Source organism: Panthera pardus, unplaced genomic scaffold, assembly GCF_024362965.1.
Source record: "Panthera pardus isolate Hobbes unplaced genomic scaffold, ASM2436296v1 HiC_scaffold_25, whole genome shotgun sequence".
Lineage (NCBI taxonomy): Eukaryota > Metazoa > Chordata > Mammalia > Carnivora > Felidae > Panthera > Panthera pardus.
The window spans coordinates 43271521-43334896 of record NW_026526821.1 but is presented as its reverse complement, the minus strand read 5'-3'; the positions used below and the strand labels follow the sequence as shown (position 1 = coordinate 43334896).

General features: G+C 44.0%; 2 protein-coding genes across 2 annotated transcripts; both read right to left on the bottom strand.

Moving 5' to 3' along the window:
* Positions 1-22704: 22704 nt before the first annotated feature.
* Positions 22705-58738, bottom strand: KAT14 (lysine acetyltransferase 14). The gene is made up of 10 exons (XM_019462441.2): positions 58477-58738; positions 56479-56597; positions 52267-52388; positions 45107-45288; positions 42896-43312; positions 42196-42764; positions 29541-29677; positions 28513-28688; positions 26809-26999; positions 22705-23425 (listed from the first exon to the last, which is right to left on the bottom strand). Exons 1-10 carry the CDS (start codon positions 58733-58735, stop codon positions 23252-23254), a joined length of 2346 nt encoding a protein of 781 aa, XP_019317986.1. The 5' UTR covers positions 58736-58738; the 3' UTR covers positions 22705-23251.
* A 304-nt stretch (positions 58739-59042) lies between these two features.
* On the bottom strand, positions 59043-62637 carry LOC109274680 (protein PET117 homolog, mitochondrial). Its single transcript, XM_019462442.2, has 2 exons — positions 62443-62637; positions 59043-59194 (listed from the first exon to the last, which is right to left on the bottom strand). Exons 1-2 carry the CDS (start codon positions 62536-62538, stop codon positions 59045-59047), a joined length of 246 nt encoding a protein of 81 aa, XP_019317987.1. The 5' UTR covers positions 62539-62637; the 3' UTR covers positions 59043-59044.
* Positions 62638-63376: the final 739 nt, after the last annotated feature.

The window sequence follows — 63376 nt, the reverse complement described above, 5'->3', positions numbered from 1 at the left end:
TTTGTGACTTGCTCTGGACAACAGAATGTGGCAAAAGTGATGTTGTGCCGATTCCGAGCTAGACCTCACAGGCCTTCGCTCCCCCTTTGTCCTTCTCCCTCTTCTTCTCCTCCACCCGTCTCCCCTCTCAATCCTGCCCCCACCGTGGAAACAAGCCCACGCTAGCCTGGTGGAGGGTGAGGAGCCATGTGGACCCAAACCCCCCATGGCTGCAGGCAACAGCCATCCAACCCCCAGAAGCTGAGCCTCCTAGCTGACCCATAGCTGACACACGATGGAGCCCAGGACAAGCCAGGAGGACTGCCCAACTGAAATTATTCACTCACGAAATCATAAGCACATGACTAGTGGTTGTTTTAAACGGCTACGTTTTGAGGTGGTTTCCTGCAAAACCATTGCAGCACAGGAAAGCACTGTAACAGGATTATGTGCCTCACGCACCTCACAGGCTCTGGAGGGAATGAAAGGAGGGGGTCTATGTAAAAGTGTAATTCTGTGGCTGGCGCGAGGCCACATTCCACGAATACTAACTGTTACTCTCAACAAGAAGATCAAACCCACAATCTCGGCCGAATTAATTACACTGGAAGTTGACTCCACCTGAGCACTGAAAAGGCCACTCGTGGACCCGTATGTGGCCCCGCCCACAGAAGCCTGGGCTCTGCCTAAAATTTCTAGCCAAACCTTTTTACAGTTCTATCATTAACAGACACCGATGAACTAGCCGAGAAGGGACGTGTGAAATCTGGTGGACATGTGATGCTGGACTCACCTGCCGTGCAAATTTTGGGCACCTGCTGCGAGCCAGCAGACAGGTTTCAACAGTCCATGCCCAGCTTCCTGGAGGACATTCGGGCCCTCCTCTGGGAAAAGCTGGGATTGCATACGACTGGATCGGAGCAGATGGCCCCTGGCGGCGTGCCTTCCTCCCACTGCTGAACAGCTTTGGGCTTTAGTGGATCACCGAGAACTTGTGGTGCTTGAATTCTCATTTCAGAAGTGAGTCCCAGCTTCAGCACCAATACAATGGTTTAGATGTACAAAGATGGTTTTTTGCTTCCTTGTTTGTAGCAGCAAAAAACCTGGACACTGCAGGAATATCCATCGTTAGGGAGGCGGTTGAAAAGATTGTGATAGTTTTACACCTATGGAATATTATGCAGCTGTGTTTAAACCCATGTCTTTTGACCTGGAGGGAATCTCTATGCTGTATTGTTAAAGGAGAAGATCAAGTTACACAATAATTAATGCATAGAGAAGGATCGCATTTTTATAAAACAACAAAATCCCATCTAAGTGAATAAATATTAGTATGAGCTTGTGTGTGGTATAGAGAAGGTACAGAAGGATACGCACCTGGAGGGGGGGCAGCTTGTTAGCTTATACCCTCTTTTTTCACTTTATTTTTTATTTACTAAATGATTCATATATGTTCTCATCTGCATCCCTCACTTTCTCCCTCTCTCTCTCTTGCTTGGGATCTTTACACACACACACACACACACACACACACCCCGAATTTTTTTCCTAATCCATTAGAGAGTCAGTTACACATATCATGGAAATTTACCCCTAAATTCTTTGATGTGTTTTTGTGGTCCTAAGAATAGGACCACAGGGTGGCCATGATCTTCAGAAATTTAGCATTGATGCTAATTATGTTCTCTGATCACAAGAGGATTAAACTAGAAATCACTAACAGAAAGATATATGGAAATTTTCCACAAGATACGGAAATTAAATGATTCACTTCTAAGCAACTCATGGGTCAAAGAGGCAGTCATGGAGACATGAGAATATATTTTCAATCTAACAATGTTAAAGAAGAATACTCCCATCTGAGCTACAGATTCACGTTTACATTTTTTTGGTAATGTTTATTTATTTTTGAGAGAGAGAATGGGGGAGGGGCAGAGTGAGTGGGGGTACAAAGGATCTGAAGTTGACAGCATGGAGCCAGATACAGGGCTCAAACCCATGAACTGTGAGATCATGACCTGAGCCGAAATCAGACACTTAACTGACTGAACCATCCACCCAGGTGCCCCTATGTTTCCTTTACAGATTGTTTATAATTCCTGTCCTTTGCCATGTGACTTTATATACCCACTCACTGGAATGGGTGGTTACTTCCCCTCCCTGCTGATATTGGGCTGGGACATGTGACTTGGTTTGGCCACATGAAAGGGGCCAGAGTGAGAATGTGCTGGTTCCTGACCAAGGCCTTCTGTGTTTCCAGTATCTTGGACCTCTGCCATTGTCTTGAGAAGAGCTTGCCTCTGGCACCTGATTCAGTGTTGCTCTGGGACCTAGAAGGAACAGGTGTGGGGCAGACCTGAGCCTAACCCAGCTGCACACACAAATAGATCTGGAGTGTCTCAGCCAACCCCTACCAACCTGTAGACACAGGAGACATAAATACTTGTTGCAGAAGACCACTGAGAGTTTTGCATTTGTCTGTTATACAGCAATGACTGGCCAATACAGTAGCTAATATTTAAACAACAATTTAGGGATCTTTGTAAGATCTTTACTTATGTTAAGTCATTATACCAACAACAATCCTTTTTCACAGATAAGGAAACTAGTTTACGTAACTTGCTCAAGGTCACCTAGTTAGTAAGATAGTAGGTTATGTGACCATGGGACATATTGCTTCTGGACTTCCACTTGAGTGACAATAATTGGTGGTGGTGGTGGTTGTTTGAGCCACTTTTGAGTTGAGGCTTATCTTACTTGCAGCCTAACACGTCTTGCCTCAGCCACCTGCACAACCCTTCTCCCTGCCTCACCTCCTGGCCTCATCTTCTCCAGCCCTAGGGAATCCCTGATGACCTTGGGGAGGAGGCATTGCTTTCCCCGAACATTAACTTACACTTGGTATCCTCCAAGGTGCTCCAAGGGTTTAGACCTTTGGAGCACAGAAGCCAGCGAGTCTAGCTTCCCGTCTACAGATGGGCAGGGAGGGCAAGAACAAACACCACTTTGAGGCTAAAGACAAGGGGTTGTGAGCACAAGATGAAATTGAACACAGTCAGCTTCTACCTAAAGAAGAGAAGCGGGTCCTTCTCTGGCTTCTTTCAGAGCAGGTTAGTTACGAACACTCAGATCATCAGGCCTGGAGAAGGAACGCATTTCAAAAAGAGAGATGAGGAATCTCGTGCCTGGGAACCCTTTGAGGGACAGGCTCAGAGCAAGGGCACGGAACTGTGAGTGTGCAGAGGGTGTGAGATCAGGTGCACAGATTTCCATCCTTGGTTAGTTCCCCCAGCCTGTGGCTCTCAACCTTGGCCATACATTAGAATCACTACCAGAGCTGGGAAGCTTTTCTTTTTTTTTTTAAGTTTATTTATTTATTGGGGTGTCTGGGTGGCTCAATGGTTGAGCGACCAACTTCGGCTCAGGTCATGATCTCACGGTTCGTGAGTTCGAGCCCTGCGTTGGGCTCTGTGCTGACAGCTCAGAGCCTGGAGCCTGCTTCTGATTCTGTGTCTCCCTCTCTCTCTGCCCCTCCCTGACTCATGCTTTGTCTCTCTCTGTCTCAGAAATAAATAAACATTAAAAAAAATTTTTTTTTAACTTTATTTATTTATTTTGAGAGAGAGAGAGTGTGCCCAAGCATGCCGCGTACACACAAGGCGAGGAGGGGAAGAGAGAGAGGGAGAGAGAGAATCCCAAGCAGGCTCTGCGCTCATGAACTGTGAGATCATGACCTGGGCCGAAATCAAGAGTCAGACATTGAGCCACCCAGCTGCCCCATGCTGAGAAGCTTTTAACAATCCCTGTGCCCTGGCCATGCCCCAAACCCATTACATCAAGTTCTCTGGGGATAGGCCCCAGGCCCTGGGGTTTTTGTGGGCAAGGTTGGGGTATACGCACAATCCCGTTTTAACTAGGGATTTCTCCACTCCCCTGAGGGTAATAACCATTATTATGTGCCCACCAGCTACCAGGCTGCATGCCAGATGCCGCACATGGTACCCACAGGTGATCCCCACCACAAATAACATGTTTTTAACAAATAGGGAAACCGAGGCAGAGCTAGCAAGCAGCAGGTGCTGGAGTCAAGCCCAAACAGTCCAGAGGCGAAGCTTTTTACAGTCGCACACATACCTCTGTGATTCAAACGACCTGAGAATTAGGACATAAGACAGAAATTTCCATGAGGTTCAAAACAGGGCCCGGCCTGGGTGGGCAGAATGAACAGTCCACTGTGGCTGGCTGGACGGAGCCTGGAGAAGGAAGCCAGGTTCCTGGGGGTGGCCAGGCCCTCAAAGCCCAATGGGAGCAGATGGAGAAGGGAATCAGGCTAAGCAGCCCAGTTTTTCCTCACAGCCTTTGCTCCCAGGACTCCGAAATGGAGTGTGCTTGGTTGAGGACCAGCTGAGGGCCTGGAAAAAATGCCCCAACACCTGCCTTAGGGTTGTTTTGTTTTTGCTTTGGTCTCTCCCTGCTCTTGCCCTCCCTCCCTCCCCCACCCCCTACTGCTTCCCTCTTTCCCTCGAAAAAAACTTTCAAGAGACCCTCTCTGCAAATTCCCAAGATGGGGCCAGCCAGGTTAGACTCAGAAAAATCACTACTTTGATTGTAGAAAGAATGGTTATAAATAAATAAGGAGAAGCACCAAGACTCCCCTATTCCCTTGAGATTAACAGAAAGTTTACAAAAGAAGTGCTAGGAAACAATGGACGATGTTCAAACACACTAATAATTTAAGTGACAAATTACTGCTTATGTAAAAATTAGCCAAATGTCTTTAAGTGATAGAACCCAATCTTGGTAGTTTTGGGGCGAGACTGCTACCTTGGTACATTAACGACCATATTGATGAGGAGAAAGTGGCCATGAAAATGGTCACATCCTTTGACTTGAGAAAACCACTGCTGTATCCAGAAGTTAAACAAATCCAATCCGTGGCAAAAAGCCTTAAGCACAAATATGTCCCTGGAGTGTTATTTACAAAATCGGACCTCTTAATGAGGAAAAATAAAGAGTAACTAGGAAAATAGAGCCACTGGAAATTGGGCGTGAAAACAATTCAGCAAGTGGGAAAAATCATGAGGATATAAAACAGTAAGTGATATGCTCAGGACACGGAATTCATGTGTACCAGCATTATACTGTGCTTAAAAAATAAATGGACCCCCTGAATGAAGGCAATTTTAGAGCGCAAAATTGTTTTTACTTTCTTTAAAAAAATGTTCTCTATTATGCTTATAATAATTTATATACAAAGCATCCAATTTTTAAATTAAATTAAATTTTTATTATTTTTTAAAATTATTTATTTTTGAGAGAGAGAGAGAGCGACAGAGAGACAAAGTGCAAGTGGGGTAGGGGCAGAGAGAGAGGGAGGCACAGAATCCGAAGCAGGCTCCAGGCTCTGAGCTGTCAGCACAGAGCCCGATGCGGGGCTCGAACCCACAAACTGCGAGATCATGACCTGAGCTGAAGTCCGGCACTTAACCGGCACTTAACCAGGCACGCCCCAACTTTTTTAAAAAGAAGCATCACCACCTGATAGCAGGATGAAAGGTGGACGGGGAGTATGAAGCATCGAGAAGGCTCACACAGCACCTCGGGAAGGGATGCCAAGAGAAGGTGACAGAAAGCGGAGAGAAGAGGGTGGGCCAGAGTAGAGAGATATTTAGAAAGCTGACTGGCAGAATTTGGTCCTGACTGGCCAAAAAGGAAGCGGGGTGGGGTAAACTGAGGCTCAAGGTTTTAGTTTGGGCAATGCACTGAGCAGTGGTGCTGCTCTTGGATGGAAAACACAGCAAGGGGAGCAGATTGTCAGCAAAGGAACCTGGGGTCTCTTCCTTCTGCTCCTCCTTTTCTCTCTCTTCTCCTTAAAACAAAAACAAGAACAAAAACCCAGCATTATTGTGGTGTGATTTACATAGCTTACCATTGACCCATTTTTGTATAGGAGTCAATGATTTTGTAGCCTATTTACAAAGTTGTGCAACCACACCAGGATCCCATTCTAAAACGTTTCCAAAAAGAAACGTTGTGCCCATTTACAGCTACTTCCCATTCCTATGGCCCTTCTGAGTAACCCCTAATGTTTCTGTCTCCATAGATTTGCCTTCTCTGGATATTTCCTATAAAAGGAATCATGCAGTATGTATTCTTTTGTGTGTGGCTTCTTTCAGTGAACATAATGTTTTGAAACGTTTTCATGCAGGCGGTTTCATCCATGTTGGAACATTTATCAGTGCTTCGCTCCTTTTTATTGCTGGGTCGTATTCCATCGTATGCATATACTGTATTTGTTCGTCCATCTATCAGTTGATGGACACTGGGTTGTTTCCATTTGGGGGCTATTCTGAATAATGCTGGAATTAACATTCGTGTACAAGTCTTTGTGTGGGCATATGTTTGCATTTCTCTGGAAAAGATTGTTGAGTCATATGGCAATTCCATGTTTAACGTTTTGAAAAACTGCCAGTTTTCCAACGTGACTGCACCATTTTACGTTCTCACCAGCATTGTACGAGGGCTCAAATTTCTGCACAGCCTTGCCAACACTGATTATGTCTCTTTGATTAAAGCCATGCTGGTGAGTATCATTTGAATTTCCCTAATGGCTAATGATGCTGAGCATTTTTCATGAGCTTATTGGCCATTTGTATATCTTCTTCAGAGAACTGTCTCTTCAAATCCTTTGCCCATTTTTAAATTGGGTTGTTTGTCTTTTTAAGAATAATTCAAGGGGCACATGGGTGGCTCAGTCAGTTCGGTGTCCAACTCCTGATCTTGGCTCAGGTCATGATCTTACGGTTCACGAGATCAAGCCCGGCTTTGGGCTCTATGCTGACAGCATGGAGCCTACTTGGGATTATCTCTTTCTCCCTCTCTCTCTGTCCCTCCCCCACTTGCACACATGCTCTCTCTCAAAAATTAAACAAATAAACATTTTTTAAAAATAAAAATAGGTTTGGGGTGCCCGGATGGCTCAGTCGGTTAAGCAGCCAGCTTTGACTTGGGTCATGATCTCGCGGTTCGTGGGTTCGAGCCCTGCGACCGGCTCTGTGCTGACAGCTCAGAGCCTGGAGCCTGCTTCAGATTCTGTGTCTCCCTCTCTCTCTGCCCCTCCCTCATTCTCTCTCTCTCTCTCTCTCTCTCTCTCTCTCTCTCTCTCTCTCTTTCAAATAAACATTTAAAAAATAACAAAAATAGGTTTGATTTTTTAGAGCAGTTCTAGGCTCATGCAGAATTAAGCAGGATACAGAGTTTCCCATAGACCCCTGCCCCCATATCACAGCCCTCTCTCCATGATCAACATCCCACATCAGAGTGGTACATCTGTTACAGAAAACTTATATTGACACATTATCCTCCAAAGTCCATAGTTTACATGAGGGCTCACTCTTGAAGTGCATTCTATGGATTTGGACAAATGTATAATGACTTATGTCCATCATTGTACCATCATACAGAGTCTTTTCACTACCCTAAAGATCCTCTATGCTCTGCTTAATAATTCCTCCCTCTCTCACTAACCCCCAGAAAGCACCGATCCTTGTGCTGTTTCCATAGTTTTGCTATTTTCCAGAATGTCACATAGCTGGAATCACACAGTATCTAGCTTTTTCCAATTGGCTTATTTCACTTACTAAGTATGTATTTATGTTTCCTCCATGTCTTTTCATGCTTGATAATCATGTCTCTTTAGTGCTGAAAAATATTTCATTATCTGGATGTACCACAGTTTTTTTTTTTTTCCCATTTACCTACTGAAGGACAGACACCTTGGTTGCTTTCAAGTTTTGGCAAATATGGATAAAGTTTTATGTGGATATAAATTGTCACCTCAATTTGGGTAATATGAAGGAGTATGATTGCTGGATTATATGGTAAGACTATGTCTGGCTTGGTAAGAAACTGCCAAACTGTCTTCCAAAGTGGCTGTACAATTTTGCATTCCCACCAGCAGTGAGAGAGAGTTCCTGTGGTTCCACATCCACGCCAGCACTGGGTGTTGTCAGTGTTCTGGATTTGAGCCTTTTTAATAGATGTGTATTGGTACTTCATTGTTGTTTCATTTGCATTTCCTTGACGTCATGATGTGGAACATCTTTTCATATGTTTATTTGCTCTTTGTGTATCTTCCTTAGTGAGGGGTCCATATCTCCCACCATTTTTTAATCCGATTGTTCATTTTCTTATCGTAGAATTTTAACTGTTCTCCGTATATCTTGGCTAACAGTCCTTTTATCAGATGCATATTTTGCTAAGATTTCCTCTCATTCTGCCATTTGTCTTTTCAATTTCTTGGCAGTATCTTTCATAGAGCAGAAGTTTTTAGTTTTAACAAAGTCCAGCTTATCAAATCTTTCGTTCATGGATGGTGACGTTGGTGTGGTATTTAAAAAGTTATCATGGGGCCTCTGGGTGGCTCTGTCAGTTAAACGTCCGACTTCGGCTCAGGTCATGATTTCACGGTTCGTGGGTTCGAGCCCCGTGTTGTCTTCTGTGCTGACAGATTGGAGCCTGGAGCCTGTGTTGGATTTTGTGTCTCCCTCTCTCTCTGCCCCTCCCCTGCTCGCACTCCGTCTCTCTCTCTCTCAAAAATAAATAAATGTTAAAAATAATATGGAATACTACGTGGCAATGCAAAGAATGAAATATGGCCTTTTGTAGCAACATGGATGGAACTGGAGAGTGTTATATTAAGCGAAATAAGTCACACAGAGAAAGACAGATACCATATGTTTTCACTCTTATGTGGATCCTGAGAAACTTAACAAAAGACCATGGGGGAGGGGAAGGAAAAAAAAGTTAAGAGAAAGAGAGTGAGCCAAACCATAAGAGACTCTTAAAAACTGAGAATAAACTGAGGGTAGGTGGGGGGTGGGAGATGGGCATTGAGGAGGGCACCTGTTGGGATGAACACTGGGTGTTGTATGGAAACCAATTTGACAGTAAATTTCATATTAAAAACAAAGAAATTAAAATTGAATTTTAAATGTTACATAAATACTCCCATTTGAATAATAAATAAATAAATAAATAAGTTATATACCCAATGTCATCTAGATTTTCTCCTAGGGCTTTTATAGTTCCTTTTATAGTTCCGTGTTTTACATTTAGGTCTATGATCCATTTTGAGTTAATTTTTGTGAAAGGCCTAAGTTCTACATTCTTTTTTTTTTTTTTTTTTGGCATGTGGACATCTATCTAGCTGTTTCATCACTGTTGTAAAGGCTATGTTTTCTCCACTGTATTGCCTTTGCTTCTTTGTGAAAGATCAGTGGTCTATTTCTGAGCTCGCTATTCTGTTCCATTTATCTCTTTGTCTGTCTTTCACCAATACCACGTTGTCCTGATTACTGTAGCTTTATAGTAGGTCTTGAAGTTGACTAGTGTCAGTCCTTCAACTTTGTTCTTTTCTTTCAATATCGTATTGGCTATTCTAAGTCTTTTGGCTATAAACGTTAGAATCAGTTTGTCAATATCCACAGAATAATTGCTGGGATTTTGGTTGAAATTGCCTTGAATCTATACATCAATTTTGAAAGAAATGACCTCTTGACAATATTAAGTTTTTGTATTCACAAACATGAAATATCTCTCCATTTACTGGCTCTTTGATTTCCTTCACCAGAGTTTTGTAGCTTTCCTCGTATAGATCTTGTACATATTTTGTTAGGTTTATACCTATGTATTTCAAGTTTTTTGGATGCTAATGTAAATGGCATTGTGTTTTTAATTTCAAATTCCACTAGTTCATTGTTGGCATATAGGAAAGTGACTGACTTTTGTGACTGACTTTGTATCCTGTAATCTTGCTATTTGCTTATTAGTTCTAATTTTTTGGGTCAATTCTTTCAGATTTTCTGTAGAGATAATCATGTCATCTGCAGAGTTTTACATCTTCCTTCCCAATCTGTGTATCTGTTATTTCATTTTCTTGTCTCATTGCATTAGCTAGGATTCCAGTACAATGTTCAAAGGAGTGGTAGGAGAGGATATCCTTGCCTTATTCCTGATCTTAGCTAGCCAGCTTCTAGTTTCTCACCATTAAGTATGGTGCTTAGGTGTAGGCTTTTTGTAGAAGTAATTTATCAAGTTGAGGAAGTTCCTTTCTTTTACTACTTTTCTGAGAGTTGGTTTTTGTTTTTGTTTTCTGAGGGCTTTTGTTATGACTGCATGTTGGCTTTTGTCAAGTGTTTTTTCTGTATCTTGTGACATGGTCATGTGATTTTTATTCTTTAGCCTGCTGATCTGATGGATTATATTAGTTGATGATCTAATGTTGAACAAATCTAGCACACCTGGAATAAATCCCGTTTGGTCACGGTGTATAATTCTGTTTACAAATTGTTGAATTTAATTTGTAAGTATTTTGTTGAGGGTTTTTGCATCAATGTTCATGAGAGATCAAACTGGTCAGTAGTTTTCTTGCAAATGTCTTTGGTGTTAGTTTTAGGGTAATGCTGGCTTCATGGAAGCATTAAGAAGTATTCCTTCTGCTTCTATCTTCTGGAAGAGACTGTAGAAAATTGGTATCATTTCTTCCCTAAACACTTTGTGGGATTTACAAGTGAACCTATGTAGGCAGTTGTTTGTTCTTTTATTGTTGAGTATTAAGAGATCTGTATACATTCTATATAGAAGTATCTTATCAGATACATGATTCCCAAGTATTTTCCCCTAGTCTGTGGGTTGTATTTTTACTTTCTAGATGGTGTCTTTTGAAGTGTAAATGTTTTTCATTTTTATTAAGTCAAATTTTATCCATTTTTTTCTTCTATCAATTGTACTTTTGGTTTTGTATCTCAGAAAAACCATTGCCAAACTCAAGATTGTGAAGATTTACTTCTATATTTCTTTCTAGGAACTTACTAGTTTTAGTTCTCACATTTAGGTCTCTGATATATTTTGAGTTAATTCTTGTATGGTGTGAGGTAGGGTTTTCTGCATGTGAATATCCAGTTGTCCCAGCACCATTTACTAAAAAGATCATTCCTTTCCCATTGGTCAGTTGATCATAAATATAAGGTTTATTTCTGGGCTCTCATTTCTATTCGATTGTTCAATATTGTTTGCCCTTTTGCTATCACCCCACTGCCTTGATCACTGTGACTTTGTAGCAAGCTTTGAAAATGAGAGTTACAAGTTTTCCAACTTTGCTCTGGAATTTCTTCTTGAATCTTACAAGTTGTCTATTCAACAGTAACAAGAGAAAGGATTGTAGTTATAATACAGTGGATTGAATTATAAATTAAAAAAAAATTATTTGTGTGGTTAAAAGTAAAGGTTCTGAAGTCAGACTGCCAGGCTCTGCCAGGCTGTGAGATTTGGGGCAAGTTAATAACTTCTCTGTGCCTCAGTATTTTTTTCCCTTGAGAAAAACGAGAATCATGATAGTGTGTACCTCAGCGAACTATGGTGATTTAAATAAGTTTCCAAGTTGTTCAAGGCTCTTAGAATGGTGCTTGCACATCAGAAACACTCAGTAAATGATAGGCATGATTATGATTTCTACTGATTGTATTTCAAGACACTGTGTCTCCTTTTATCCAGCAATTCCACTTCTAGGAATGTATTCTTTTTTTTTTTTTTTTTTTTTTTTTTAATGTGCATTTGTTTTTGAGACAATGCAAGAGACAGAGTGCAAGCGGCCGAGGGGCAGACAGAGGGAGACAGAATCTGAAGCAGGCTCCAGGCTGTGAGCTGTCAGCACAGAGCCTGACGCGGGGCTCGAACTCACAAACCATGAGATCATGACCTGAGCCGAAGTTGGACGCTTAACCGACTGAGCCACTCAGGTGCCCCTCTAGGAATGTATTCTAAGGAAACATCCATGCATGTGCCTCCAGATCTAGCTTCAGGAGTGTTTAATGCAGTATCGTTTACAATAGAGAAATTTGAAACAAGGAGCATTTGTTAACTTATGTTACGCTCCTATAATGAAATACAATTCTATCATACATGATGTGTTTTTGTTTGGTTGTTGGTTTGGTTTCTTTGAGAGTGAGCCAACATGGACAGGGGAGGGGCAGAGGGAGAGACAGAATCCCAAGCAGGCTCCACGCTCAGAGCCCTACGTGGGCTCGATTCCACGATCCTGAGATCATGACCTGAGCTGAAATGAAGAGTCTGACACTCATCCAACTGAGCCACCCAGGCGTCCCCATACATGACAGTTTTAAAACAATGTTTGATAACTTGGAATGCTATTTCTGATCACCTACAGAAAAAAAATAGAAAAAATTTAAATGCCTTATAGAACAAGGTATACAATATGACCACAGTTTGTTTTAAAAAGTAGTATATGAAAAAACCAAATGGTATTACAAGGGCATGTCTATGTAAGCGAAAGAAAAGGCTTTGGAAGATTTATACTAAAATTTCTAAGGTGATTGGCACTACTGGGTCAGAAAAGCCAACTCTTAGGAAATGCAAAAAAGGGCCCTTTGACAAGTAATGTCTAGAAAAGGTAAGTCTCTAGAGACAAAACCAATTAGTGGTTGCCTGGCACTGGGGGTAGGAGTGGAGGTTGGCCACAGAGGAGCTCCAGAGAGCAATTTGGGCCTATGTTCTAAAACTGGGCTGGTGATGGTTGCACAACTCTATAATTTTACTAAAAATCACTAAACTGTGTCCTGAAAATTGGCAAATTTTACAGTATGTACATTATACCTTAATAAAACTTAAGGGGGGGGGTCGGGGGTAATTTAAATGGGGGTTGGGATGGGCCTCACACAGCCAGGCCTCAGGGAGAAGCCCCTTACCTCAAGTCTGTCTGGGACTGTCTTACCCTTATTTTTTATTTATTTATTTATTTTTTTACAGACGTGGCCACCCAGGGCTCCTGCACTCTGGCCACTAGTCGTGCTGCCCTATCATTCCTAGTGTGCACGAGGTGCCCACCAGCTCTGGCCCACCCAGTTGCCCCAAAGCGGAACTACTCCAAGTGGGGCGGCCACATCAAGGTGTTAGAACTTCTATAAAAGCCTGTTGTGTTGACTATATTTTGGTGGCCCCCCTCACGGACCACATATCCTGGTATTTGTCCCTTGTGAAGCCTTCCCATGTGGTGTTGGCGCTTGGCCATGTTGCTGGCTCTGGGCAATGGGGCAGCAGGAAGCATGTTGCAGGTAGAGGCTTGGGAAGCATTTCCAGCTGGGGTTTGTCCCCCGGGAGTGCTGGAAGAATGTTGCTTCTTGGAACGCAGCCACCGTGGCATGACGCAGTCCAAGCAAGTATGTGCAGAGGCCCACGTGGACTGGAGAACTGAGACCACTGGCCAGCGGCCCCGGCTGAGCTCCCAGATGCCAGTAGCTGCCCCGGTGCCCTGGTCAGCACCATGGGAAGAGCACCACCCAGAAAACTCACTGCTATGGTTTCAAGCCACTAGATTCTGTGGTGGCTTCTTATACAGCAGTAAGACATCCTTTATCTTCTCTGTCATCAGAAAAGTTCTGGTAAATGTTGAGACGCACGACCCCAGGCTGAGGCGTCTCCACCTTCCCACGACACTCTGCTGTTCCTGCAGTGGTGGCAGGCATTTTACCGAAGGGGGGTCAGGGGTCCAAGAGCTACTTCCTGCACTCAGGCTCTCATTTAGGCTGGGTGCTCACTGTGCTGCGATGTGAAAGTGCGGGCAGTGCTGAGTTCTCAATGCTGCTTCCTCAAGGGGATGCACATCTAGAAGGCCAAAAGGACATCGTTTGCATGCTAAGACGGGTGGTGCAGAACTTGAGGAGAGGCAGGATATTTGCATCTTCTCAGTCAATCTCCCCTCGAAGCCTTATTTGCAAACAGAGTGAAGGACAGAGTTCACTTTGCCAGAAATGGGACTTAAGGGGCAGCAGGGACTTGCTAAGTGGTGCACATGCAGGGTGTTCCTGCCAAAGGGCCCCACAGGACTCTGAACAGGAGGACACAGCAGACAGCCCGGCCTCAGGGACATTCTGCAAATCAACTGGCCGCTACCCTTCAAAAGGGTCCACTTAACAAAGACTCGGGGGCGGTTCCTGTGAGACCAAAGAAACTTGACAACTGAATGCACTCTTGGTCTGGATTTTCTTCTGCTTTTAAGGGCAGTTTCACAATTAGTGAAACCTGAGTTAGGTCTGTAGATCAGGTAACAGCATGGTGTCAGTGTTAACTTCCCTGATTTTGGTCATCGTACTGTGGTTAGGTAAGAACATTCCTTGCTTTTAGAAATGCACATTGTAATGTTAAAAGGAGCATGGTATCTGCAACTTACTTTTATTTTTTTAAGACTTTATTTTTGGGGGGGGGGGGCACTTGGGTGGTTTAGTCGGTTAAGTGTCTGACTTCAGCTCAGGTCATGATCTCACGGTTTGTGGGTTCAAACCCTGCGTCGGGCTCTGTGCTGACAGCTCGGAGCCTGGAGCCTGCTTCAGATTCTGTGTCTCATTCTCTCTCTGCCCCTCCCCCACTTGTGCTCTCTGTCTCTCAAAAATAAATAAATGTAAAAAAAATTTTTTTAAAGCCTTTTTTTTTTTTTTAAACATTTATTTATTTTTGAGAGACACAGAGAGAGAGCATGCATGAGTGAGGAGGGGCAAAGAGAGGAGAGAGAGAATCCCAAGCAGGCTCTGTGCTCAGCACTGAGCCCAACACGGGCCTTGATCTCACAAACCTGAGCCAAAATCAAGAGTCAGTCACTCAGCTGACTGAGCCACCACCCAGGTGCCCTTAAGATCTTATTTTTAGTTAATCTCTACACTCTATGTGAGCCTCAAACTCACAACCCCAGGACCAAGAGTTGCATGCTCTACCGACTGAGCCAGCCAGACGTCCCTACAACTTACTTTTTTAATTATTTCTTTTCTCCAAAATTTTATTTAAATTCTAGTTAGTTAACACACAGTGCAATATTGGGTTTCAGGAGCAGACTTCAGTGATTCATCAGTTACATACCATATTCCCAGTGCTCATCATAACAAGTGCCCTGGTTAATACCCTGTAACTTAATTTTTTTTTTTTAATTTTTTTTTAACGTTTATTTATTTTTGAGACAGAGAGAGACAAAGCATGAACGGGGGAGGGTCAGAGAGAGGGAGACACAGAATCTGAAACAGGCTCCAGGCTCTGAGCTGTCAGCACAGAGCCTGACGCGGGGCTCGAACTCACGGACCACGAGATCATGACCTGAGCTGAAGTCAGCCGCTTAACCGACTGAGCCACCCAGGCACCCCACCCTGTAACTTAATTTTAAATGGTTCAGAAAAAAGTGTGCACACAGGTACGTGTATGTGTATGTGTCGGGGGCAGCAAGTGTGTAAAATATTAACATTTGTTCTCTTTCGCAACTGTACGTCAAGCCTGGAATTATGTCAAAAGTAAAAATAAAACACGTTGAAGGAATTGTTTGGTGTGTCATTTCTTTTGAAATTTTGTCCCAACCTCCCAGCCGGCTCTAGAAAGTTCCTTCCTCTAGTCTGAAGAGGGCTTGTTACTTCTTTTTGGCTCACACATCCCTGTGAACATCTGATGAAGCCTCAGGCCCCTCTCCAGAAAAACACTCATACTCGGCACACTCACATACACCTGCCTTTGCACACCACCACGTCCGGTTCTACTCCGTGGCCTGGGAGACCAGCAAAGAAATATCCACACGCACAAAAGTCTAAGGAGACACAAGCAGCAGAGTAAGTGTGGGAGGTGAATGGTGAGGCTCTCAACCACAGGACGCCGTTTAAGGTCCAAGAGTGGCCTGAGCGAGGGCCCCTCCTCCATTTCTCACCCCTCTGCAGACACAGAGGGGCAGGCGCAGTGGCAGTTCCAACAGGGACCCGGGTTGCTGTCCTCTGCTTTCTATGGGCATGCCCTCGGCACTGAGTTACTCAAGCCCTCAAGACTCAGTTTTCTCTTCCACAGAACAGAGGCAATTCCAGCACGGCCATTACGGAGCCGTTGGAATGCGTGCGTAATCAATGCCTTGCGGACCTTGCCATTTCTACCTCGTGTCGCCCTGGAAACGGTGAGCGCTGCTTCACTGCTCAGCGACAAACCACTCAGACACGAGCCCACCGCCCAAGCCCCAAGCCCCAGAGGCCCGAGTTGCCCACAATTCTTGTTTTCCCAAGGGCCTCTGAGCTCAGACCCTTGCTGTTCATCCCACTCGGAGCCTAATGCCTTCTGTTGGACATACTTTTTCATTTAGTTTAGCCTTCAGCCATATTCAGCTTAACTAGAGAGCTAGACACTTTGGCCAAAGGTAAGCATACCAGCAGCATGTTTGCTTTTCAACAGCTGCCCATCTTCGCCTCGAAACTCTCTCTCAAAATGACGTGAATTATACGGTGTCATTCAAAGGGCAGACAGGTCTGTCTTGAGCCCCTGGAGCGTTCACTGTGGAGGAAAAGAACAGGATTGCAGAGCTGTGCTGCACAGAGGCACACACCCTCAAACTGCCCATCTGCCTAGACCGCCGACTCACCCTGAAGCTTTGGGTGAAAAAAACCCATCATTTTAACATTAAAACAGACACACTTAAAGAGTAGAACATAAAATCCCTGTAATTTGAGGGCCACCTGGGTCAGCTAAGCGTCTGACTTCGGCTCAGGTCATGATCTCACGGTTCGGAAGTTCGAGCCCCGCGTCAGGCTCTGTGCTGACACCTCGGAGCCTGGAGCCTGCTTCGGATTCTGTCTCCCTCTCTCTCTGCCCCTCCCCCGCTCATGCTCTGTCTCTCTCTCAAAAATAAATCAAGATTAAAAACAAAATTTAAAATTCCTGTAATTTGAGGGGCACCTGGGTGGCTCAGTCAGTTGAGCATCTGACTTCAGCTCAGGTCATGATCTTGCGGTTCATGAGTTCTAGCCCTGCATTGGGCTCTCTGCTGTCAGCACGGAGCCCGCTTCAGATCCTGTCTCCCTCTCTCTCTGCCCCTCCCCCACCTGCTGTCTCTCAAAACTAAATAAAACATTAACAATAAAGGAGCTGTAACTTTAGACACATAAATCTTAAAGGACATGAGTGCATGTCAGGTTATGGCTTGGCTTCCCCCCCACCCTGCCCCCCACCGCTCTGTTGGGGTCCATGCAGGGCTAGGCTAGGAAGTACTGGTGTAGTTCCCTGGGAAGGGGAGGAAGGTGATTAAGAGCCAGAGGACTCGTGTTCTGGAGGTAAGCTTCGGGGAACCTGGCAGCTGAGCAACTGTATGAGTCCAGCCCTGCACCAGGTACTGGGGAGGACAAACATGTTACATGGCCTCTGCTCCCAGGGAGTGCAAACCTGGTTGATAGAGACCACAGCGCCCACATGGGCACTGACGTGAGCTAACATTTTACCAAGCAAAGGCCTGTTCGTTTCCCAAGTGAAATATAACGTGGTGAGACACCCGCAAACGGCCTCTCCCATAGTTCCTTATGTTCACTTTTCCCCCAACATTCAATTTCAATGGTTTCAAAATTCTGTAATTTAATTTGATCAAGTTGTTTCCATTTTCATTTAATTTTTTTATGTTTATTTTATTTTGAGAGAGAGGAGGAGAGAAAGGGGGGGGGGGGAGGGGCAGAGAGAGAGAGGGAGGGAGAGAATCCCAAGCAGGTTCCGTGCTGTCAGTAGAGCTGGACATGGCGCTCGAACACACAAACTCTGAGATCACGACCCATGCTGAGATCAAGAGTTGGACGCTTAACTGACTGAGCCACCCAGGCGCCCCTGTTTCTATTTTTATTTTTTGATTTTATTTTTTAATTTTTTTTTAACGTTTATTTATTTTTGAGACAGAGAGAGACAGAGCATGAACAGGGGAGGGGCAGAGAGAGAGGGAGACACAGAATCTGAAACAGGCTCCAGGCTCTGAGCGGTCAGCACAGAGCCCGACGAGGGGCTCAAACTCACGGACCGTGAGATCATGACCTGAGCCGAAGTCGGATGCTTAACCGACCAAGCCACCCAGGCGCCCCTGCTGTTTCTATTTTTAAAGAGAGATATGCTAAAAACAAATAGCTCGTAATGGCCATAAATTGCACAGAACACAGACTGTTCCCTCTGTGGCTGTTGCCAAGCCCTGGTTACTCTAACCACTAGCCCTGTGTGGCTGGCTGGCTGACACCACAGGTTCTGAGAATGTTCTGTTGTGTGGGGAAGACGGGGGGCCCCGCACAACTCGCCTCATGTCATGTCACACAACCCAAAGAACACACGTACAGCATGCTGGGTGCAATGCAGGGATGGGCCACCTCTACCCAGGGCTTAGTGAAGGAGATAATGTTTATATCAATAGGAGAAAGGTAAAGTAATTATGACACTAAATACTGAATTTGTATGCCGTTTACCCCCAAAATCTCTTCAGATGTTTTCGTGAGAAACTTCGTCTGGCTTCCAGGAACATTTTTTTAAAATATTAGATATTAGGTTTTAAATTATTACACACAGGGCATCTGGGTGACTCGGTTGAGCATCCAACTTTGGCTCAGGTCACAATCTTGTAGTTCATGGGTTTGAGCCCCGCGTAGGGCTCTGTGCTGATAGCATGGAGCCTGGAGCCTGCTTTGGATTCTGTGACTCCTACTCTCTCTGCCCCTCTCCCGCTCGTGTTCTCTCAAAAATAAACATTAAAAAAAATAACAAGTGAAATTATTACACACAATTCTCGATCATGAATGTTCACTAATTCTCTTCTAGCTTTTGACTGTCACCCATGAGAAAAGTAGTTAACAGGAGGTGATATTCAACCTTTTTTAATTGAAAAATTTCGAAGAGCTGAAATGATAGTCTAGCAGCCCATTTTGTTTCTCTCGTGGACACAAGTAATGTTGATAATTGTGAAAGTGAATGGAATTTGAACCCAAAGGCCTTATCTTCACGTGATCTTTTCAAGTGTTGGGGAAGCTCCCTCAAGGTCTCCCTGTGGCCAGCTCAGAGGCCACAACAGCCGCCGGTGGACATAGGGCTGGGACCCAGGCCTCCCCGGCCCAGCCGCACAGGTTCACCTTCACCTGGGCTCATGTTGCCGTGTGCCCGCTGCATGCGGGAGCTGATGGTGACATTTCCGGGAATTTTGTGAGCCATTATTAAATGCTGAATTATATGAACTTATAATTACATGAATCATGTTAAAAATAAAGGTAATAAATTCTCAAAACTCACCACAGGCTGATAAATAGACCACACGACCGTTACCTATGCTCTCGAGGTGATACCCATCCATCGTATGTATATGATGGCAGTGCTGTGTCACGGTGTGCTACTGTGCGTGTCTTTCCAACTCTGGGTTCAGTGACAGCACATTGGTGGCTTGGGATCTGCCGTGGCGCGAATATTTATGCCATGGAAATCAGCAAATGCTGCACCTGGGGCCTTGACTTACTGCTCCTCTCTCCCTGAACCTCACCCCCCACCAGTGGTCAAATATTGATCAGCACACCCCTGGCTGCGTGCCCCTGGGAACAAACACCTAGGGGCTCCAGCTGCCCTGAGGGCTGAGGGTTTAGAGCAGTGGCCTTCTTGACACTGACACATGCTATAATGTCACCCACAGTAGGAAACCATCTAGTGAAGCTGGAGGGGGAGGCTGAGCTGCCCTCTGCACACGTGGACTTGCCTGATGCCATACCACCCACGGCAGTACAGCCATGGGCCCCCTCCAGCTCTTACCTGAGTAACCTTCAGTCTTCTCCATTAGCTCATCGAATCCAAATGATTAGTCTCTGTTTACTTGGGTAGGATTCTCCCGGCCTAATGGAACCTGTGTAGAGTGTTGTAAGGTTCTAAAAGGTAAGAGCCGCCTTTTCCCATCCAGAGAGAAGGGGCCACTACTCATGCAGACTCCAAGAAGTGAGAAAACTTTGTGATAAACAGAAAGATGCTGTGCATATGAGATTTGGAAAGTGGGAAGGCGGGGAAGCCACTTACTGAGGTCTGTCCCCCCATCGAGCCCAGATGCACACAGTAAGATGCTTCATTTTCCCCTCACTCACCCAAGGCTTAGAGGGTACTGGTTCTGCACCAGGCAGTTCTAGGCACTGGGAATAGTCGGGAGCCAAGCACGCACTGATCCCTCCCAGAACTCCTACCTACGCGCCCCTGGCCACTCCCGATCCTGGGCAGGGCCTGGGTGGGGAAGGTTGTGGGCTGACACCAGACTACCTGCCTTTGAGTTCAGGGTCCTCCATTAGTGATTTTTCTTAGCCTTGTTGTGCCTATTGCTGCAAACCCGCCACGTAGGTGTCATCAACCCCATCGTACAAGGGAGCAAGCTGAGGTAGGACATTGTCTAAGTTTGTTAACTTAGATGTTTCTCAGAGTCAAGCCCATGCTTGACCACGCAAGTATGTGAGTTAAGTGTGTACCGATGAATAGTCTTAAAACCACTCCATGGCCATACCCCAGTACTAAGATACAGTTTTTTATCCAACCTCCTGCTAGTAGATATCAGAAGCACATCCTTAACCAAAGTGTGCCACGCACCCCAGCCCTTGTGGAGTGGACTTGGGAGGCCTCCCCCCAGGGCTTAGTGGGAACACTGAGCCCACTTGCAGAAGACCGTTCCAGGGAAGGCTTTCAGGTGATGAGCATTTTGCATTAAGCATGTTAACTAAATCTGGAAAATTCAAAAGTATGGTTTTGGTTCTCAAACATCCTGCTGCAAAGAGCTCAATCTCCCTAGAAAGACTCTGGGTAAATAAAGACACAGTTAATTCTGGTCTCACTCCAACCTGGACCCTGAAGGCCCACTTGGCTACCACGAGCCACCTCCCCAGGGCCAGGAAAGCCTGGATACAGGTCAAGGACAATCTAGACTCCCAGGAACACACAGCTGGAGATGGGGTTCCTCAGCTTTTTAAAGCTCACACCCACTTCTGTGGAAGAAAGAAACAAGCCCTCCTCTTACTTGGAATTTTGAAATCTCAAAATAAATTATACCTGAAAGTCCACCAGAACGTGGTAATTTGAGAACACTCTTGGCACCTTGGGCCCCATCTGTATGCATTGTTAAGTATCACTTTGGAGGGTGGACAGAGGTTTCTTACAGTGTCAGCTGTAAGGCCAAAGGCAGATCAAAACCAGCAGCTGTCTGCTGTACTGGGGCCACCAGACCCATCTTGGGAGGTCGCCCAGCCCGACACTGGAGCAAGACTGTGGTGTGGCAGGGCACGTCTCCATGGACAGACTATGGAGACAGGACCGTCAGCCACCCGTGTGAACCCCACTCAGATGCTGATCCAGACAAACCAAGTGTAAAGGCACTTCTGAGACCATCCACAGGATGTGATACACTGACTACTAGCTAATTCCAGAAATGGGCTCACCTTGTTGTAAGTGGTATTAGGTATTGAGGTTATGTGAGAAAATATCCCTATTTTTTTTTTTCAACGTTTTTTATTTATTTTTGGGACAGAGAGAGACAGAGCATGAACGGGGGAGGGGCAGAGAGAGAGGGAGACACAGAATCGGAAACAGGCTCCAGGCTCCGAGCCATCAGCCCATAGCCTGACGCGGGGCTCGAACTCACGGACCGTGAGATCGTGACCTGGCTGAAGTCGGACGCTTAACCGACTGCGCCACCCAGGCGCCCCAAAATATCCCTATTTTTTAAGAAATACCTACTGAAGTAGGTGTGAAAGTATAGGATATCTGGGATTTGCCTTAAAATATTCAGCAAAAGACAGATGAAGCAAATGGGGCAAAAATCTTGATAATTACTGAATATGGGGAGGGGGTTGTTGTATCGTAATTTAAAAATGTGGGGCACCTGACTGGCTCAGTTGGTGGAGCGTGCAACTCTTGATCTCATGGTTGTAAGTTGGAGCCCCATGTTGGGTGTGGCAATTACTTGAAAATAAAATCAATCAATCGATCGAAATGTAAAACAAAGAACTGATTAATGTAATCACAGAATTCTCCAGTTCCTTGAAGCGATGGGAGACACTTGCTTCGGCCACCTTTTGCAGCAAACGCTTGACATTCACGTACAACAATCACAAGCTGGACTGCAGGTTCGGAAAATGTCACTTCTTCAATTTTACTTCTTGGGGTCCTAGCCCTCAAATCCTTAAAAGGTAGAAAACTCTCAGAAAGAAGGGAAGGAAGGAGGGAGGGATGAAAAGAAAAGGAAAGGAAGAAAGGAGGTAATGCCACTCTTGGGCCTCAGGCAGTGGAGTGGAGCCTGGGCTGCTCTCCAAGGACAGAACTTCCAGGCTTCGCGCGAGGTGCAGTACGTTCCTCTGAGCAAAGGGATTCGAGCTGGCTGCAAGCGTAGCCCCTAAAACAGAGGCTTTTGACTGTGGTCCACAGATCTCCGATCAAGATTTTAAATGTGCATGCACAGTTTTCTAGAGAATATTCGGCCTTCTTTGGATTCTCGCAGGGAGGGATCCATGTCCCCAGAAGTTAAGAGCCACCACTCTTAAATAGAGTTTGAAAGCAAACTGACTGGATTGGAGCTCTGGCCATTGATGGTCATAAGGAAAGATCTTTATTTGGGAACATCTGATATTTTTGGAAAAGCTCCTACTGGATCCAAAACACCCTGACGGACAGTCCCTCTCCAACACCCCCTACGACAAGAGTGGTCCTGGAGACACACGGGCCCGTCCTCAGCTGGCTCTGCTTCCACCACCCGCACCTCCCCGCCAGCACAGTCTAACTGACAGGCTGCTCAGACAACGTGACCCCAAAGCAACTTCACAGGCACAGGGAGAGGTGTCCACTCCTAGGCCAAAGCCCCCAGCAGGAGGTACTAACAGCAGACCAGGTGACGGGACGTGTGGACACAAACACCATGTTTATTTTGACTGTGGCCAAAGTCAGGGAGATAGCAGAACCTCAGTGCCCTGAAGGTCCTCCGGGTTCAATGATGGCTCATCGACGGCTGGGGAAGTGCCGGCCCTTTGTGTGATCACCTCGTAATCTCCCGTTGTCCCGATGACACAGCACCCCTCGTTAATGGCTGCCACCCTTCCTCATCCTTTAAATTAGAACAGATTCTCTCTCCCCGAGAATCCTTTATTGCTGAAGCTGTTTGGCGGAAGGACAGCAGCACCTCTCGATTCCAGTTAACTGTGGAGTCCCAAGATGTGGGCCCAGGCCTGTGCAGGACAGGACAGGACAGGACAGGACAGTGGTTCTGCTGACGGGCTGTGCACTATTCAATTCCTCTGCCCACCGCCTGTGTAGCCTCCAGCGAGAGGTCTGAAGGGACGTCTGATCGCAGAGATGAGGGCCCACAGGGACGTGAACACCTGCCTTCGGGCCTACGTGAGGACCCACCTCTGACAGCACATGCGTCTCTCTGTGAAGCGCTGTGCTCACTTCAGCGCCGGAGCCTCAGGAAGAACGCGTGTTTACACTCCGTACTTTCCAACGGGTAATATTTATCATAGAAATCTAAGACGTACTCTTCAGTCTTGAATCCAAACTTCTGGTAGAGCAGCATAGCAGGGTTGCTTGCCGAGACGTGAAGGGTCACATCCTTGCCCATGCAGGTCTGCCAAAAGAGTGGAAAAGTACGGGATGAGAATGAAAGCGCCTGAGGGAAAATGAGTAGGTGAGGAAAGGCTGTGAAGTGTAGGTAGGTAGTCATGGCAACTGGGGACAGCAGGGACCTCAGCTGAGGCACTGCAACACGCCACAACAGCTGGTAGCCCGACTGAAACTACGAGACCAAGGGAACGGGTGGCATGCTGGCTGTTTCTGCTCTCTGAAGCCAAGGGCCCGGGGAAAAGTTCATTGTCAACTGGATTATTTTATTTAGAATTCAATTACACTTAAACATATCACACTTATCAATAGCAGGCACTCTGACAATCTCGAGGAAATAGAGAATAAGACAAGAAGTTCTGCTTTTTATTATTTTTTTAAATTTTAGAGAGAGGAACAGTGAGCGGGGGAGAGAGAAAGACAATTTTAAACAGGCTCCACGCTCAGCACGGAGCCCAGCGTGGGCTCCCACAACCCTGGGATCATGACCTGAGCAGAAACCAAGAGTCGGACGCTCAAAAGTCTGAGCCATCCAGGTGCTCCAAGAAGTTCTGCTTTTAAAAACTGGATGTTATCCTGTACTCAAACTTGTAAAAATTCCTTCCATTCCTAGACTTACTAGAAAGGATGCTACATTATGAGGCTAGATATGAGGTATTAAGACTTTCATTTAGTTATGAGACCTGAAAACCCTGTACAGATGTTCAGAATCCCACAGTCCCCCTCCATCCCTCACAAACCGATGGAATTAGCTTCTCAGAACCGTGATTTCTGTATTCAGCATTGGCCTAATCCTAGGGGGAAAGAGTAATCATCATTCTACTAATACGAGGTAAGTTCTTAAGATTCTTTAATTAGCTACACAGAAGAAAGTACCAAAAGTCATATGAACTAAGAATGTGCTTTCTAATGAGGAAAGCACAGAAATACTGAGGCTGACAGGGTCCTTGAGGTTTTGTAAGCCATGGTTCCCGAGGCCTAGATATAAGAGGCCTCTCAGGTAGACAGCTGCCGTCTTCTCTCTGCTTGATTCACGTTCTGTGCCCTGTGGTGTTACTGTGAGTGTGTAAGATGAATTTCGTGGAGTGACTTTCGTGCACACATGCACAGTGTCACCACAGCATCGAGTACTACTGCCCGACTGAGCAGTGCTGCCTGGGCCCGGGACTCATGGTCTGGCTGAGGGCCAGGACCCGCATGAAAGGACGAATACTCCTCACCTGCCCAGTGAGCACTCAGTCAGGACTGACTCTGCGCCAGGCCCCCCGCCAGGCACACACGAGGGAAGGCCGCTCCTGCTGGTGATGGGAAAGGCAGTGGTGCAGCGGCCGAGGATGGAAGGGTGAACAGGGTGGAGGTCGTGGCTGTGAGTGGGGTAGGCGGTGGGGTGTGGTATGAAAAACTGAGAGTCTCAGCTGAACACAACACAAGGGAGCACGTGTTAACTGCCAAGTGAAGAGAGAAGAAAGCAACTTCTACAAAATGGTTCTAGGTTTCTGCCGACATTTGGGAAGTATTGAGCAAGTTTCATTAAGAGTTGGAAAAATTGGGGGCACCTGGGTGGCTCAGTCGTTTAAGTGTCTGACTTAATTTCAGCCCAGGTCATGATCTCATGGTTTGTGAGTCTGAACCCTGCATCAGGCTCTGTGCTCACAGCGTGAAGCCTGCTTGGGATTCTCTGTCTCCCACGCCCCTCTCTCTGCCTCCACCGCGCGCTCTCTCTCTCTCTCTCTCTCTCTCTCTCTCTCTCTGCCTTTACCCTACTCATGCTGTCTCTCCTTCTCTCTCCCCATAAATAAATAAACTTAAAAAGATTGGAAAAACAACATTTTATCTTCTCCTTCCTCTATTTAAAGGGAATCTTGCCCACATAACACACAATCCTTCATGCCAAATGGTTTCTAAATAAGATTCTGGGGGTGAAAAATCCCTTACGTGTTTTTCTGATGTTAGTATATAAATATATGGTATATTTTCTTCAACAGTGTTACAGATATATCAAAGGATGAATTATAATTTGATATTACAATCAAATCTTAAAAGGTTGATACCAGCTTCTACAGTGATAGTAAAATTAAGAATAATCAGCAATAATAGACTATGTACTACTCATTGATAGAGTTTTGCTAAAATGTTTAAAAATACTTGATAATTTTTGCAACAACTTAGGTGGCATTATGCTCAATGAAACAAGTCAGACAGGGAAAGACAAACACTGTATGATCTCACTTATATATGGAATCTAAAAAACAAACAATAAAAAGCTGAACTCACAGATGCAGACAACAGACTGGTGACTGTCAGAGGTAGAGCTACAGGGTGGGTGAACTAGATGAAGGGGGTCAAAAGATACCCAGTTTACAACACAAGTAAGTCCTGGGGATGTCATGGAGACCATAGTTTACAATACTGTACTGCATATTTGCAAGTTGCTAAGAGAGCAGATCTTAAAAGTTCTCATCCAAGAGGAAAAACGTCTGTAACTGCGTGTATTGACGGGTGGTAACTAGACTTACTGTGGGGAATGTTTCACAATATAGACAAGTATCTATCAGATCATTACGCTGTATGGCTGAAGTGAGTGTGTTCTGTACGTTTATGCTCCCATAAGGAGAAAACCCCTAAAAATCACAGCTCCACTTCCATTCTCAGAGTCGTGGCGATGGTGCTTCTAAGAGCAGCAGCAGTTACCAATATGGGTCATTGTACAAGGGCTTTGGATTCTCACTTTTGGTATTTTCTCATTTTATCTACTATAATGTGTTTACAAACTGGTTTCTTTGAAGATTATTTTACTGAAAGAGAGAAAGGGAGTGCACATGTGCACTGAGTCAGGGGCAGACGGAGAGGGAGAGAAAGAATCTCAAGCAGGCTCCACACTCAGCCTAACGAGCCTGGCATCACGACATGAGCCGAAATCAAGAGTCAGATGCTTAATCAACTGAACCACCCAGGGGCCCCTCAAACTGGTTTCTTTGAAACCTGGGCCTGAATAGTGATCTTATTTTAGAGGGCCAAGGGTTTTCTTTTCTTTTCTTTCTTTTTTTTTTTTTTTTTTTGAGAGAGAGAGAGAGAAAGAGAGAGAGGCAAAGAGAGAGACAGAAGATCCGAAGCAGGCTCTGCACTGACAGCAGTGAGCCCGATGCAGGGCTCGAACTCATGAACTGTGAGATCATGACCTGAGCTGAAGTTGGCTGCTCAACCAACTGAGCCACCCAGGTGCCCAAATAGCGATCTTGTTTTAGAGGGCCAAAGATTCTTATCTGTGTGATGGTCCCTGTCGTTCTTTTACTGGGTTTGCGAGACCACCCATTCTGCTGGGCCGTGCTAGGAAGGCCCAGCTCAGCCCCGTCCCTCCTCAAGTCTTCCAGGGGAGCCCAGACGCCTTACCTGAATCAGATGATAAATCATGAAAGTTGCGATCCCTGCTCTTCTCCACTCAGGATGGACAAACAGAAATGAAATGTAAGCTTCATTGTACTTCACGTCAGGAACCATGAAGCCAAAGGCAATGATAACTTTTTTATAAAGGACAACCACACTGAAGTCTGGATACTGCAGGCACTCAGACAGGTCAATGCCTACAGAGAAGAGTTAATTCGATATTAAAACCATGTGCCTTTTGGAATTAACACATGCCAAGCTGTTTGGTCTACACCTGCATGCTAAAAAAAACCAAAAAACAAAAAACTGAAGACAAAGATATTAGCATAGACATCATACATTCAGATCATAAAAACAAAAGTGTATTTTAGAAAATATCAAAATTAACAGCATCTTTTCCAAGTACACGTTAAAAGAAGTAGGCAGGATAGGGTGGGTAGCAGAGAGCACCCAGGTTTAGAATGGGATACATCTCTCTGGCTTTGAACTTAGCCACTTCTACAACGTGTGTCAGCTGACGCCTTTCCAAATGTGTGGGCCTCAGCGTCTGCACACTTAGACCTCATAGGGTGGGAGCAGAGATCCAGAGAACTCACATTATTGTGTTCCTCACCTCATACAAGTATAATTTATAAGCTCTTTTGTACAAATGCTACATTTGACAATAAAGGGGTTTAAACAAAAAATGATTCCATGCATCATGTATGGAAGGCAACCCAGCATAAGGTCAAGAAATAGTAGATGCTCCCAGGATGCTTTCGGCCTCCATACCGCTCCTAAAAGAACGAGCACAAGTCTGCCACCACGTGCACTGTTACACGATTACCACACAACAAAGAAGACACAGCTCTAATCCTGAGGAAATCTTATCTAACCTCTGGAGGACATGTAATTTTCCTTTACTTTCAAAGCAGTGCAGTAAGGCAGATCCACAAAGAACAGGCTTATATTTAACAATGAAAATGTGCTTCTTTAATTGATGGCTTCGGTTTTCAGAAAGACAATATATTAAGACTGATAAAATGACAAATCGTATTGGGTTTACTCTTATTTTCAAAGTCTGCAATTGGGGTATTTGGCTTTTTAAAAATACCTTTTCGGGAAGCCTAGGTGGCTCGGTTGGCTAAGCGTCTGACTTCGGCTCAGGTCATGATCTCAGTTTGTGGGTTCGAGCCCCACATCAGGCTCTGTGCTGACAGCGTGAGCCTGCTTGGGATTCTAGCTCTCCCAGTCCCGCTCATGTTTTCCTCTCTCAAAATAAATAAACTCAAGGAAAAACAAAAAAAACAAAAACAAAAAAACCCCTTTTGGCTGTACTAACACTCTCCAAGTAACAGCTAAGTAAACAAAATTACAGAATTATTAAGCAAAAAATAAAAAATGTCCAAACATGTCCAAACTACCAGCCTGTATACCACGGGTAGACATTACCTGGTATCTAAACATATGTAGAAGCAAAATAGGATGAATCTTTTACTCTGGCACTGAGAAACATACAAAAACACTGTTTATTACTTTAATTGCTGGCTCCTTCTTGAACTTAGGAAGAAAGAGGTGTTCATATTTTACTCTTTCCATGAGAGTAGAGACAAACTAAATGAAATCGTGAGTAAAGGTTTTAGAGTCACACAGCATGCACTAATTTAAAAAAAATTACTAACGTGAACTAGACAGAAAACTGATCTGCCTAGTTTGGGAGGGGGAACATACCAGGCCAGAAAAACTCCTGACACATAGAGTTTATTGTTGGGATGTGATTTGGCCGGACGTAGCAGTAATCAAGAGGTGCGTCAGCTTCCGGGGTCCAATGAGGGTCACTCCTATGCAGGTGGGAGCGAATCTGTGACAGGAGCTGCAGTTTGGGTGGCTTTGTTTCATAATCACGCCTCCAAGAAGAGAAGAACAAGATTCAAGAAAAGAACAAATTCAAGTCAAGAAAAATACCCAGTATTATTCCTAGCCAACTGATTCACATAAACTCTTCAATCTGCTACTTTATATGGCAGAGAGCTTGATAAGAGCTACGATACTTTTCTGGCATGAAATTTAAAATTTGCTCTGTTAACATACATCAGACCAAACCCCTCTATACCGACCAGGAAGCCTGCTTGTGCTGGAGCCTGAACAAACAGAGTGAGGAAACAAACAGCAGCCTGACTCAACCCTGAGAGCTCCAGCCCAGGACACAGCCCAGGGAGGGATGGTCCAGCTCTGCCAGGGCCGCTGGGGCAGGCTCTCACACTGCTTCTCACGGGGCCGGTCTGGGATGGCAGTGCTGGGCAAGGAGGATCCTGGGACTCTGGGGCCATTGTGGCGATCAAGACAACACGCTTTCTCAGGACAGCACTGGGGGGCCCTAGCCAGCTCGGCTTCCACAGCACTGCCTAGACAAGAAGACTCATCATCACCCCAGATACAAGCCCAAGTGAGGCATCTCTCCCATGTTCTCATTTTACAGACTACTAAATATACGCAACTTTAAAATTTAAAAGAAACACAATGAAATACAATCTCACAGTGTTAACTTGTTCTTGCTTTTTACACTTCTGTCAAACGACCATCCTTTCTGCAAAAAAACGTACAGTTCAAATAAGCCAAGGATCAGACTGCACGCGGAGTCCGTGCCGACGCCTGCTTACAGGGTTGGTCTTGACTCACTCTAACAGGGGACCAGGGCGGAGAAGCCACAAATGTCATTCCTCACAACACACTCGACATCACAGCTCTTCCCCACGTACCTGATGTAAGGTTTCAAGATCCGAGAGGTGTAAGGGCTGACGATACTCTGGTCCACAGCCATATTTTCTGATCCCACCAAACGATACAGAAACTTAGTGGTCTGGTGCCGAAACCCTTTCCTGGATGGCAAGGCAGTCTAGGAGAAAGGAACCCCAGTGATGTAAAAATAGCCACTCAAAAGACTGTTTTAACTTATCAGATAATTAGTACTTAGGACATTGCTTTGTGTTAGAAAGTAGGTCTTTTTGTATTATTTCTTTGGAGAGCTCAAGTTTCAGCACAAACCTCATAGGTACCTTTGCATAAAACTAGATATGAAAAACTAGGGCCGTTTGTAACAGTTTAAAATCTAAATAATTTAAAAAAAATTTAAGTCACTTAAAAAAAATTTTAAGTCATTTAAGTGAGTGAAATGCAGGACTGAGCACTGGATTTACAGCTTCCGCAAGTTTCATTTCACCTGATAACACAACCAACTCAGTCATCAGATACTAACCTGCACTAGCATCAACTGGGTGACAGACACGTGGGTCACACTGTAGGAGCAGTCTGTTATCCACAGAGCGGTAGGGGCCAATTACTGCTGCCCCTGTGTATGGATTCATTAAAAGATGACTCGGGACGCTGGGTGGCTCAGTCAGTTGAGCGTCTGACTTCGGCTCAGGTCATGGTCTCATGGTTTATGAGTTAGAGCCCCACGTTGGGCTCTGTGCTGACAGCTCAAAGCCTGGAGCCTGCTTCCAATTCTGCATCTCCCCCCCTTTCTGTCGCTCCCCTCCTCACACTCTCTCAAAAATAAACATTAAAAAAAAATTAAGAAGTAAATAAATAAAATATGCCTCTATTCCAATGAGTAAATTTGATAAGAGTAGGACTGATGTAGATTAGCATTCCTAAGATAAATCAAGACAGCAGAGAAGCCCCGCCAGGGGTTGAATGAGAAGGTGGTCTGCGTTTCTTAGGTGAGTGTCCTAACAGAACAGGTGGGTTTCACACTGGGAGCCCGACTGGAGATGTCTGTTTCCGGGAGTGCTGCCCCAGGGCCCTCAGTCGTGTAGTAACAGAACATGCGCAATTAGGGTTTTACAGCAAAGAGCCCAGATGGAAGATTAAAAGGCACACTTATAAAGTGGTTTGCCAAGGGCTGGACGAAGTTTAGAAACCTGAGTTGTTTTTGGAGAGTCAGTTTGCTCTTTAGCTTAGAAAATAACTTTCTTGGAAGGAGAGCAAGAATTTCTTCTTTGTAATTTCTCTTATTACTATCCCAAACTGGACACCAAAACTTTGAAAGGATGACTTTGAAATTCTTCCAGCACTTTCAAATAAGTCTGGGAGGGCAATTCAGAGCTATGGCATGTAGTGTCCAAACACGGCCTCAACACTTCCTCCTGTACCTGTGGGGTGCTGTGGCTCCTCATGTCAAACAGCAGAGTCTGTTCCCTCCCCTTGAATGAGGGTGGGCCTGTGACAGGCCTTGACCAATTACCAAGTGCAGAAGTAACATTCTGCGACCCTGAGCCCAGGCCCTAAGAGGACAGGAAGCTTCTACTTTCTCTCTCTTTGCGTCCAGCAGCCATGGTGTCCAGGCTGGACCACTGAATGCGTAGAGGCCACATGGAGACCAGCCCGGAGGAAGGCCATCCTGGTCATTCCAAACCTGATCCAGCTTCCTGTTGAAGGCAGCCACGTGAGTGACCTCAGCCTTCAGCACACAGGGTAGAACCACCACCCAGTTGAGCCCAGTCAACCCAGAGAATCAGAAGAAATATTAAATATTGTTTTAAGCCTCTAAGTCTTGGAATGACTTGCTGTGCAGCAACAGATGACTGAAATACCAGTCACCGAACCACTGGCCCATGAGAGACGATCTGGTTAATGTTTCGGGGTCAGTTTTGTGGAACTCCACAGATGTTACCCAGTACCCCAACTTCTTGCCATCTCTGCTTTCACCCTAGTCTAGACCACCTTCAACTTCTGCCTGGATCACTACCGCTGCTTCCTATTGGTTTCTCTGCTGCAACTCTCAGCCTTTATCACCCACGTTCCACACAGAGCCAGGAGCTTCTTTTAAAAACAAGTAAATTCACTTCCCTTGGTCAAAATTCCTATTTGGCCTTCCCTTGCAATTCAAAGTTCTTACCTGGGACTTACAGGATCTGTCCTGTTACCTCGGCAACCCCACCTCCCACCCACTTCCTCTGCCATCACTATGTTCCAGCCCATCACACCAAACTACCTGCTGCCTGAGGGCCTGCCCCTGGGCCTTCTGCCCTGAACCCCCTTCAGCCTGCCTCCTCCTTAGTGGACCAGGACTGGGCCAAGTGCTACTTCCACCACAAGACTGTCCTTAAGCACCCATCCAACGTGCTACCACTGCCTTCTGCTCTTCCCCTCCACCGCAACACCCGCCTTGCAGGAAATGATCCCGTTTAGTGAGTTAGTCCTGTCATCTCCCCGCTCCATAGGGTGGGCACCTTCTGCCCTAATTTGCTGCGGTGTCCCCAGCTAGAAGAGTGCTTGGCACACATGAAGTATTCAACTTAGGTTTGCTGAATGACAAAATGGTGGGGAAAGAAGCATGCCAAAGTCAAATAAGTTTGGAAAATGTTAAATGAGTTTCTTCAAACTTCTAGTTCTAAATAAAAGGAGCACTAGATGGGCTGCTGTGTTCCTTCCCATCTGTCTTGAAAGATGCCACAAAAGTGAGAGGGAGGACGGAACACAAAGGCTGTGAGAAACCCCAGGGAGGGACCAAAGGTGGCCGGGTCCACGTGAGGCGGCAAAGGCCATCCCAGAGCACAGAAAGGCTCCGCACCACAGGTGGGGAGGGGGAGCTTCCGAGTTAGGCCACTTCCTCTTGCAAGGTCTGCTCTGGGTGGACCTCGGCCAATCAACTTTGCCAGCAAGTGTCAGCTGGAGGGGTCACATCAGGACACTGCTGGAGCCTCAAACTTGCTAACAGGGTGTCAAGCCAGGAACCAGGCTTTTGCTCTTCCCTTCAGGTGTTTATACCAGCAAAGGCATCTGGTGACACCAAGAGAATATTCTTTCACAGGGGGAAAAAAAACCAAGATATGTCAACAAAGAGTGTAAATGAAAAGAAAGCAAAGTAAACCAACTGCACTGGAAACAGCAGAATTAATTTACCAGACAGCCAAGAATTTTCAAAAAGCAAATAAACAGTCATCAGGGAAATGCAAACCCAAACTACAACAGGATACCACTTGACTTCCACAAAGATGGCTACAATCAAAAAGAGTAACAGTGCCTCAGTGGCTTAGCTGACTGAGTGTCCAATTCTTGATTTCAGCTCGGGTCATGATCTCGCGGCTGGTGAGTTCAGATCCACGTTGGGTCCTGTGCTGACAGTGCGGAGCCGGCTTGGGATTCTCTCCCTCTCCCTCTGCCCCTCCCCAGCTCTCTCTCTCTCAAAATGAATAAAATAAACTCAAAACAAAAAATCCAAAAAACAAAAGGTGGAAACAACCCAAGTGTCCATCAACTGATGAGTGGATAAACAAAATGTGGTACGCCTATACAATGGGGTATTAAGTAGCCATAAAAGGGAATGACATGTTAATCTATACTACAACATGGACAAATCTTAAAAACATGCTGTGAAAGAATGCAGTCAGAAAAGACTATGTATTATGGGGTTCCATTTATGCTAAATGTCCAAAATAAGTAAATCTACAGAAGCTGGGAGCTGGGGGGGGGGGGGGCAGTAATACTGATGAAAATGCTCTAAAATTAATTATGATGATGGTTATCCAACTCTGTGAATATAGCAGAAACCACCAAATTGTACACTTTAAATGGGATTGTATGGTATATGAATTGTATCTCAATAAGGTCGTTTAAAAAAAAACAACATAATAAATGGACTCCAGGGTAATAAACCTAGAAACAGGAATGAGTGTAGTTATGATGGATCTCTTACTCCTTACTGGACATTAAATGCATGACCACTGAAACAAAGCACTCAGTGAATGAGTAAGGGACAGATTGAGGATCTCTTCACAAAGGCAAAGGAAGAGAGAAAGGAAAGAATTAATGTGTCGACATCCATATTAGGAGTCCAGAAAAGGAGGAATATATTTAAAGAAGCAATGATAGAGGCACCTGGGTGGCTCAGTCAGTTAACCATCCAACTCTTGATTGCGGCTCAGGTCATGATCTCACAGTTTGTGAGATCAAGCCCCACAAAGGGCTCCACAATGGGTGTGCAGCCTGCTTAAGATTCTCTCTCTCTCTCTCTCTCTCTCTCTCTCTCTCTCTCTCTTTCTCTCCCCCTCTCCCCCTCTCCCACTCGTGCATGCGTTCTCTCTCTCTCTCTCTCTCTCTCAAAATAAATAAATAGACATTAAAAAAAAAAAAACACAAGACACAATGATAAGGACTTTCCCAGATGGGGGGCACCTTGCTGGCTCAGTTGGCAGAGCATATGACTCTTGATCTCAGGGTCATGAGTTCAAGCCCCACGCTGGGCATGGAGCCTACTTTTAAAAAAATCAGAATTTCCCAGATTAAAGAATCATGTAAGAAGACTTCTGGTTTCCTGTCCAGCATAAAAGGAGAATGGAAGCTGTCAATACATTCTAACAAGAGGTTAAACAAACTGAAAATCGACAACTCTTCTTGGATCCATCAGAGAATTGAGATCACAGGGCACACTACTCCCCCCAAAACTGGAAAGACAAACACGTGCATACAGAGAATCATAACTTAGCAGAGTAGAAACCTCCAGGAACCAGTGCCCAGTAGGAAAACTTAATGAGCAACAAGCAAAGTGCTGGAGACACAATGTGGAAACCTCTGAGAGACAAAACTCTGGGTGGGGGATTGTGACTTTTACCTCCAGGAGCTCTACCAGGTTCTCGTGGTAGGGATCAAAGAAAAATCCCCTCAAGCTTCCGGCAGGGAAAAAGCAGCCGTTCTGAAAATACTTCAGAGTACTTCGTCTTCTTAACAAGGCCTGCACTCAAGAGAAAGTATTTTACCAGAGCCTAACCTACTGGGTTTCATCAGAGCCTAACCAACTTGTGGAAAGGGAATTGCCCATCTCCAGCTCCCGCCAGTTATTCCATGCAGCCTGTGTCGGTCACAGCCCAGAGGCACGTGTTCACTAACAGACTGAGAACTAATCTTAGGACCACAGAAGGCTCACCACCATACCACCAAAGGCCTACTTTCCACAGTTCCTTTTCCCCAGTAGGTTATATGTGGCTTTCAACTAAAAATTACAAGGCATATTAAAAGGCAAAAAAAAACCCCACACTCTAGGGGCACCTGGTTGGCTCAATTGGTTGAGTGTCCGACTCCTGATTTTGGTTCAGGCCACGATCTCACAGTTTGTGGGACTGAGCTGTGAAGGGCTCTGTGCTGACAGTGCAGAGCCTGCTTGGGATTCTCTCTCCCTCTCTCTCTGCCCCTACCCAATTTGCACATTTGCGCGCACACACTCTCTCTCAATAAATAAACATTAAAAAAAAAAAAAATCCAAAAACACAGTCTAAAAGAGAGAAAGCATCAGAACCACTCAGACAAGGCAGACATGTTGGAATTATTAGACTGGGAATTTAAAACAACTATGATTAGTATGTTAAGGGCTCTAATAGACAAAGCAGACAACACATAAGAACAGACAGACAATTTAAGCAGAGAGAAGGAAATTCTAAAAAGAATCAAGAAGAAATGCTAGGGATCAAAAATGTTGTAAGAGAAATGAAGAATCACCTTTGTGGGCTCTTTAGTAGACTGGACATGGCTGAAGAAAGAACTTCTGAGCTCAAGAATATGTCAAGAGGAACTTCCAAAATTGAAAAATAAAGATAAAAGAAGACTAAAAAACCCAGAACAGAACATCCAAAACTGTGTTACAGGGACAAAAGGTATAAAATACACATAATAGGAATACCAGAAAGAAAAGAGAGAAAGGAACAGAAGAAATATTTGAAGCAATAATGACTGAGAATTTCCCAAATTAATCAAGACACCACACCAAAAAGCACAAATCCAGGAAGCTAGAGAACAAGAGGAGGATAAATGTCAAGATCAAACTGCTTAAAAGCATAAAGTTGAACAAAAATCTAAATGCTCACACTAATGCTTCAGTGAAGCTCAATTTTCTTTTTTTAATTTTAGAGAGAGGGCACGTGCAAGCGAGAGAGAGAGAGAGAGAGGGGCAGAGGGAGGAAGAACCTTAAACAGGCTCCACTCTCAGCACAGAGTGAGACACAGGGCTCAATCCCACCACCCTGGGATCATGACCTGAGCCAAAATCAAGATTTGGAGGCTCAACCAACTGAGCGATCCAGGCACCCCAGTGAAGCTCCACTTTAAAGTAATCTGTTTGGGGTGCCTGGGTGGCTCAGTCAGTTAAGCATCTGACTTCAGCTCAGGTCATGATTTTGCAGTTCATGAGTTCAAGCCTGGCATCGGGCCCTGTGCTGACAACTCAAGAGCCTGGAGCCTGCTTCAGATTCTGTGTCTCCCTCTCTCTGCCTCTCCCTCACTTGTGCTCTGTTTCTCTTGAAAATAAATAAAACATTAAAAAAAAATTTTTTTTTAAGTAACCTTTTCACTCTCTTCGGAAACCTCCTCTCCTCCCTTCTTAGCTTTTGTTTTGGGAACCCAGTACCATGCTGAAGACATGACAAACAAGGCTGGCAGCACAGACACAATTCCTGACAAAACAGGCTAGATCCTGTATTTCCCTATAGAACCCCCAGACCCTTCCTCCTGGCAGGCTTGCAGTTTTGAAGGCCTTAGCCTGCTGTAACCTCCTTTGCCTGGCAAAGCAATAAATCTACTGTTTCTTTTTATCCCAAACTCTTGTGTTGTCTTGTGTTGTACCGGGCTCTGAAGCAGAGGTTACTGGTTTTTGACAGCATATTAGCATATAAGACACCTGTGACTGAAGGAGAAGTACACGATAAATGAGATTAAAAAAAAAATACTTTAAATGCGCAAATAAAATTAAAGATCAGAAACAAAGACAAAATTCTGAAAGCTTCCAAGATATGAGAGAATAAAACAGGAGACCACCTACAAAGAAAGAAGAATGAGACAAACAGTGAGGCTCTCAGGAGTAATAATTTCAAAATGTTGAAAGAAAAAACAAAATTACAATTTTATATCCAGCTACGCTATCATTTAAATTCAAGAGTGAAATGAAGCTATTCTTAGGCATACAGGTATTCAAAATTAAACTCAAAAAGACCAGATTTTTAAAAACTGTTAGAGGAAGTAGTCTAGCAAAAAATTAACCTAGGAAGAAATGATAGGAAGAAAGGGTGAATAAATAATTTAGTAAGGTTTACCATTGTTTAAACAACACAAAAGAAAAAAGATAAGAGCACACAAAAATATTCTGTTTGAAGGGAAGACCACATGATAATATTAAAAAATTAAGAGAAAAAATAGATGTCCTAAGTTAGAACCTACAAAAAGAATAAAAATTGAGCATATAACTTTCTTTATAGCAAAGAATCAACATAATATACTTTCTCTGACAACACATATTTGATTAGAAATTAAATCAATTACTAAAAGATACCTTAAAAATTTCTATATATGTAAAAAGTAAACAAACCAAGAAACAAACTGTTGTGTTACAGAGGAAATAATGAGAAAAATTACAAAATGCTTAGTACTGATTGATAATAAACTCCCATCACTTCATGAGTCACAGCTAAAGCAGTATTGTAGGGATATTTATAGCTATGACTACATTTATCAGAAAACAAGAAAGAGTATGGGTTGAACAAATGCATTTAGAGCTGCTCCTTGTGTAGCTGCATTAAAACGGTACTAAAGTTCCAGGTTAAGATGGGGGATTAAATGCACAATTTTACTCCCTCCCCAAACCCACTAAACCTACAGAATCAGCCTTCTAAAAAAGGGAGAGAAGCATACAAAAATAGGAAGATCAGGGGAAAAAAAACATCTGGGAAGCAGATGGATAAATACTAACTGCTTTAAAGCCCAAACTCCCAAGCTGGCTTTGGGTTAGGTGTGAACCAGCCCAATCTGTACCACAGTACCCTCGTAAAACCCAGTGGCAGCACCAGACTCCTCTGGAGCTGGGAATAAATGGGGTACTTAGTAGAAGGAGCAGGTAAAAGTTGTGTGCACAGCAGTTCGATTCCCAAATCTTCAATCCCCTGCTGCCAGGTGGCTGCCTCCCCACAGAAGTCTGGAGGTCCCATCTCTAGAGAAGGTGTAACCAGCGCTCTGGAGGGACAGCTCATCTAGCACGAAGGTGGGAGTACAAGTTGAAGGCTAAGGTCCCTCTTCCTCTAAGTGGTAACCAGGATTTTGAGACTGGGAGACTGACTAGCCAGGGGGAAAGACCTCAAGGAAGAGATGTTGGGGGGTCCTTGTCAAAGGATGCTCCTAGATAATGGGTCTGTACACAGAATCTCAGGTTCGGCCTCATTTTCCCTCACAAAGGGAAAGCACTGCTTCTGGTATTGAAGTTGTCTCTCAGCCTGCCCCAACACTAGCTTGGAATTTTGGCTTTAAGTTCAAGGCCTTTCAGACATGTAAGGTCTCTGATTTTACTTCCCAGGCAGCTTTCCTCAGGAAGTCACTAAGAATATGCTCCACTAAAACAAGGGACTAAAATTACAGCATGGCAAAGATGAGGCACAGGAAACGGTAAGATTCAAAACAGAAGAAGGGCAAAGGAGTCTCCAGTGAAGGGACAGCCCAGGACCACTACTGGGTGACAGGTGTCACTCAAGGGGCAGCTACAGAGGCTATCATAAGTCCCTGCTGCACTGCACCATCTTTTATTTACTCATTTTTATCAGTTTATTTTATTCTTTTCACCATAAATGTACTCTTCAGGGGCACTTGGGTGGTGGCTCAGTGGATTAAGTGGCCAACTCTTGATTTCAGCTCAGGTCATGATCTCATGGTTCATGAGTTCGAGCCCTGAGTTGGGCTCCTGAGTTGGAGCCCTGTCAGTTGGCGCTGACAGTGTGGAGCCTACTTGGGATTCTCTCTCTCCCTCTCTGTCCCTCCCCCACTCATACTCATTCTCTCTCTCAAAATAAACAAATAAACTTTAAAAAAATAAGTACTCTTTAATCCCCATCCCCTATTTCACCCATTGCCCCAACCACCTCCCATCTGGTAACCATCAGTTTGTTCTCTATAGTTAAGAGTCTGTTGGTTGGTTTTATCTTTTTTCCCCCTCACTTGTTTGTTTTGTTTCTTAAATCCCACATGAGTGAAATCATATAGTATTTGTCTTTCTCTGACTGACTTATTTTGCTTAGCATAATACACTCTAGTTCCATCCATATTGTTGCAAATGGCAAGATTTCATTTTTTTATGGCTGATATTCCATTGTGTGTATATACATATATGTATATATATATACATACATACACACCCCATCTTCTTTATCCATTCATCTATCGATGGACATGGGCCGCTTCCATAGTTTGGCTGTTGTAAATAATGCTGCAATAAACATAGGGGTGCATGTATCCCTTTGAATTCATGTATTTGTATTTTCTGGGTAAACACCAAACAATGTGATTACTGGATCGTAGGGTACACTGGACCATCTATAAAACCTAAGGAACTGTAGCCCAGAATATCACTGGTGCTCAGCTTGGCTTCACCATGTACTCTGAGACTCCTCTACAACCTCCATGCCCACTCCATGGATCAGTTGAGGACACATGCCCCACAAACAACTGCTCGGACCTCCTACAAGCTGGAAGGAACCACATCAGTCCAGATGCAGGAAACAGAGGGCCCCACTGTCCCTGCCCAGATTTCTGCCACACTGAGTGTTATACACTGCAGCCCTGCCTGAGGCTCAGACTGTGGTAAGCCTTACACTCCCCAGAACTGCCTAATGACCTTGAACACTGACTTCTCTACAAAGGGGTCATGGAACCTGAAGCCAGAATGTGACTGTGGGAGCTTCCTGGGGCTGCCATATCAATGGCTTGTCACAAACGAGATGGCTAAAATAACAAACTTATTCTTCCACAGTTCTAGAGGCCAGAAGTCAGAAATCAAGGTGTTAGCAGGGCCATGCTCTCTCTGAATATTCTAGGGAAGAATCTGTTCCACACTTTCTCTTACCTTCTGGTGTTGCCAGCATTCATTGGTATCCCTTACTTGTGGACACATCGCTCTGCCTCAGTCATCACATGGTGATCTCCCTGTGTCTGTTTCTATGCCTCTTCTCTTCTTCTAAGGATACCAGTCATATTGTGTTAAGTACCTACCCTGTTCCAGTATGACCTCATCTTAACTAATTACATCTACAAAGGCCCTATTTCCAAACAAGTTCACATTCATGGGTACAAGGGGTTAAAACTTCAATATATCCTTTTGGGGAACACAATTCAATCTTTAACAATGACCCAGAGAGATTGCTTAGCTTATTCTCTCCTGGAAGCCTTCATCTAATAGTGGCAATTTCTTACACAGCTAGATTTGTGCCTCCTACTTAGTTTTTTAAAAACTAAAAGTGACATAAAAAACTCAGAGCGGCTCCCTCTTAGGGGGAGGGAGTAGGCAGTACACAGAACTTCCAAGGTGCTTGTGTGCTCAGTTTCTTTCTTTCTTTCTTTCTTTCTTTCTTTCTTTCTTTCTTTCTTTCTTTCTTTTCTTTGCTAATGTTCTGTTTCTTAACCCAAGAGACAGATACAAAAGTATTTATTTAAATTAACCCATAAACTATAACATGTCCTATGTATTCTTCTGTAGCTACAGGTCACATGTCATAATTTAAAAAATTAAGTACAGGGATTAAAAAGACAAACCCACAAGAACAAAGAACAGGCGAACAGGTGACTGCAGTCCAAGCACAGGAGTAAGTGGCAAACACCTGAGATGAGAGAGCCAGAACTTAAGGCAGCAGTGAAGACAGGCCAGGAGCAGGATGATATACACGCAGAGCCTCAGGAAAGGCAACAAGGCATCGATCAGGTCCTGCTAACACTAAGACTGGGCAAGAAGACTCCGGACTGAGAGTCTCTCTACCTAAGAGGTTGAAGCCTCCAACTACACCCCCAATGCCCACATCCAGAAATGATCTTTCCCTCCATGGGCAGAAGACCAGAGTGTCTGGAGAGGCTTGGGAAAGACTCTGGACACCAGAGCACCTGGCCAAGCCAAGATGGGACTGAAAACAGGGAGACTCAGGGAAGTTTTCCAGCTGAATGGTAGGCTCCTGGACCACCCCATTCACCTCTAGGGTGTAGGCAGGCAGGTTACTACTTCCCAAGTAAGATGCAAAATAGGAAAAAAAAAAAATTAAGGGATCCACCTAGAGTAGGGGTTGTCAGCAAACTATCCCACAGGCCAGATCCAGCCTGTTTTAGTAAATAATGTGTTACTGGGACACAGCCATGCCCATCCATTATATCTTGCTTTCACACAACAGCAGAGTTGAGTAGTTGCAACTCAGACTGTGTGGCCTGCAAAGCCAAAACCATTTACTGTCTGACCCTTTACAGAAGGCCTGCCAACCCCTAGTATACAGGGTTCAATATCCAAATAATAGATGTGTTCCAAAAAGACAGAACAGAGATGGGGTGCTTGAGTGACTCAATCGGTTGAGCGACCGGCTCCTGATTTTGGCTCAGGTCATGATCTCATGGTTTGTGAGATGCAGCTCCATGTTGGGCTCTGTACTGATAGAGTGAGGCCTGCTTGAGATTCTCTCTCTCCCTCTCTCTGCCCCTCCCCTGCTCCCACCATCAAAATAAATAAATAAACATTTAAGAGAGAGAGAGAGAGAAAATAGAATATAGGAAATTAAGATGTTCCAGAGCTCTAGGAGAGTTTCAAATTGAAAGAGCCCACACACCACATGCCCAACACAGTGGAAGAAAAAGCCCCACACACGGTACCTCATAGAATAAAATCGCAACACCAGCAATATCAGCCCACTAGTTTCCAAAGAAGACAGAAAACGTGCAAATAATCTTATTTGGCAATTATTTAATCCTATTTAGCAATTCACGGGCAGAGATATAAGAATGTAATCAGAAACATATAAATAAAAGATGCGATTTCACTTTACAGCCATCAGACCAGCAAAACTAGTTAAAGGCTGTTTAGGAGCAAGTGCTAACAAAGACTCAGGGAAATCAGACCTGTCATTCCTGCTCTGGGAAGGCGCATTCTCGAAGTTCTGAGTGGAATTGACCATTCCCAGGAGCACTCACAGACTTGGATTCCCCTGAATATTCTCAAGCTATGCTGCCACACATGGATCTATTTCTAGTTGTCTCCTAACTACACAGATGTTTACACGTCCTCCGATTCTGCTCAGCACGTGGTCTGCTACATCATATGTCCTCAACAAGCCTGCCACTCAGGCCTATGACACAAACCATGTGCAAACTCAGTCCCCATCCGGGACTAGGAGAGGCAAAGAAAGCGTCAAGGCTCTGTCCTGAATGCCCAAAGGAAACAAACAAACCCGGCTGTAATCATGGGTATTCATACCGAATAGTTTCAAAAACCAAAGCCCAGAAATTTTTCTATTTTGCTCCCTTGCTGTTTCCTTCTCTCTCCCAAAGTCACTCAGGACTTCCAGTCGAGCACAGCTGTGCCCCCTCCTTCTGTAGTGCTGCCTGCCCGCCCCCATCTGCTGCCCCCGGGAATCTTACCTGGTATCGGTCAAGGATTCTGAAGTCCTGACAGGTTGTTCTGTATGTGGCTTGTCCAGCTGGAAGCCTGGAAACCCCCCCTTCTTTGGCTCCATAAATTCCATCAACTAACAGAAGAGCAGCATTAACAACTTGATCCAAGTCAAAAAGTGGTAATCCCCTATCCCTTTTCGCTTGTCTGACAATCAATTTCCGCTTCAGTCTGCGAGCTTCTGGCGTCATGGCAACGGCACTGGGACAAGCTTCCAGCCTCTTCAGGAGCAGCTTCTCCTCGTAGATGCTCACGGGGGTGTACTTGGGCCCTTTAGGTTTCCTGTCCTTCTCCAGCTGGGGCTTCCTCTTCTCTCGAGTCCTCGTTTGCAAAGATGTGTTGGAATCTGTGTCTTCGCTGTCAATGTCCATCCTGTCAGGCTTTTCCTCCTCGCTCTCCACCTCCTGCTTTATCTGTTCAGGCGCTCTGACCTTCTTTCTGCCCCCGACCACTGCCCCAGAAGCTGCTGCCCCAGCAGGCGGAGGTACATACTCCATCCCTGGGTCTATAACCCCATCGCCTTCCATCTCGTCATCGTCTGCGCAGAGTGCAAGACAGTGTAATCAAGACACGGGAAAGAAGAAATGCAGGGCGCACCGCCCACAAAGTGAAAATACACACATTCTATCACACACAAAAAACAAAAGACCCAAGAAAGGCAAGTCTTACCGTGAAACAAGGCTTGTGGTGGCATCACATCTGGAATCAGATCTGCCTCTGAAAGCAAGCTGGGTGTGGCCGAGTGAGAGGCAGGGGTCCCAGGGGCAGAGAAATCCAGAGAGGGAGAAGGAGACGGGCTTGTCAGAGGGGTGCGGTCAGAGGAGCTCAAGGACGAGAAGTCAATCACTTCCCCTTTTTCTAGAACCACGTCTGGCCTGCGGCCGCGGCTTATAAACTTCACAGGGGTCGAAGAAGTACTCCTGTCCAGAAAGCCAGCTGCTTCCTTCTGGGCTCTCCTAATGTCCTTTGCTTCCTGAGTACGAGACCTTTTCTCTTTTAATTCCATGGCAGATTCCACGGGATTACGACTTGCCCGTTTTCGAAGGCCCTCCACAGTAATGACGGGATCTAAAGCTGGTTTGGAGGCTGCCAAAAGAGAAGTATCTCAACTTTAGTTTCTTTTGCTAATTTAATTGTGAACCTATTACCATGTTCAAAATAGAGAAATGTTCAACAAGAACGTCCTAAACTAGGACTTAGGGTGCTTCTGACAAGAAAAAAGGGATTACAATGCAAATTTAAATAATTAAATACCGTATTTGCCTGTTGAAATTGGCAAATATTAAAAGTTTGGTAATGTTCAACAAGAGTATGGGGAAATGGGTATTTTCATGCCTTTTTAGTAAGGTGTGAATTTTTATTACAACTTTTTGGAGGGTGATTTGGCAACACTAATATTTGGAATAAACATGCCCTTGATATGGCAACCTGTTTCCAGGAATTTATCACAAATAATTTACCCACATATAGTATTATTTAAAATAACAACAACAAAAAGGCAGAAGTAACCAAAATATCCATCAATAGCAGGAATGTCCTATTATATTATCCTATGAAGGTCATTCAATGGGATACAATTGTAAAAAAAGAAAATAAGGCAGATCTACATGGAATGCTATGGAAAGATATCCAGGGGCTCCTAGTAAGGTGGGGGAGAGGGATAGAGAACAAGTATTACAGCATGAGTTTATTTTTTCAATTAAAAATGCTAAAAGCATTCACAGGACACAGCAGTGGTTACTCTGGGGAGTGAAACTGCAGGCAGGTGTAGGGGAGGAGGACACTGTCAGGCTTTATACTTTTCAACACTATTTGATTTTTTTCTCAAATATATTTTTAAAAATTTAAAGCTCACTAAAATTTTTTAGATTAAAAAAACCCCAGACCAATATGTGATTGTAAGGAGTTTTCTTTAAGTGGGAGAATGGCATCAGGTTAGGCCACGAAAAAGAATCCTTATCTCCTAAAGATAGTACTGAGATGTTTAAGAATGAGATGTTGATGACGGGATTTGCTTCTAAATAATCCAAGGCGTGGAATGGGTGGAGGGTTGGGGGAAAGTACCCAGTGGCCAAATTAAACTGAGATGGCCAGCAGTGAACTGCTGAAGTGAAGAGAAAGGTACATAGGGACTCATTACACCACTCTCTTCATATTGGTGGGTGTTTACAAATTTCCACATAAAAAGCTGTAAAAACAAAATGAGATTGAAAATAGAGAAGCTTGGGGCACCTGGGTGACCCAGTCAATTAAGCATCTGACTCTGATAGTGCAAGGTCCACTTTAGATGCTCTGTCCAGCCCTTCTTCTCTGCCCCTCCTCCTACCCCTTCTCTGCCCCTCCTCCTTGAATGTGTGCCCTCTCTCTCTCTCTCTTTTCAAAATAAATAAACATTTTTGGGCCACCTGGGTGGCTCAGTTGGTGGAGCATCGACTTTGGCTCAGGTCATGATCTCAAGGCTCCTGGGTTCAAGCCCCGCGTTGGGCTCTGTGCTGACAGCTCAGAGCCTAGAGCCTGCTTCGGATTCTGTGTCTCCCTCTCTCTCTCTGCCCACCCCCCACTCGCACCCTGTCTCTCTCTCAAAAATAAATATTAAAAAAAATGTTTTTTAAATAAACATTAGAAGAAAAAAGAAAAGAGAACCTTGCAGATACCAAAGGACATTTCCAGAACTGGTAACTTGATTAGGAAATGCTAAAATATTTTTTGTATGGTATTTATTTACAGCATACACAAAATGTGTCGTAATAATACACCTGCCAAGCAGAGTAGCTCCATTGAGGCAGCTGGCCTATGCCTTACAAGCAGGAGGTCTTCTAAACTCATGCTTGCTTGGCTGTGGCCTGGCCAGCACGTGCTATAGTGTTCTCACAAGAGTACCTTTTACTTTCAGGGTAGAGGCAGACAGCTTCTCTCCTTCAGGCTTCATCGTTGGTGGCTTGTTGTGAACGAGCTTCCACCATCCTGGTTCTCCGAATTCTTGAGCCCCTGAACGGAAGAACATGGGGCTTCCCACACTGAGGCAACCCGCTACTGTGCTCCACCAGGTCGAAGTCTTCTTCCTGGAGAGTCCAAGAATTTAAAAATTATTGGCTTTTCAATTTTGGCATTATGTGGAAAATACACTCTCCAGATACTCTAGGACTCCAAGCCTGTGTTATGCTATGGAACCTCCAATCTTTGAAGGAACAGAGCATAAGAGTCAAGGGAGAGGCTCTGGAGCCTGTCTGGCTTCAAATCCTGGCTCTACCACCTTCTGGCTGCCTCAGTTTCCTCTTTTTTAAAATTAGGATAACAACTTAACTCACAAGGTTGCTGTGGGGATTAAACAAAATAATTCAAACAAAGCTCATAAAACACTTACCACATGGGTGCCTGGGGGCTCAGTTGGTTAAGTGTCAGACTCTTGATTTCAGCTCAGGTCATGATCTCAGGGGTTTGTGAGATCAAGCCCCATGTCAGGCTCTGCACTGACAGTGCAGAGAGGAGAGAAAGAGGGGTAGAGAGAGAGAGGTAATATCTCAAGCAGGTTCCACACTCAGCTCAGAGCCCAACGTGGGGCTCGGTCCCATGACGCTGGGAGCCGAAACCAAGAGTCAGATGCTCAACCGACTGAGCCACCCAGGTGCCCCAAATGAAGTTGGTTTTATATGTGAATTAAAACCAGCTCTCAAGAAAGCAAGCAAGCAAGAGAATCACTGGCCCTGGTAAACAGTTCATTTTACCCCAGAAGTCAGATGCACATCTCAGTCTGCTCCTATTTGCCTGTACAAATAGTAAAGTGAAATAAAACTATACAGTGTGTTTCATAAATAGAGTTGAACTTTGGGGGAATAACCAACTTTGGCAAAAAAAAAAAAAAAAAAGTATATAATAAAAAGCCTTCACACCAGCACAGAGTCCAAGGCAGGGCTTGAACTCACAGCCCCAAGATCAAGACCTGAGTTATCATCAAGAGTTGGATGCTTAAGGAATTGAGCCACCCAGGTGCTCTTGAAAGTTTTTAATGATACGTAAAATGTTAACTATTCAGATTCCTGTTGAAAATGCTTTTAAAGGCAACTGTTCTAAAAAACAAGTACCAGAAATCCTATAACACAGTCTTTCGTAAGAAGGCCAGTCTTAACAGTTGGAAAATATTGCTCAAGAGGTAAAAAGAAAAAAGCATTCTTAGGGACAAAGATCTGCTAGAAAACAAAGAAAAAAAACCTCACAAATATAAACTTTAATAAGCATGAGCATTTTCTGAGATGGGGACAAAGACACCTCAGTTTCCTCCCCAGTGTTTTGGTCCCAGAGCACCTCTCCCACATTTGTATCTTTTTCTAAACTATCCAAGCCTCCCTCCTCTTGCCCAAAGGATATGGGAGGGGAGGGGTTCCATGGTGCTTTCATACACCAGCTGATGGTGCCTCCCCAGGTCCTCAGGCTCTGCCCACTTTTCTTTTTTTTAAAAAATTTTTTAAATGTTTATTTACATTTGAGAGAGAGACAGAGCTTGAGCAGGGGAGGAGCAGAGACAGAGACAGAATCTGAAGCAGGCACCAGGCTCTGAGCTGTGAGCTGTCAGCACAGAGCCCGACATGGGGCTCGAACCCTCGAGTAGTGAGATCGTGACCTGAGGCAAAGTCAGCCACTCAAACAACTGAGCTACTGAGGTGCCCCTCTTCCATTTTTCTTCTTTCTGTTGTTCAGACCCAGAAACTCCCACTGTCCTACTCTCAGACTCACTTACTCTTTCTTCTGCCCACTCAAAGCTGCTTCTCAATCCCTCCAGGGAATTTTTCATTTCAGCTACTGTATTTTTCAGCTGCAGAATTTCTTTTTGGTTTCTTTTTAGGTTTTTTATCTCTTTGCTGACACGTCTATTTTGTTTATACAACATTTTCTTGACTTTCTCCACATCAGTTCTTAGGACATCTTTAAGACAGTTGTAAAGTCTGTCTTATAGATACGCCAGTAGGTCTTTTTCAGGGACAGTTTCTGTTGTTTTATTGTTTTTTCCTTTGAATGGGCCATATTTTCCTGTTTCTTTGTATTCCTTGTAATTTTTTGTTGAAATTGGATATTTGAATTTAATAATGTAGTAACTCTGGAAATCAGATTCTCTTCCTCCTCTGAGATTTACGGGTTTTTGTGTCTGGTTTTTTTTTTTTTTTTTTATTGTTGTAGGGTGTCTGTGTATCAAAGATCAACCTGAGGTATAAACTTAAGGTCTTCCCGGGTCATTTCTGAGACTGTGCCTTTCCCTGGGCATGCATGGTGACTTTCTAATTTCCTCTGTATATGTGGTTACTTTTGATTGTCTTATCTTTAAAGTCTGGCTCCACAAAGGGGACAAAGAGAAAAATAAAATGGGGTGGGGTAGGGGGAGTGCCAGCCCTTTAAATCTCCTTCAAGTCATTTCAACCAGAGGGAGAAGGGTTTGCAACCATTCAGGGGAGGTGCAACCCACCTCTTCATCTGCATTTCTGTGATGAGAAGCAGCAATCAGCAATCAGAACACAGATTCCTGACATTTGGAGGACAGGGTCCTTTTTGTCTACCCTGGCTCCCACAAGCTACGTGTGAGCTGCTTGGGGAACAAGTGTGTTGCTGCCTGACACAGGGTTGAAGGGTGTGGAATGGGTAAATGTTACTAACAGCTGAATTTGACCAAATTCAACTGCAATTTACCTTCCAAGTCTCCTCTTGGAAGTTACAAGCCTTCAATATAGATCCAGAGATCCAAAATAGTGACATCAGACAGATTCTGCCATTTCAACTGTTTGTTGTCTAGGTGGGAACAGACTTTTGGTGCTTCCTACTCTGCCATCCCCCTGGAATCTTTGTCACACCCTTTAAAAAATTTTAGGAGCGCCTGGATGGCTCAGTTGGTTTAGTGTCCGACTTCAGCTCAAGTCTCGATCTCGTGGTTTGTGAGTTCAAGCCCCACATCGGCCTCTGTGCTGACAGCTCCAAGCCTGGAGCCTGCTTCAGATTCTGTGTCTCCCTCTCTCTCTGCCCCTTCCTCCCCCTCAAAAAGATAAACATTTTTAAAAAAAGAAGCTGGGGACAGAACAATGGGAGGAAAATAAGTCAAAATCACTGCCTTCACTGAGTTGATTCCTGATAAAGGAGATACACAATAAGAAACAAAAAAGTATAGAATCAAGAAGGGCTAAGAGGGGCTCCTGGGTGGCTCAGTTGGTTGGGCGTCTGACTTCAGCTCAGGTCATGATCTCACAGCTTGTGAGTTCGAGTCCCGCATTAGGCTCTGTGCTGACAGCTCAGAGCCTGGAGCCTGCTTCAGATTCTGTGTCTCCCTCTCTCTCTGCCCCTCCCCTGCTCATGCTTGGTCTCTCTCCCTCTCAAAAAATAAACATTAAAAAATAATAAAATAAAAAATTTTAAATACTATGAATGTGCTTTATCATATTTCATCATATGTAAGACCCACTGACTTTAAGATATACCATTTTATGTACAACAAAAGAAGAAAACTAGCCATCAGTTATGACACACTATCCCTTATAAGATGTATCCAGATGTCAGAAATGTGAAATTTTTAAAAAAAAATTTTTAAAGAGATGCAAAAATTTTAAAACATGTGCACCTTGGGGTGCCTGGGTGGCTCAGTTGGTTAGGCGTTCAATTCTTGGTTTTGGCTCAGGTCATGATCTCACGGTTTCATGGGTTTGAGCTCCGCGTCACTGATAGTGCAGAGCCTGCTTGGAATTCTCTGTCTCCTTCTCCCTCTGCCCCTCTCCCATTTGCACTGTCTCTGTCTCTCTCAAAATAAATAAATAAACTTAAAAAAAAAAGTGTGCATCTTAGAAATCAATGAAATACAGTAATAGAAAAAAGTATTCAAAGTATTCTTCATTATTCAAAGTTATACTTCCTATATACTCCATACCTGAAATTAATATAACACTGTATGTTAACTACACTGGAATGAAAAAATATTAAATTAAAGGGGCACCTGGGTGGCTCAGTCAGTTAAGCATCCGACTTCAGCTCAGGTCATGATCTCACACTCCGTGAGTTCAAGCCCTGCGTGCTGACAGCTCAGAGCCTGGAGCCTGCTTCTGGTTCTGTGTCTCGCTCTCTCTCTGCCCCTCCCCTGCTCACGCCCTGTCTCTCTCTGTCTCAAAAATAAATAAAAAATAAATAAATAAAAACTTTTTTAAATATTGAATTAAAAACAAATTTTTAATGTATATTATATTTGAGAGAGAGACAGTGTGTGAGCAGGGGAGGGGCACAGAGACAGGGAGACAGAATCTGAAGCAGGCTCCAGGCTCTGGGCTGACAGCACATAGCCCAACGCAGGACTCGAACTCACAAGCAGTGAGATAATGATCTGAGCCGAAGTCGGACACTTAACCAACCAAGCCACCTAGACAATCTGGAATTAAAAAAAAAAATTAATAAAAAAATTTTTTTAATCCTGGAAAAATTCAAGGTCAGGATTATAAAAGCAGATTAAATGATCACACATACAAAGGCAATTAAACTGCAGCAATTAATTAAACCTTTTACTTTTTTTTTAAACATGTTTATTCATTTTTTGAGAGAGACACAGAGTGTGAGTGGGGGAGGGGCGGAGAGAGAGGGCGACTCGGAAAACATTAAAGCCACGAATGAAAAACCTGTAAACATCTAAAAGAAAATGTATTCAAATCCCGCACTTCATTACACAGCACACTATTCTCTTAGGTCATACGGCAAATGAGAAATGCTTATCTTGTTAGGAATTTAAAGAATGTTCTATGGATAGCAGAATTAAAATCTTCAGTAGCTATGAAAAAAATCTAACTGTACATGTTCTCTGCAGGCCGCTTCCCTGGGGCATAGTGATTCTGTGGATGTTCACACACAGAGCCGTCTGAGCACGTGCTGACTGCCTTGGGCAAGGGGTTTCGGTGGCTTTTCCAATCACCGATGCTTATAGCAGAGTTCCAAAAGCAAAGGACAACGTTGACGTAGGGAACTAATCGACAAGGAATCACAGAGTAATTTTTAATGATCTCTCATTCCTTCTGGTTAGATCAAGAAGAAAGTTGGTTGCTTTAAGTTCTAACTTAAAGCACACACTGCTTCCCTTTCTGATTACGAAAGAGGGCTTTGATTGCCTTTATGGGCCATGAGATCCAGCTATAATTCAATAACATTGTGTTATTTTTAGTGCACCTATTTTTATAGTTTCATTCTATGTATGGCAAATGATACGAATTTTCCACTTATCATGGCGGTGTGAAGTTTCTTTTCAAAATGAATGTATTTACAAAAGGGGGGGGGGCTTGATTCAAATAAGTAAATGGTAATTCTAGTGATTCACTAACATGGCCAAAAACCACTAGTTTAACAGTTAAACTGCACAGAAACTGGAGAGTAATTAATGCCTTTCAGTAAAGGATTAAAAAGGAAAAAAAGCCTTGGCTGATTCCTCTCCAAACATACTCTACAAATGAACAAATGAAACAACTGAACAACTTATGTTAAAATATAGCAAAATCCTTAAAAACAGGCAATTTAAATCCAATTTCTTCTAGAAGACAATCCACTAAGCAGAATGGCACTGAGAGATCAGGAAAACATTCCAAGATCTAATTTTATCAGTTTTTTTCCCTTTCTTGTGCTTTATAAATGGGGTATATTAAGTTCCATAAATAGTGCTAAATCATTAAACTAAGACAACAGATTCCCTTTCTTTAAGAAAAGAACCAGTTATACTGTCAATTCTTTTCTTAGTACTACTAAATAACTCAAGAACAAAAATAACTCCTTTTGTAAAAATGTACTGAATCTCTTCTATTTTCTCCTCACAGCGAGCCTTCAGAAAGCCGCCTCTCCTTTCGACTGCCCTCCCTGAGCTCCGAGTGATGCTGGCAGAGCTGTGTCTTCTCGGCGCCCGAGGAAACAGAGGCCACAGTGCGTTCAGAGAAAGGACAGGTACAAACTTCCTGTTCTGACCTGATGTGATCAGAGCCTGTATCACGTCTACCCTGACCCAATTAAGCAAGACATATGAGCCTCACACAGGACTTAAGATGGCAACTAACAATCAGAATCTCATACAACTTGCAAATGCAGTTGGAAACTCACTAATCCCTAACGGCAATAAAAATCTTGTTGATCTGCATGGATCTTTAGTTAAAGCGTGTGGTTTTAAGATCTGTGCCCTGGCATATCTGAGTGTGATGAGCCAAAGCAGCCACCAATGAGGCGTGCTCAGCAGTAAAATCAATGCGTTATCATGTAGAGGAATGAATGAACAAGCCACATGCGTATTAATGCGCCTAGACTTTGCTAAGCACTATAATACCAAAACGTATCACCAGTATTTACTTTCCAGTTCATAAAAACAAATACTGATAAGAGTCTATTAATGAAGAGCAATTTAAAGAGGTGAAGTCAGCCATTGCCATTATCTTCCTTCCTCTGACCTTCTATCAGACACTGATTTCAAAAGGACAAATGATCATATATCCTCAAATTAGTTATTCATCCAACTATTAAACAGCCTCATGGAATTAAGCTCTCTATTGTTTAACATTCTAAGAATCTCTTCAAATCTCTTCATGCTCAGTAGAAACCAAGAGTGTCCTCTAAAGTAGGACTAGAAAAGTCCGGAAACCTACATTTTTTAATAGTATATACTTCCGGGGTGCCTGGGTGGCTCAGTTGGTTAAGCATCCGACTCTTGATTTTGGCTCAGGTCATGATCTCATGGTTCGCGAGATCGAGTCCCACACTGGTCTCTGCTGGCAGCACGGAGCCTACTTAGGATTCTCTGTCTCTGCCCCTCCTGCTTACGCTCGCTCTCAAAACAAATAAACATTAAAAAAAATCCAAAAAACAGTACATACTTCCACTTTGGTTTTCCACAAACACGTGTTTTAACTTAAAAAAGTAACATTTTCTGAATTAAAAAATTCTTTGTAATTGCCACAGTTACTCTAATTCCTAAAGGGCTGCATTAGGCTATCTCAAATCTTGTGTACTTTGTTCTTCACCTCTTTGTGCAAGTATAAGATTTCCAAAAATCACATTACCTATTCCCCAGTAAAAAGGTCCAATGTTTCTCAATAAAAGCACAGATATCTTCTTTCCATCGGAAATAACCTTGCCGTCCACTTCCTTCCAGAGACAAGTTATACATTGCCAGCATGACGACCTGGAACACAAACGCAACAAGGGCTGGGAGGCAAGCACGATTAGGGATGTTAACCTTCAGGGGGAAAAAGTTTGTTTTCTATTCTGAGTAGGAATGGTGGGGAACAGAGGGGGAAAGGGTGATATCTTGGAATACTCTCAGTATAGAATTTTATTTTCTGTTTTGCTTCCATTAGATCAATATCACTAATCCACTTAAGTATCTGCCGTTGTTCCTTACACGTTGCACATGCAGGGCTAATGTGTGGCTGAACTGATTATGATAAACAACGACTGTCCTATGCAAGCAACCTGTCCCGCCACCCCCCCTCCCCCCCCTCCGTGTCCCTCCATCTTATACAACACGGCACTAGAGAAAGGGACACTACTGGCTGTCAGGCATCCAGGTATCTGCTGCAGCCCACATTTTCTGAATGATGGTGCTAACCTTTATTTTGAAAGTCACCCCTGCCTATCTATATACTTTCCTAAGCTCTTTAGAGAGCAAAAACAAAGACTCTCAGAATTTCAAAGCTGAAAATAATGTTGGTCACCATGTACTCGGTGTTTAGCCATTTTTAGCTGCGGAAACCTTTCTTCTGATGAAATTAGCATTACTCTCAGAGCTCCAAGTGGAAACTCCTCATCTGGTCCAGCCTTGCTCGTCTACAGGTGATTAATTCATAGCCCGGAATTGGGAAGTGTTTTCCAGAAATATAAGTAACGTGTGCTCACTGTAAAAGACTTCCACAATAGAAAAGCAAAGAAGGAAGTAAAAATCACTCTAGATCTGCCATCAAGAAACAATCACTTTTAACATGTTCAATGACTATCCTTTGAGGCATTTCTTTTTGCATCAATATATATGCAATTTTGTCATGATGTAAATTCATGTAAATGAACAAAACAATACAAGCTATTTGAAACTACATTTTCAACCTAATGAAAATAAAGATTGATTTGGGGCCACTGAAATTGAAAAAGGGACAGAGAATCTATGTAAGGAATCTAACTTAATTATTCTTTCCAGAAGGAACATCCTGAAAGTGTAAGGAGGCTAGTAAACTGCAGTTCAGGCTCCCCAACCCCCGTGCTCACAGCTCGAGACCTTCAATGGTCCAAGGGAAAACCTCCAACTCAAAGGGCCCAGTAATACTGACACTTCCACTAACCAAGCTCCCCGCTCCTTACACTTGTGAAACCTGCAGAAACCCCACCAAACAATTAATCCCATTGACGGATTTGTCAAGTCCTTCCACTCACTGTTGCAACAGGTCTACATCAACTAACCAACAGTTTCCTTAAAAAGTTATTGTCCATGAGGACTTACTATTCAACGGATATGGAGTTTCAGTTTGGGAAGATAAATATGTTTGGAGATGGACAGTGATGATGGTTGCAAAACAATGTGAATGTACCGAATGCCGCTGAATTATATGCTTAAAGGTGGTTAAAATAGTAAACTTTCATGTTATGTATATTTTACCTCAATTTTAAAAGCTATTGTTCAAGAAATACTTTAAGGAAAGTCTGAAATCAGCTTCTTTTGCCTACTCCCAGACCCCTCAAGTACTTCAGACACACGTATTCACTGTTAATCTCGGCAGTAGAGACACTGTCTGCTGCTTTATTTCTGGTACTTTTTTTGCATGTCTGAATTATTTCACCACTTTAAAAAGCTAAAATTCACACATTTACTTGAAAATAACTTTTTCTGTAACACTTAATATTTATTAAGCAAACTGCAAAATCTATGAAGGACATGGTTTTCCCCCTCGCCTGGAATCTGGAATCTTAAAAAAAAATGAATCCCAGTTCAGTTTTTCACTCTCACAAGAGCTTATCAGTGACAGAGTATCCCCAGGGCCCAGCTCGGGGCTGGCTCAGCCACAGTAGGCACTTCACAAGTACCTGCTGAAAAACACCTAGAAAAATAATGAGCACAGATCACGGTAGGTGCTACACCTGCCATGTAAGAATAAGCATCCAGGATGAGAATATAACCACTACCCTATCCTTCCCAAACACATGATGGTTTCTCCCGCATTTCAAACTGCTGTTCACAAGTCACTACGAGAAGAGAACACAAAAAAGAGCATGGAAGAAAGGTCAGGAGACCAGACTCTCTGTACTGTTGGTATTTTGTGGTGAAACAGGCATTTCTACTTATTACTTTGGTAAATCAACAAATATAAAGTTTAAGATTTAAAAAGACAGAAACCCCACATTCCAATATATTATTTGGTGACATCAATAGAATCTATAAAACACCATCTGATTTAGCTCTTTCTTGAGATGCTGGGGTTTTTATTTTTAATTTTTTTAAAAATTCTTTTCATTTTATTTATTTGAGAGAGAGGGAGAGAGCAGGTACAAGTGAGGAAAGGGGGGAGAGGGAGAGGGAGGGGGAGGGAGAGAGAGAGAGAGAGAGAGAGAGAGAAAGAGAGAGAAAGAGAGAGAAAGAGAGAGAGAGAGAGAGAGAGAGACAGAGACAGAGACAGAGAGAGAGAATCTTAAGCAGGCTCTGCATTCAGTGAGGAGCCCGATGCAGTGCTCAATCCCATGACCCTGGGATCAAGACCTGAGCCAAAATCAAGAGTCAGACACTCAACCGACTGAGCCACCCAGGCACCCTGAGGCTGGGTTTCTTAGAGGCAACTAGAAATACTGGTCAGTAGTTTACCAAGAACCAGACGTGTCTGATCTATCACTTCATCGTACCAAGATATTATCTACCATCAATCCATCTTCTGGAAGTGAAAACATAATTTTCAAGTGATGTCAGCCTAATTAAATGTGCAAACTGAGCCAATATTGTATCTTCTGAGCAATATAACCAAAAGCCAGTTGTTCTCTTCAAAAGAACCTCTGCAAAAACTCATATTCTTGCCAATAAATTACGTATATTTGCTCTTCTTCCACTTTACAGCTTTTTGAGACACTTACAGATCAAATGCAAATCTGCTGATGGGTGTACACATGAGAATAATCTATTATATTAATCTGACCTTGCCTAGACACAATATCCCAGGTACACCTTGAGAAAAACATCCCAATTACAATACACATAAGACTATATTCTCAGTACAAACATCCCTTCATTTTCTACTTGCATACTCAGCCAAGTCAAAAAAGGCTCCCTAAATTCACCACTGACAGATTTCATTAGCACATCTCCTAGTAAAGCACTGATAATTAATAGTCCAAGCTGCTAAAGCAACTGCAGTTTATAAGGAATACCTTAGTGGCTCAGATCATTTCATCCAAACTCTTTCTCATTTACCCTGTTTATTTCTTTCATAGCAAAAAAGTGCTATGGGTAATTAACTTGTTTATTTGTCTGCTTATTGTCTAAAATGTCTAAAATGTCAGCTGCCTAGCTGTCTTCCTCATCACAGCAGTCTCCAGGCCTAGAATGACACCTGGTTCATCATGGGCACTCAATATTTGTTAAATGAATAAACATAAAAACTCAAAGTAATGTGTAATTCGTTCATTTTTAGAATTCAGACTATGGCCATTGGTACCTTGCAATAGACCTAGTTAGTAATATAAAAACAAACCAAAAAAATTAAGACAAGCTGGCGATCAGTAAAAAGCTATTGTTCAGGCTACAGTTGGCTTGGAGGAGGGGGCTGGTACTAGAGACGGCTAAAAGGTGGACGTAGATATTCATTCCCCCAACAATATTCAAACATATCCGTGTTCAAACGCGGAAAAGCCAGATTACGTTGGCTTCTGCAATGAGCCACGTTATACTTTCCCAAACTATTTCCGACGTGGTCACCTTTACATTGTACTAAAAACGGCTGCCAGAAAAATATGAACCTCATTGGGAATTCAATTAAAATCAGAGTCTGGCATCATATCCATGTGAAATTGTGTGTGTGAGGTTTTCGAGAATCTCAAACCTAATTCACCACATTAGCAGGGAGTATTTTCACAAAGAACTCCTTTCTCCCTATATTTATCATTTTCATTGTGAAGTAAGGAGCGACCCTCAAAACAGCTCAAAAGCCTATGTGTAAGCTCCCTGTTCTCTGAATATTCATTCCAATGAATTCCTTGGGGGATTGACCCTGCAAATTCTAGGGGAAGAGCTTTTTACTCACTTGCTGCCATGTCAGTTTCAGCCTTTCATACTGCTCCTTGCCATCTTCTGAGCAATCGGAACAAGTGAATCTAAAAAAATTATCACCCTTAAGGTAACTGAGCTGTTCCCTCAGCTGACCTAGGAGAAAAACAAAAAAGCACATCATAGGTTTATCTAGAGCAGCATTTATCAGTGTATCAACCAGATTTTCCATGCTTCCCGTGTGTTCTTCCTCCTTTTCAGCTAACCCATGATAGCAGGACAGGAATAGGGAAAACAGAAGAAAAGCACAGAAGAAAAGCGTATGCCTGTTAAGTGTATGCTTCCTAGCTTTTAGGAGAAAGATGCTGGAAAATCACGTTTTCATTGCTCTCACTGGATTTTCCAACTGTTAACATTCCTGACTCCTATGGGTCTCCACACACTCTTTCAAGAAATATCTGAGTTCCCACTGAGTGCCAGGCACTGGCCTAGGAACCAGAACACAGCGCCCAAGATAGTCTGCTTTTGGCATTTTAGAAGTTCTGAGGGTGATGTACAAGGAAATAGGTAATCATAATAGCACAACGGTTCTCCATCCTCACTGTACATTGGAATCACCCATGGAGTGGTTTTGTTTTTTTAAAAGATGCCTGGGCCTACTCACACAGAATGAACCAATCTCTAAAAGGCGGGGTCTGGGTCTCTCCATTTTCTAATGTTCCCCAGGTGATGCCAATGCTCTGGGAGACAGGACAACCACTGGAATGGAATGTGGTATGTGCCACAGGGCAATGCGAGGGTACATAAAAGGGAGGCCCAACCCATACAAGGAAGATGGGAGAGCTAGAAAAAGTGGCATTGACAGGGGACCTGAAGGATGATTAGAATTGGCCAGGGGAAGAGGGGTGCCTATGTGAATGGCGGGAGCCCACGGAGGCTACAGAGACACATATTCCAGAGAGGAAATTAAAATGTGCAGAGACCTTGGTATAAGAATTTTTTTGTGGAGAATTAAAAGCTCACCCTAACTGCAAAGTTCTGGTTGTGTGGGGACAGGATACTGAGGAGAGACGCTGAGGAAGTTAGCAGGGACCCTATCGTGATGGACAGTTTAAAATGTATCCTTAGAGGACAAGGTGGAACGCCAGAGATTTCTCAGGCAGGGCCCTAAATCACAAGCAGAAAGAGCTCAGAAGCAAACGCTAGCTAATGCATAGAAAGTTCTAGATTGTTTCCTATGAAACTGTTACTATTAATTTATTAATAGTAACTATTAATCTGAATAGTTAAATCCATCTTAAAAACACTTCCACATACCAGAAACTGACCCGTTTCAGCTGAAATTTCTCTGACCTAGTTACAAAGTATTACACAAAGAATTCCTCTGGTACCGATGTCTTTCCTAGTCTCTGCCGAATGGGAAAATCCCATTTTGGTAAGACTCGTGATGGCTGCCAAAGCATGCTCCTTGAGAGCCAGGATACTGGCAGATGAAAAGATTAGCTGAAAGAGTGAGGTATCGGGGCAGCATGTGTATATATATCTGTCGTCAGCAGATCTAGGAAGCCAGCAAGCAGAAAACAAGAATGGTCCCAGAAAAAAAGCATAAAATATTTTTAAACTGCTAATTCTGACTTACTTCAGCATACAACAGCAGTTTTCCACGGAAGTTAAATATTAATAGAGTAACTTGAACTTTCATTCTATACTGGGCCTAGTATTGGGCCCTAAATCCATAACGTGATCTTGTTAAACAATGTGGCTAATTCTTTAAATAACACAGGATTTCCAACTTTCTTTTATTGGGTTGCCGTCCAAAATGTTAACTTAACAATGTGAGAGGTTGACAGTAATTTTTATTAGCACAAATGTGTCTACGTTTTATATAAATCTGTCATTAACCAACTAAACTAATCATAAATTAATAATTATCTTTTTATTTAGGTCCATTGTACATTCATGTTTCGTCCACAGGTGAGAAAAACAAACCTTCACATTGGAACTGACAAATCAAAGGAATTGAGAAGCTCCTTACTGGCCGGTATCCATTTTTGGCACTTGTCACAGAAGTAGGACAGCTGCTCCTCCATCCAGGACACATCTCCTTCGTCACTGTTGAGGGAATCCCCACTCTGATCATGAGATAAGTCCACTGATGCCTGGTCCTCCGATTCAACGATCAGGAGAGTCTCCCCCTCCACCTCTCCCTCCTCCAGCCCTTCTGAGGTAGATGTTCTCGTGGCTTCATCATCATGCCGGCTTATCAAACTACTCAGGTGGATGTTACTATCCATCCCTTCCTCTCCCAGGCTCTCAAGTGCTTTTCACGAACAATCCTAAGCTCTGGACACCAGGCTTCAAGGGGCTTCTACCAGGATCACACAGACAGACAGAAACTCTTCACGAGAGTGTCTGCCTACTTCTTTACTCAGATAGAAGGGACTTTTAAGCAATAATTTAGAATATGTGATCCACTGTCCTTGTCTTTGGTCAAGTTTGAAAGAACAGTGACAAAAAAAGGGTGAACACCTCACAAAGCTATTCTCCATCCACACACACCCACACTCAACACTGTCCCATCAATATTTGGCATCCATTTCAAGTCATGTTTTTTGAGATCCTTTTGCCAATAACATCTTCTCTCTTTCTGCTTCAAGTTGCTCAGTCAAAATAATCTGTTCTCCCAAGAGACGAATGTTTTCTTTTTTCCGATTCTGCCTCTCAATGTCTCTGATCACTCCATCGTGAAGCCTCTAAAAACGCAAGAAACAGATTTCAGTAACACCCAAACAGGTGGTTCCCTTCCTTGTGCCATTCAATCTGAGTAACAGTACTACCAAAATACACTGAAAACTTTGAGACTCCAAATACCTAATTACTATTTCAACTTTCTGCATAAATGTAAAATGTAACAAGCTATCAGATTAATTTGGTCGTGTGCTCCACCAGTGTTATTACTTAAAATGACTTCTTAACCATATTTTAAGAAATTCCTGAACATTCAGTATAGAAGCTTCATGGGAAATTAAAAAAAGAAAAGAAAAAAAAAACTGTTCCTGAGGTGAATTTTAAAAGTTTAATTGATATACAATGCTTTAAAAGATCTGGTGAGAATTACTACAGTAACTTTACAAACTACTTTCCTATTAGCAATGATCCTAGCTGAATAATAAATATCAAAGAAAAAAAGATTCCTGAAATTTAAGCAAACTATCAGGATCAAGAAAATAAAGATCTTAGCTTCTTCTAGTGCATAAGAAGAAGTAAAAATTATACAGAATTACTAATCAATTACATGACTGAGAGAGACGGGAAAAAAACAATGCTACTACCAGAGGAAAAAAGAAAGGTGGTAGTTACTTTGAGAAGCACAAAAGACAGGTCGGAAATTCCAGAACACAGACTTGGCACCTAAGATGAGACTTTTTAAAGCCTAAGTCCAGTCATTACTAATAATTGCCATTTTCTAGTTTTTAGGTCCCCAAATACTAATTTTTTTTTAACAGCAGCCTTGTGAGGTAGAATTAATGGGGGTGGGGCCCAGGGCCTGGGGTTTTGTTTGTTGGTAATCATTACGTCTATTTTATTTTACTACTATCATCATTATTTTTAAGCGGGCACTATGCCCAGCACAGAGCCCAACAATGCACTTAAACTCACAACCCTGAGATCAAGACCTGAGCTGAGATCAAGAGTCAGACGCTCAACCGACTGAGCTACTGAGGTGTCCGTATTATGCCTATTTAAAGAAACTCGCCAAGTACCTACTTGCCAGATCTCCTCCAGGCCTAGAGTTTCACTCACTATTATGGGGGGAATTGGGAAGTTTAAGAGTCCTAGAACAGATAACACAATTGAAAACCATCTTTTTTGGACCCTGCTCCTTAGCCAGATCTCCAGAGACATTTGGCTCCTCCCTCCCCAGTCCTTTGGGTCCTGTACTTCCTGTACCATGACACACCCATGCACACACCCCACCCCACCCCCAAAGCCCACACCATCCACTGGAATCATTCTTTCCATACCTGCCTCTGGGATTTTCCATACCTGATCTTCCTTCCTCAGACTTCAGCATATGGCTTAGGAGCTTGCTCTCCTGCCATCATTGTAGTGCTACCTTCTTTCAAGTTGCAGTGTATGCCGACTGCCTGTGACCTGCACTTAGCTACCTTACTAATCACCTCTCTTACTAACCACCAAGACCTCTTCACCATTACTCATGTAGTACAACTCGTTTTGCTGGGTCCCTGTGAGGATTAATGTCAGTGCCTGGCATGTGGTAAACAGTCAAGAAATGCTAGAAAACAACAGTCATTATTTTATTTCTTGCTTCCTTGAACCTTCCAACATACCCAATGTGTCAATCATTTGTCTTCTTCCTAGTGTAAAAAAAAAAGTCCACTGAATGACTGGATGCAAAATAAACACAGGTTATTCCGGTCAATCTTTTCTTCATCTAATTTCCAAATACCTAAATCTTTGTTTTTCCACCCTCTAGTACAGAGATACTCAACCCCAGCTGCATGTTAGAATCCCCTGGGTGGCTTTTAACACATACGTGATCAAGATTCCCCATATCCAAGAGATTCTGATTTAAGAGGTCTGGAGTAGGTGACATTGTAAAAACGAGAGATGCTGAGTTAGTTCAGAACCAAGCTCTCATCCATCCCTACCCCATAGTCTGAAAATCTCTGCCTCCACTGACCTCAGAACTACATCTGACCATCCTCTACTCCACCTCAAATTTCTTTTGATCACCCTCTTTTCCTTTCACTTTTAGAAGAGAAACTTGCCTGCCTCTATTCCAAAAGCTCCGCCCTCAGAACCCATACTTTGTTCCCCAATCTCTAACCTCTTCCATGCCCTCATTACTCATCCCAATAGCCCCTCCCCCAAATTCTTATACCATCACACCTTCCCGATTTCCAGACTGTGAACAAGGACAACACTTCTGCTTCATCTCTGTGTACCAAGCACACTGCACAGCCCAGTACGACAAAAGGCCATTTACTATTGATTCATCCAGTTCATTACTTCCACCCTTGGCAAAACTAAGCCCAACCCTAACGCACGCACTGACCTAGTTGCCTGTTCTCAACTCAACTTTCAGCACCGGTGTGAAGCAGTTACAAACTCAGGAACGCCCGTCCTTCCTATCTTTGTTTCCCAAAGCGCCTAGTGTGGTGCCTGGCACACACAGACCAATCACTAAACATTTGCCAACTAGAGTAAAAACAATATGAACTGACACACACGGAACGGGCGGTCGGTCAACCGATCAGTAAGTTACAGATATTTCTAGAAATACAGGTACAGAAAAAAGAAAAATTGGAGGCTGGTATCTCTAATTCCCAGAATCTTGTTTCCACAGCATACTGTTTCTTAAAAGAAACAAACAAACAAACAAAAAGCATCCACTAAATTACCTTGGCTAAAGGCAGAGAAAGTGGATTCGGGGCAGCCTCCTTAATCCTAGGATAAAATCTCATTAACACTGGAAATGAGATACATTAGGGTTGAGCCTCAACCTTGGGCCTGGGGTTGGGGAGAGGCCGACAACTTGCTGAGTGCACCCCCACGAAAACCCTTTCCCGCCTCTACTCTGCAGCGGCCCAAGCGACACGCTGAAAAGTCCGTGCCACTGTAGGCTGGAGGTGACCTGGGAACCGGGCCACCCACCACCCTGCAGGCCTGCCTTAGCTGGAGCCAGGAGGCTGCGGGCGCGGAGGGCAGGGGCTCCCCCGCGCCGGCAGGACGGGGTCGCCGGGGCCTCCCGGTGCACGCGGCCGCGGGGGCTGCGGCGCCCGGGCCGGGCGGACGGCGTGGGAGCCGCAGTCGCGTGACCGGGGTGATCGAGGAATGGGTGGGACGCAGGATCGCGCCGCCGCGGAGCCGACGAAAGAGGGAGAGACGAGGAGCAACGGAGAACCACGCGGAGAGAGGCCACTGGGCCTTAGGTCGCCCTCGCGGGCCCCGGAAGAGGAGGTCACGTGACACCGACCTGCCGGTCCTGCCGCTGCTTCAGATGCACGCCGGCCACGGTGGCCGCCGTCAGCACCACCGACAGGCCCAGCACCACCTTCGAGCTCCTCGACATCCCCGCGCCGGCCGCCGCGGCCTCCGCCTACCCGCCCCGGGCCCCAGGGCCGCAACCGAACGCGACTCGGAGGCTGCGGGTCAGGCTCGACCGCTCGAGCGCAGAGCCCCTGCAGCCGCTGCACCGCCCGCCGCGCCAGGCGCTAGCAATCGAGAGCCGAGCGCGGAGCGGCGTCCCTGCACTGCTGAAGTGTGGCTGCGGTTGCCTCTTCTTCCCGTCCCCTCACACACACATAATCTGTCCCCTCTGAGCGTTCTGCTGACCCTGGTCCTTTGCTCAATACCAGCCTTAGTAATCGCAGCCTCTTTGGCCCTTTGCGCGGTAGGTGCCACCAGAAGATGGAGTTTTTGCTTGTAGATCCATAATTAAATGTTGTAGACACGGTCACCTGTTTTCATCTAAATACTGTGGGCTGGCTGGTCAGGCTCTGATTTTTCTTAAAACCGAAAAGCTTTCTGGCTAAAGGGCATGCTAACTGGGTAGCGATGCCTCTTCGTTTAAAGCGCTGGTCAACTTGCTTCCCGTGTAATTACTAAGAGATTGCCTTTATACCTTTGGAGCCTCAGTTCCTGCACCAATAAGACAGGATTCCTGATTCCCACATTACTAGGGAAATGAATGAATGAATGAATGAATGAATGTAAGGCATTATGCAAGGCATCATTTTCACTTTTCCTTGTGGTAGAAAGAAATTTGGCTTTCCGGAAAGTGTAAAGTATCTAATAGAATAGGCAATGGAAAGGTATTCCCATTAAGTCATGCTTTCCCACTGGAATTCACAGAGAGCAAGCTTCTTCCTGTGGAAAGAACTATGGCCAGTACTGATTAGGACCAGGTC

Coding starts and splice junctions, on each gene's coding strand:
- KAT14 (XM_019462441.2), bottom strand. CDS start 58,735: ATGGATAGTAACATCCACCTGAGTAGTTTGATAAGCCGGCATGATGAT. Junction 43,313..45,106: donor CTCTACCCTGAAAGTAAAAG/GTACTCTTGTGA, acceptor CTCTTTTGGCAG/CCTCCAAACCAGCTTTAGAT. Junction 23,426..26,808: donor TGATTTATCATCTGATTCAG/GTAAGGCGTCTG, acceptor CTCTTTTGGCAG/ACCTGCATGGGCAAGGATGT.
- LOC109274680 (XM_019462442.2), bottom strand. CDS start 62,538: ATGTCGAGGAGCTCGAAGGTGGTGCTGGGCCTGTCGGTGGTGCTGACG. Junction 59,195..62,442: donor AGCAGCGGCAGGACCGGCAG/GTCGGTGTCACG, acceptor TTGCGTTTTTAG/AGGCTTCACGATGGAGTGAT.